Below are 72,089 nucleotides of genomic sequence, written 5' to 3'. Positions count from 1 at the left end.
ATTAAATAATCACACAGATGCTGTACATGAACAATAAACAGGTCTTTACTGGAGGAGGGTAGTCTCAAGACTGGGGGTACAGAGGCATGCGCAAAACTTATATACAGGTGTGGTCACTGCCAGTACTACAGTATACAGGAGCTGTAAAAGTAGTTCTGAATTAAAGGCACATACACTACAATTCCTCCCCTTTTAGATTAATAGTACCCCTAATATTCAAATAACAATTAACATTTCAACATGTACATTAAACAACAAAAGTCCATTTATAGATTAAGTCTTTGGGGCGGCTTCCTGATCCTTTCGGGATAGCGCCTTTCCGGAGGTTCTTGTTCTCGGTGCAGAGGTGATTCTGACCCCTTTTCATCGGGTAGTTCATCGGGTTCCACTGCTACTGGGTCTGAGGTAGATGCTACCGGTATGTCGGGTTCATCCCCAGGTACTCGAGACATGGGGTTGACGCGTTCCTGTGACGCTAAGATCTGATCGACGTGGCGTCTCACAATGTTCTCCCCGACATCCACTGTGTACATTAATGGCCCCTGCCTTGTACATATCGTTCCGGGTTGCCATTTCTCTGTTCGATAGTCACGGGCCAAGACTGGTTGCCCTACATTGAAGCTCCTTGTCGGCTTCTCATTGATGTGCTGGAATTGTTTGTCCTCAACATTTCTTCGCACATTTGGTCTGAGCAAGTCCAGACGAGATCTCAACCTTCGGTTAAAGAACATCATGGCCGGGGTCTGGTTGGTAACTGCATGTGTCGCGTTTCGGTAGGCTAATAAGAAATTGTCCATCTTATGCTTTAGTGGAATTTCATCGTCGCACATGGCCTTTATCGCCTTCTTAAAGGTTTGTACGAACCTCTCAGCCAATCCATTTGTGGCTGGATGATACGGGGCGGATGTGTAATGCCTTACCCCGTTCCTTCTCATAAATTTTTGGAACTCGTCGGACACAAACTGTGGTCCATTATCAGAGCAAATCTGCTCTGGCAAACCGTTTCTGGCAAATATGGTCCGTAGGACTGCAATCGTTTTCTCTGTAGTGGTTGAAGACATTTTTATCACCTCAGGCCACTTTGAATGAGCATCCACTGCTATTAAGAACATTGAGTCCATGAATGGACCAGCGAAATCAATATGCACCCATTGCCATGGAGAGGAGGGCCACTCCCATGGGTGTAGAGGGGCATGTGGTGGTGCATTTTGGACCTTCTGGCATCCTAAGCAGCTCTTAGTTAGGTCTTCGATTTGTTGATTGATTCCCGGCCACCACACATAAGCCCTAGCAAGGCTTTTCATTTTCACTCCCCCCAGATGACCTTCATGTAGCTCATTTAGCACTCTCTCCCTTAACTTGGGTGGAATCACCACTCTGGATCCACACATCACTGTCCCCTGGCATACTGACAGCTGTTCTCTTCTGGACAAGAATGCTGGCAACAGTGAGTCGCCATGAGTTGGCCATCCCCTCACCGTCAATTCATATACCCGAGACAGCGTCGGATCATTGCGGGTCTCCTTCTCTATATCCGCATTTGTTACTGGCAATCGTTCAATTATTGACGAATAAAATATCTCGATAGGGTCCACTGCTGGTGCTTCCTCCACAGTAGGCAGTGGCAGGCGCGATAGCCCATCAGCGTTCCCATGCTGTTTCGTGCCTTTATATTCTATTTCATATTGATTCGCCCCTAGAAACAGGGACCATCTTTGTAACCGTTGTGCAGTCATCACTGGAACGCCCTTCTTAGGATTAAAGATGGAGACAAGTGGTTGATGGTCAGTCAGCAAGGTGAACTTCTGCCCATGCAGATAGTGGTTGAATTTTTTTACTCCCCATACTAGGCTGAGGGCCTCCCTGTCAATCTGGGCGTAGTTGCGCTCGGCTGAGGTTAGTGACCGAGACGCAAAGGCTACTGGCCTCTCCAACCCGTCAGGGAATTTGTGCGACAGCACCGCTCCAATACCATAGGGTGATGCATCACATGCCAAACGAATTGGTAGTGCTGGGTTGAAACCTCTTTTGATGTGATCAATTCTTTACACTTCTGGAAAGCTCGTCTACGTTCGTCATCCCACTTCCATGGTACCCCTGTTTGCAGTAGGGTGTTCAGTGGGTGTAATACTGTAGACAAATTTGGTAAGAACTTGTGGTAGTAGTTTACCAGCCCGAGGAACGACCTCAGGTGTGACACATTTTCCAGTGCTGGAGCCTTGACTACTGCCCCAATCTTGTCAGGGGACTTATGTAACCCCTCTTTATCGATGACGTGGCCACAATATGAGATCTGTTTCTGGAAAAACTCGCACTTGTGGCGATTAGCTCGTAGCCCATACTCCTTTAATCTGGTGAGCACCTTCTCCAAGTTGGCGAGGTGATCACCATCATTTTCGCCCGTGACCAAGATATCGTCCAAATAACACTGGGTCCCTGGAATCCCTTGCAGGACCTGATCCATCGCCCTTTGCCAGATAGCCGGAGCCGAGGCTACTCCAAACACCAGCCGGTTGTATTGATAGAGACCTTTATGAGTGTTGATCGTAAGGTATTGTTTCGAAGCTTCTACCTCCATTTGCAAGTACGCCTGGGCTAGATCAATTTTCGTGAAGCGTTTACCTCCAGATAGCGAGGCGAAAATATCCTCAATTCGTGGAAGCGGATATTGTACCGTGTGAAGGACTGTGTTCACTGTCACCTTAAAATTCCCACAGATGCGGACCTTCTTTGGTTCCCCAGGCGTATTACTCAACGACCTCTTCATTACAGGAATGATGGGTGTAGCCCACTCGCTCCAGTCCACTTTGGACAGTACTCCTGAACATTCCAACCCTTCCAGCTCTGCTTCAACAGCTGGTCTGATCGCATAAGGCACTGGTCTGGCCTTCAGAAACTTTGGGCTTGCATTTTCCTCTATTTTAATCATTGCTGTTATTCCTTTTAGTGTTCCTAGTCCCCCCTGGAATACTTCTTTTGCGTCAGTTAGCATTTTTGACAGTCGTCCAGGTGTGACGTCGTCATCCTTTTTGGCCTCAACCTTCAGTGCCTGTATGGAATGCCAATCTAATTGTATCTTCTGGATCCATTCACGTCCTAGCAGTGGTGGTCCTCCATCTGGCAATACATATATATCCATTTTAGGTATTTCCTGGCCTTTATATGTCACTTTCACCCTTATTTTTCCTTTGGGGTAGACTTTTTGCCCCGTATACGTCTTCAAGACAATCTCTGTAGCTTTCAAGGGTATGTGTGAAAATAGCCGCTTGTAGTCTCTTTGATTTATGACTGTTAGAGCTGACCCTGTGTCCAATTCCATTTCCACTTGGACTCCGTCTATCTTGAGTGTAACCCAGATAGTCTGGTGATCCTCCATTTCTGTTACCTTATGTAATTTCAGACAACCCAGCTCCTTGATTCCAGAGTCTGTGTCACTTTTCTGTTCGTCTGAACCACTGTCCATCACCTGGTGTACCTTTTTGTACTTCTCCTGTGGAGATTTCTTACTGTTGGTTTTCTTCCCAGACCTGCAGACTCTTGCTATGTGTCCTGCTTTCCCACACTGTCTGCACACTTGGTCCTTGAACCAACAATCTTTCTGGTTATGTGTTGTTCTGCCGCAGCGATAGCACTTCCCTGTTCCATAGGACATTTCATTGGTGCCATTTTCTTGCGGTCTCCGTTGTATCTCTGCAGCGCCCCTTGCGGCTGCTTCGTGTGATACTGCCATACTGAAAGCCTTGTCCAGCGTAAGATCCTTTTCTGATAGAAGCCGCACACAAACTTGTCCCTTAACGTATCTGCTAGTCCCGCTCCAAACTGACAGTGTTTCGATAGCTTGCGCAGTTCCGTTAGGTACTCAGCATTGCTTTCGTCTTTGTGTTGGTTCCTTTTATGGAACTTAAATTGTTCTGCTATCAGCAGCGGTGTGGGGTTTAAGTGGTCCTGTAGGATTTCTACTATGCTTTCAAAATTCTTGTTTACCGGCTTCTCTGGGGTTATTAGATTTCGCAGTAACCCATAAGTTTTTGCACCCATGGAATTTAACAGAACCAGTGCTTTATTAGCATCTGGCACTTCATTCGCCCTGCAGTACACCTCAATACGTTCCACATATGTCGCCCAATCTTTGACTTCATTGTCGAACGTAGAGATACTGCCACTCTTCGGCATCCTTGGATGTGAGTTAACTGTCAAAAATGGCGCCTCCCGTGCTTCCCCTTCTTCTCCGCTGGCACAAAATGGCGTCTCCCCTGCTTTCCTTCCTTCCCACGCTCGCCCTTCTTCTCCGCTGCGGCTTCTAAAAATGGCGTCTCCCGCACTCTTTCTTCTTCTCCGCGGCTCAATGGCGTCTCCCGCGCTCCCCTTTCTTCGCCCCGCGGACCCTGTTCAGCCCGTGAGCCCTGGCTGTGCTCTGCGCGTTCTTCTTTTTGTATTTTTCGACGCCGCTCAGTCTAGAACCCGGCTGTTTCTTTACCCTGTCTCTCTCCGGTTTGTTTTCTTTTTTCTCGACGCCGCTCGGTGTTCAACCCCCAGCTGCGCCCTGCGCTCTTCACCCTCTGTCTTACCCCGTCAATGCTGCTCGGCTTTCTCTCCGCCATCGGTCGGCTCCAGCCGCCGCTGCTCGGGAAGGGTCTGCGCTGGACCTGTCGTCGGTCTCTTGCTGCTCGTCGTGGCTGGGGAACCAGGCCCGGCTCTCCACAGCCTCCCCTGCGAAGTTCAATCTCTGCCTGACTGCTGGGCGATTGCTCGTGGTCGACGCCCGTGTTCCTGGCCTCGACTATTTTTATTTTTTATGTTGCAGGTAGATTCGAATCGACACTCGTCGCCACTGTTGGATCCGTGGTTCAGTGGATATGCTGTTATTAAATTATCACACGGATGCTGTACATGAACAATAAACAGGTCTTTACTGGAGGAGGGTAGTCTCAAGACTGGGGGTACAGAGGCATGCGCAAAGCTTATATACAGGTGTGGTCACTGCCGGTACTACAGTATACAGGAGCTGTAAAAGTAGTTCTGACTTAAAGGCACATACACTACAATTGGAAGGCAAACAGACTCTTCATTGCCTGATTGGATGATTCGTGACTGTGTCAAACCGTATTTTTTCCAATCTCCAATATTTTTATAACTAATAAATGAAAGCCTTTAAAGAAATTGGAAAAAAAACTCACTTTTTTGTAATGTCCCCATGATTTTTCTCCTGGGTTACTCGCGGCAGTGTCCTGGAGATTATCCTGGAGATTAGGGTTGCCAACCCTCCATCGTTATCCTGGATTTGCCCACTTCCGGTTTTAACGAAGGTGGAACGGGGGCGGGCGACTAACCCGCTCCCAGGGGGCTGGACATCAATTTAAATATTGTAATTAGGCTGGAAGCCTCTTTTTTCACCTCCATTTTGAATTTAACTGCATGTGGGCAGGTTTCACACATTTCGTGAAACACAGCAGTTAAACCGAGGCAGGGCCTGCTGCATCCAGGCGGTAAGTGGCTTTATACCAACCTCCTGGATCCAGGGTCCCTGCCATACCGACCCCCCGCGATCGGAGACCCCACCACGGGGCCTGCAATCACCTCCCCACACCTTCAATCCCCACCATGAGGCCTCCCCCTACCCCCACCCCACCGGTGGTGCTGAGGCCAGCCACAATCCTCCGGTGGCCAGCCCCGATTATCTCTCTCCCCAGCGATCCTCGGCCGACCCCCCCGCCAACCACCAATCCCCGGCCGACCACCCGCCGACAACCCCCCGCGTCGATTCCCGGCCAACTCCCCCCCAACCAATACTTCGGCTAAACCCCCTCCCTCCCTTGGCCCGCCCCCCATGATCCCCAATGCCCGCTCCCGACCCCCGACTCCCATGATTCCTGATGCCCGATCCTGACCCCCTCACCCGATCCCCGATGCCAACCCCCGACCCCCCTACGCGATCCCCGATACCCGATCCTGACCCCCGACCCCCCTCCCGCAATCCCCAATGCCAAATTCCGACCCCCTTCCCGCGATCCCCGATGCCAAATGCCGACCTTCCGACCACCCACCCCACGATCCCTCCATCGCACCTGCCTCTCAATCTGGCTGGCTGCGGGCGGGACTCCGAGGTCTCACGTGCAAATCAGGCCCTGCCGTTAAAGTCGGCAGTAGGAAACCCGCCCGCCTCGGAGGCCCCCCCACAATGGAGGTGAGGAGCTGACACACTGGAATTGGAAGAGGGTGGCCCCTGTCTCTCTCAATCAACTCCTAATGACTGTTAAAAATTACATTGGCAGAGTCCTGGCAACAGTTTGCCCCACCTACTCTTTCTATTTTTGAAAGGTGGGTGGGGGAAATGAGGGGAAAAAGTAGGCACCACAACAGAGGACACCCTGAAAGTCTAAAACTGCATTCAACATGTAACAGTGTGGGGTATGAAGATGTGAACATAACTCTGATCTAATATTTCATCTGTTTATCTTTCAGGGTTTAATAGTGATTGCTACTGATATCCGGTATGGAAACAGAAAGCAAATTTAAAAATGTAACACCAAACTGCAGAACAACTATTAAATTCATCTGTAATTAACAGACAACAGCTACATATATCTCATTAAACTTTTACGTGCTTTATCTGAATGACAACACAAATTAAAATAGCTTTGCTCCATTGTGAAACTAGGCCTAGAAATGTGTCTCTTTGTACTAATGCTTAAAATGATTAATCAGAGCTTTCCTGATGGCTCAGCAGATCTACCCAATGAGTAGATGCATTATGCAGACCTGGAAGGAACCAGATTCAATCCCGGGTTCACTGATTGGGCAATAGTAAGATTCTACAATTGGCCTTATTGCCCTTGAGATAGGGAAGTGAAAATTGGCTTCTGTTTCTGCTCACTATCCAATGATCAGTTGTGAAAGTGCATGCACATGGACATCACATGAGGACAGGATCTAGCTTGGCTGTGATGGACTCCCTGTGGACAAATTGCATGCTGATGAATAATTGCTACTTAAACAAGGTACTGGAAAGTACCCATGGAACCATATACCAGCAAAGGAGTCAAATCCTTTAGGAGAGGACAGAGGAACATTGGTGACATATATGAAAAATAAAATACATATTATCTATGAGCATGATAATATGATTGAATGTAGAATTTAGTGAAATGGAAGTGATGATGTACAAAGTATGAGTCATCAGAGCGGCAGATGCAGAGCTGTGCCATGTGCTGCAAGGACCCCTGTAGCTACCATATAGCTCCAGTACAATAATGGTCAGCTGTAGGCTCAAACTTAACTGCAGTTCTTTACACGCATGCTCCAATTCTGACCTATAGGGATCATACCATTGACTGGCACAGAAGACAACCCTTCTTGCAAGCACCTCATGCAATGGCACCTCAATTACAACAATGATCAAAGAAGGATATTGGGTGCTGGGCTGCTCGTTCACTAGTCTGCAGACACATGCCTGTACCTAGGGTTCCCTTTCCTGCATTTTGCCCCTAGCCTCTCAAAAGACTCTCTGATTTGTTATCCCCCATTGTGACACTCACCTTTAATAGACCCTTTCCTATCATACAATTTTCCTCACCACTACTGTCCTCCCTAGACCTACCCAAGGCTGCCCTGGTGCTATGAATAATTATTCAAATAAGATTACTGTGGAGAATTAAGTGCTATTAGCACAATACCTTTCAGAAAGGTTGTGCACCAGTTCATAACCATTAGGGATGGTAATAAAATCTACCCTATGTGTTATAAATAAAGGATGCAAAAATATGTTTTTTATTATTAATTGTCAAATATTTGACTGTTTTGGATTTGCAAATCATTTTTCTATGTGTAGTAAATTATTTTGAACTAAACTTTTATTAATAAATAAAGAATATGTCATAGCTAAGGAGACAATATAAATATATCGCCCACACGAAACATTGACTGGATATTTATCTAATGCCATATTCTTTACTTTTTTATACATATAGATTGTAATTACCACAAATAATTTTCATTTAAAGAAAGAAAGTACTGTCATTTATAGTGCCTTTCTCAGCCTCAGCACATTCCAAAGAGCTCCACATATAATGAGTTACTTGTGAAGTGTCGTCTCTATTGTTATGTAGGTAAACGCAGCAGCCAATTTGTGCACAGCCATAATCCACAGACAGTTAATTTGTTTTTGTTGATATTTATTGAGGGAAGAATGTGTGAAATAGTGCTGAGGGATCTTTTACATTCATCAGAGAGCCTAGGTGAGACCTTGGTTTATAGTCTCATCCGAAAGCGATCACTCTGCCAGCATTTTGGTGTGGAGATGCCGGAGTTGGACTGGGGTGGGCAAATGTAAGAAGTCACACAACACCAGGTTATAGTCCAACAGCTTTATTTGAAATCACAAGCTTTCGGAGCGCTGCTCCTTCGTCAGGTGAAGTGGAGAGATGCATAAAAACACAGCTTATATAGTCAGAGAATAATGTCAGATGTTTACAGGTAATCTTTCTAACTGCCATTTATCAAACCTCGGCAGAGAGATAATCACAGCAATCAAAGGTGTGAATGGTGTCCAAACAGGTCAGTCAGGAAAACATTACATCAAAGAACAATGAGGTGGGGTCACAAGGGGTCAAATGTTGCAGATGCTGGGGTCTGTATGAAAAACAAAAAAACAGACAAAAAACATTTTTTTTGCTGGAAATCACAGCAGGTCCGGCCGCATCTGTGTGGAGAGAACAAGCCAGTGACGACTCGAGTCTGGATGACCCTATGTCAGGTGAGGTTACATGTAGCGTGACATGAACCCAAGATCCCGGTTGAGGCCGTCCTCATGGGTGCGGAACTTGGCTATCAGTTTCTGCTCGACGATTTTGTGTTGTGTGTCTCAAAGGCCGCCTTGGAGAATGCTTACCCGAAGATCGGAGGCTGAATGTCCTTGACTGCTGAAGTGTTCCCCGACTGGGAGGGAGCACTCATGCCTGGCGATTGTTGCGCGGTGTCTGTTCATCCGTTGTCGCAGTGTCTGCATGGTCTCGCCGATGTACCATGCTCCGGGGCATCCTTTCCTGCAACGTATGAGGTAGACAACGTTGGCCGAGTCACATGAGTATGTACCATGTACCTGGTGGGTGGTGTCCTCACGTGTGATGATGGTATCTGTGTTGATGATCTGGCATGTCTTGCAGAGGTTGCTGTGGCAGGGTTGTGTGGTGTCGTGGTTGCTGTTCTCCTGAAAGCTGGGTAATTTGCTGTGAACGATGGTCTGTTTGAGGTTAGGCGGCTGTTTGAAGGCGAGTAGTGGGGGCGTGGGGATGGACTTAACGAGGTGTTCGTTGTCATCGATGACATGTTGAAGGCTGCGAAGAACATGGCGTAGCTTCTCCGCTCCGGGGAAGTACTGGACGACGAAGGGTACTCTGTTAGTTGTGTCCCGTGTTTGTCTTCTGAGGAGGTCTATGCGATTTTTCACTGTGGCCCGTCGGAACTGTCGATCGACGAGTCGAGCATCATATCTCATTCTTACGAGGGCGTCTTTCAGCGTCTGTAGGTGTCCATCGCGTTCCTCCTCGTCTGAGCAGATCCTGTGTATTTGCAGGGCTTGTCCATAGGGAATGGCTTCTTTAACGTGGTTAGGGTGGAAGCTGGAGAAGTGGAGCACCGTGAGGTTGTCCGTGGGCTTGCGGTAGAGTGAAGTGCTGAGGTGTCCGTCTTTGATGGAGATTCATGTGTCCAAGAATGAACTCGATTCTGAGGAGTAGTCCATGGTGAGTTTGATGGTGGGATGGAACTTGTTGATGTTATCGTGTAGTCTTTTCAGTGATTCTTCGCCATGGGTCCATAGGAAGAAAATGTCATCGATGTATCTGGTGTATAGCGTTGGTTGGAGGTCCTGTGCAGCGAAGAAGTCTTGGAAGATTCTATTCTGGGACCAACCACCTGCCTCACTCCATACAGCAGCATCTCAAAGGCATGATGCATAAAAGTGCCCATACACTATCAGGCGCCCCCCGCCCCCCCCACCCCCACCCCCCACCCCCCCCCACCCCACCCCACTAGTGACAAATAGCTTGAACATTTAGCTCTTTCTGTAGGAATTATTAGCAGGGATGGGGTTATTGTCTCTGGCCAGTCAGAAGCCTCTGAGCTGCTCCAGAGCCCCGTGCGGTTTCGAAGCGCTCCCCTTTCCTGGTTCTGACCGCCGGACTTATTCGGTAGCGATGTAGACAGAAACGAGACTCGTGGTTGGGTGCAAAACAGACCAGTATTTATTGAAACAAAAGAAACAACTTAAAATAATGAATACAACACACCTGTGCTCGATACAGCACCTTTACTTAACACAGTACACTTCTTGTCCACTACAGCACTCTTTTGCTTAGTGCAACACTCTTTTACTTAAATACAGTACCTTTTAACTAGTGCAGCACTTTATTTCTCACAGTACTTAGTGTCCACTACAGCACTCTTTTGCTTAGTGCAACACTCTTTTACTTAACAGGAGAGGAGAAAACGGACACGACGAGGGAAAATTGACTAAAATCACAATTTTAACAAAATCCCCCTTAATTCCCACCCCTAAATACCTATCTAAGTTGCCTTGTGATGGGCCAGAAAAACTATGCTCACCAGTGAAATGCCTGCTCCGTGCCCCTGCGGTCTTAGATTCTTCACCACCCTGAAATGGAGATACCCCAGTGTTTAAAAGTAACTGCTGGTATTCCACTCCCTTGGACGGGCTCCTGATTTGTAGATAGGGCACGGAGGTGAGGCTGCAGAGAGAGAGCGAGATGGCTTCCTGAGAAGCTATCTTATACCCCATTTGGAGCCGAAATCTTCCCGCCCAAATCTGGATGTATCTGGGCTATACAAAAGGGAATCGATCTGTCTCATTCATTGTGATGGGTTTTGGATTAATTACCCATTTCCCTTGTGATGGGTTTTTGAATGTATCTCCATTCATTGTGATGGGTTGAATAAAGCTGTCTCCGTTTGAAGAAAACATGTCTATTTCCTTAATTGCTGAGTAAACAGCCCTTGGAGGTTAGTGTAAACAATCTGATTGTCCTGTGGTCACGCCCAACCGCAATTGATTGGCAGTCTCAAGTGCTTAATCTCTTAAGTCAATATTGTAAAGCGTTCGTGTAAACAAAGTTCCTTTTTTCATGCTGACAGTCTCAAGCACTTAATCTTTTGAGTCAACATTGTAGCAGTTTCCCAAACCGCATTTGATTGATGGTTTAAATACCTTATTACTTCAGGGGCTGTTTTTTTTTAAATCCTTTGTCAGCCATCTTTGATTTTCCTTTTCACAGCACACAGGCTGTGTTGTGTCTTCTGCCACGAGGTCGGACAGCCATCTTTGATTTTCCTTTTTCACAGACACACACAGGCTGCCTTTTCTTCTGCCACGAGGTCTGATGGCCATTTTGATCCCTGGCTTTTTAAAGGTGTATTCTACCCAGGTATTCTTTAATCAAAAATAAATCTTTGGAGCTGTAGAAAATTTCAAAATTATTGCGAAATCCTACATTTCTGCTCTCTCAGGTGGACGTAAACTATCCCATGGCATTATTTTGAAGAATAGCAGGGGAGTTATCCCCGGTGTCCTGGCCAATATTTATCCCTCAACCAACATAACAAAAACAGATTATCTGGTCATTATCACATTGTTGTTTGTGGGCAAATTGGCTGCCACGTTTCCCACATTACAACAGTGACTCCATTTTAAAAGTACTTCATTGGCTGTAAAGTGCTTTGAGACGTCCGGTGGTCGTGAAGGCGCTGTATAAATGCAAGCCTTTCTTTCTTTTACTCTTTTGCTCAATATGAATTGATTCAGAGTATTTATTGGCTTCAATCTGTATATTTGCATTAATAATAATTTCTTGCATTTATATAGCACCTTTCACAACCTCAGGACATCCCAAAGTGTATTACAGCCAATCAAATACTTTTGAAGTGTAGTCGGTGTTATAATATAGGAAACGTGGCAGCCAATTTGCGCACAGCAAGGTCCCACAAACAGCAATGTGATAAAGACCAGATAATCTGTTTTAGTGATGTTAGTTCAGAAATAAATATTGGCCAGGAGACTGGGGAAAACTCCTCAGCTCCTCTTTGATGTCCACCTGAGAGAGCAGATGGAGCCTCGGTTTAATGTCTCATCCAAAAGACAACACCTCCGACAGTGCAGCACTCCCTCAGCACAGCAATGAAATATCAGCTTAGATTTTGTGTTCAAGCTCCTGGAGTGGGACTTGCTATCAACTGAGCCACAGCTGGCAAAGAATAAACACCAACGTTCTGCCAGCAACAATAACTATTCCTGCTGCTGCAACTCTTTAAATCGCTGCAGCAGCACTTTAATCTTTTGGTTATAAGCTTGCGAGCTCCGATGGGCAGCCATTTCGTGAATAGTTAAATACATTCAAACCCAAAAGTTAATGCACTATTTCTACTGAAAAAACCCTCTGTTATCAGGATTTGTACTCCTGTGTGTTTCATGTACAAATGCAAGTAATTTCAGAAAGAACAGGCTTACCATTAGTAGGCAGAACTTTTCTCTCCTCCCCAAATCTCAAACCTAACTAGTTCCCAGTAATCAGGACCAAGCTACTTGCCCTCTGAACTGCACTGTTTGCAACACCTGAGGGTGTGGAAAAAATAAATAATATGTGGAAACAGAAAGAACCTGCCTGGCAACAAGTCAGTTTCCATGCCAGCCCCATACCAGAAAGCTTCAACTTATGGACTCACTTGCTGAAAACCTGTTCACCTGGTCTAAAATGCATTACATTCTTAGGTGGGGCGCAGCACAGGTTACAACACACAAACCTAGATCTAAAACTGGTCTCTCTCTCAACTCAAGTTGTGATAGTGTAGTTGGCTCAAGTGTACCGTAGAATCATAGAATGGTTACAGCTCAGAAGGAGGCCATTCGGCCCGTCGAGCCTGTGCTGGCTCTCTGCAAGAGCACTTCAGCTAGTCCCACTCCCCTGCCCTTTCCCCGTAGCCCTGCAAAATTTTTCCTTCAGGTACTTATCCAATTCCCTTTTGAAAGCCACAATTGAATTGGTACTGTACTGGAGTGTCAGCCTAGATTTTTGTGTTCAAGTCTCTGGAATGGGATTTGAACCCACAACCTTCTGACTCAGAGGTGAAAATGCTACTGACTGAACCACGGCTGACACTTAAGAGAAAGGAATAATAGAGTTCACAGAGAAACTGCAGCAAGAAGAAGAAAAAATGGGAAACAAGAGTCAGGTGTTGGGGGGTGGGGTGTAAGTGTTGGCAGGGGCTGGGCCCATGAGATGGTTAAAGATGGAAGGAATTTATTACTGACTAAAATGAATACTACGGTACAAGGGAAAAGGTGTGGAGAGTGGCGTACAGCAGAAAGAAATAACACTTAGATTGCTTCAAGGCTTTAATTACAAAACACTGAACTATCCCCGTACAGAATGATAAAACCTTTGATTACATAGGAACAGGAGGAGGCCATTCAGCCCCTCGAGCCTGTTCTTCCATTCCATTAGATAATAACTCATCTGTATGTCAACTTCATTTACCCACCTTAGCTCCATATCCTTTGATACCCTTACCTAACAAAAATCTATCAATCTCAGTTTTGAAAGCTCCAATTACTTTTACAATTTAAGCCTGAAATCTTCACCAGGTTATGGGCAGACAAGTGGCAGATGCAATTTAATACAGAGAAGTGTGAGGTGATGCATTGTGACAGAAGGAACAGGGAGAGGCAATATGCACTTAATGGCACAGTTTTAAAGAGTGTGCAGGGACAGAGGGACCTGGGAGTTAATGTGCATAGGTCCCTGAAGGTGGCGGGACATATTGAGAGAGTGGTTAGCAAAGCATATGGGATCTTGGGTTTCATAAATAGAGGTATTGAGTACAAAAGTAGAGAAGTTATGCTGAATCTTTATAAAGCGCTGGTTAGGCCCAACTGGAGTATTGCATCCAGTTCTGGTCACCACACTTTAGGAAGGATGCAGAGGAGATTTACATAGAAACATAGAAACATAGAAGATAGGAGTAGGAGTAGGCCATTCGGCCCCTCGAGCCTACTCCGTCATTCAATGTGATCATGGCTGATCATCCAAACTCAGTACCCTGTCCCTGCCTTCTCCTCATATCCCTTGATCCCTTTAGCCTTAAGAAATATATCTAACTCCTTCTTGAATATATTTAATGAATTGGCCTCAACTGCCTTCTGTGGTAGGGAATTCCACAGGTTCACCACTCTCTGGGTGAAGAAATCCTCCTCATCGCTGTCCTAAATGGCTTACCCCTTATCCTTAGACTGTGACCCCTGGTTCTGGACTCCCCCGCCATCGGGAACATCCTTCCTGCATCTAGTCTGTCTAGTCCTGTTAGAATTTTATAAGTTTCAATGAGATCCCCTCTCATTCGTCTAAACTCCAGCGAGTATAAGCCCAATTGACCCAATCTCTCCTCATACGTCATTCCTGCCATCCCAGGTATCAGTCTGGTGAATCTTCGCTGCACTCCCTCCATGGCAAGAACATCCTTCCTCAGATAAGGCGACCAAAACTGCACACAATACTCAAGGTGTGGTCTCACCAAGGCCCTGTACAACTGCAGCAACACATCCTTGTTCTTGTACTCGAACCCTCTCACTATGAAGGCCAACATACCATTTACCTTCTTAACTCCATGCTGCACCTGCATGCTTACCTTCAGCGACTGGTGCACAAGGACACCCAGGTCTCGTTGCACTTCCCCTTCTCCCAATCTATTGCCGTTCAGATAATAATCTGCCTTCCTGTTTTTGCCACCAAAGTGGATAACCTCGCATTTATCCACATTATACTGCATCTGCCATGCATCTGCCCAATCACCCAACCTGTCCAAATCATACTGGAGTTTCTCGGCATCCTCCTCACAGCACACACGCCCACCCAGCTTTGTGTCATCTGCAAACTTGGAGATATTACATTTAGCAGAATGGTTCCAGGGATGGGGGATCTTAGCTACAAGAACAGGTTGGAGAAGCTGGATTTGTTTTCATTAGAGCAAAGGAGGTTGAGAGGTAATTTGATAGAGGTGTACAAGATTATGACGGGTTTGGATAGGCTAGACGGGGAAAGGCTGTTCCCACTAGTTGATGGTACAGGGACCAGGGGGCACAGATTTAAAGTTTTGGACAAGAGATACAGGGGGATGTGAGGAAAAACGTTATTATGCAGCGAGTGGTGAGGACCTGGAACTCGCTGCCGACGGAAGTGGTGGAAGCGGAGACACTCAATGTTTTCAAGGGGAGACTGGATAGGCACTGGAGGGAAATAAACTTGCAGGGCTACGGGGATAGAGCGGGGGAATGGGACTGACTGGATTGCTCTGCAGAGAGCTGGCACGGACTCGATGGGTCGAAAGGCCTCCCTCTGTGCCGTTATGACTCTATGACTCATTGATGGGGTACTCAGTTACTGTGCTGTATCGAACTGCGTTCACAGATATGGGTGGATTTTACAAATATGCACTCCTGGATGAAACATCATGCCTATCAGGAATTCACATTGGGTGTGGCAAAGGAATGAGGGGAGTTTGAATTAGCAGGCCCCACAGGATTTTCCATCCGTCAATTTTAATGGTCAGAAGTGTATGCGGGACCTATTGATTTCTCCCATCCCCCAAACTTCTAATACGGAATCCCAGCCTGATGCTCTGCACCAAGAACGTGAATTTATAAAATCTACTTGATCGTTCATTCCCACTGTAAACAGCAAATCATGGTATCCTTGATGGAACCATTGTCATGAATAAGCAGTTGTTTGATGAAACAGAAAGGCAGGGGCACAACATCATCTTCCTGAAGGCCAAGGTTCTGTCCACAGCACAAGGAGTGGCAAAGAGCACTGCAGGAAGACTAAAGAGGGCTGTGAAAATTTGAAAACTGAGATTGCTAGATTATTGTTAGGTAAGGGTATTAATACCTATGGAACCAAGGCAGGTAATTGGAGTTGAGATACAGATCAGCCATGATCTAATGGTGGGACAGGCTTGAGGGGCTGAATGGCCTACTTCTGTTCCTATGTTCCCAAATTTATTAAAGCCATTTTTTCTTACCCATTGGTTTCACGGATGGATGGCTTGATACAAAATTGGCTAAGTGACAGGAAACAGAGTAGTGGTGAATGGTTGTTTATTGGTCTGGAGGAACATGTACAATGGTGTTCCCCACAGCTCAGTTCTAGGACCACTGCTTTTCTTGATATATATTAATGACTTAGATGTGGGTGTACAGGACACAATTTCAAAATTTGCAGATGACACAAAACTTGGAAGTATAGCAAACAGTGAGGAGGATAGTGATAGACTTCAAGAGGACATAAGACAGGCTGGTGGAATGAACGGACACGTGGAAGAGGAAATTTAACGCAGTAAAGTGCGAATTGATATATTTTGGTAGGAAGAATGAGGAGAGGCAATATAAACTAAAGGATACAATTCTAAAGGGGGTGCATGAACAGAGAGACCTGGGGTATATGTGCACAAATCATTGAAGGTGGCAAGGCAGGTTGAGAAAGCGGTTAAAAAAGCATACGGGATCCTGGGCTTCATAAATAGAGGCATAGGGCAGGATTTTCATTGGGCCGTGGAGTCGGGATTGGAGGCGTGTGGGGGGTTAAAATCCCGAAATCAGGGGTCCCGACCCCATCTCGCACCAAACCCGCCTCCATGCCAGTTTCAAAGGAGGCGGGTACTCAACCAGCACTGGGACCCGCCTACCCGAGACGGGAAGGGATTAGTGCCAATTAACTGCCTGTTAACAGGTAGTTAACAGGCAATTTTTAGCCTAATCCTTATTTTTAATGCTGAAGTGTGGGATTCCCGACGGCTCCAAACCACGCCAAGTTTGCGAGGCGGGCCGTCAGTTTGCAGGACTGGGAGGGGTCGAGATGTCAGTGTTCAGGTGAGTGATGTGTGCATGAGTGCAAAGGTAAGTGTGTTTGGTGTGTCTAAAGTGTTTAAAGAAGTTTAAATTACCTTTTCTTACCTTTTTAGCCTTCCTTCCTTTAGGTCTCGGGAGTCCCTCATCTCACCGGCACAGAAAGCAGAATGGCTGCGAACTGCCAAAAGTGACAGCCTTCAGCTTTCTGTGCAGGAGAGATTTCTAACTGAGTCTGTGGAGAAGGACTCAGGTTAGAAGTAAGACTGTCAGTGTTTGACAGCTTCAAACAGCTGTGAAACGCTGATATTTCATCTGTCAAAACCTCTTGACAGATGAAATTTCAATCTGTGACGTCACCTGTTGCCAGGTGGCCCTTAATTGGCCTGCTGAGCCCACTGGGTGGGCTCAACAAGGTCAATCAAGTTAAAATCACGTGGATTGGCCACATCTCGATGGAGGTGGGACTACAACCCCGAAAGTTGTAGTCCTGCCTCCTACCCGACTCCTGAATGAAAATCCAGCCCATAGAGTACAAAAGCAAGGAAGTTATGATGAACCTGTAGGAACTGGGGTTCCTAGCCGAAGAATTGAGATCGACTCAGAAAATCAAAAACAATCAAATTTAATGAACAAACGAAGCTGTACAGGAAACTGTAGGATACAATGCAAATAGGTCTGGTCTGCTTGAAAGCCTCTCTGGAAACTGCTAGAAGGTTCCAAGCTCAACTGCTAGCAGGTTCCGAGCTCAACTGCTAGCAGGTTCCGAGCTCAACTGTTAGCAGGTTCCGAGCTCTACTGCTAGAAGGTTCCTAGCTCTGACATCATGACGTCATCACATTCTTCCCGCCGTTGAGAGATCACGTGACGGACGGCATGACGTCATCATGCAGAGTACAGGAAAGAAGCCCTAGTACAGTTAACAGATACATTAAAGGTGCAGCCCCCAGCTGTACTACATTGCTGTAAAAGGAATTATATACAATTGTCCATAATCCTCTGGTGGTTCCGCCACAAACCTTTATAAAACACTGGTCCGGCCTCAACTGGAGTATTGTGTCCAATTCTGGGCACCGCTCTTTAGGAAGGATGTGAAAGCCTTAGAGAGGGTGCAGAAAAGATTTACGAGAATAATTCCAGGGATGAGGAACTTCAGTTACGTGGATAAACTGGAGAAGCTGGGGTTGTTCTCCTTAGAGCAGAGAAGGTTGAGAGGAGATTTGATAGAGGTGTTCAAAATCATGAGGGGTAGAGGGTAGATAGAGAGAAACTGTTCCCATTGGCGGAAGAGTCGAGAACCAGAGGACACAGATTCAAGGTGATTGGCAGAAGGACCAAAGGCGACATAAAAGAAAACTTTTTTACACAGCGAGCGGTTAGGATCTGGAAGGTGCTGCCTGAAAAGAGTGCTGCGCTGTCATTGAGGTGCTGCAAACACTGACAAGCACTGCACAAGGTGCACGGCTGCACCCAGGCTCTCCCATAAGCATATGGAGGGAGTCACAGCATGCAGGGAGGTTCTCTTCCCTTCCAATGGGCGAAAGAGACATCCCCAGGAGATCAACTCAGCTTGGTTGCACATTGCACAGGAGGACACAAGCAGGGATGCTGTCAGGAGGACCAGGCTATAGTGGCGCAAACCTTTCAATGATCTCAGTAGATCATGAAACATACTGCAAAGCCATACTCAACCTCATCCTGCTCTGCCACCCAACACATCCCTATCACTCTGCCTTCCCTACCCTACTCCTGCACATTCTTACTCACACCAACATACCTTGCACCTCCGCCCATCCCTCTCTATCTACATAATCACTTCCCCGTCTGACTAGCCACCCCTCACACTCACCCTCATCTTAGTCCAATCATATGAACTAACAACACACAAGGGAAGGCACTCGGGTGTTTTAGCCAATGTTCATGGGAAGTTTCTGTTAATGTGCTGTCAAACATTGAAACCTTTATTTTCAACACTTTCCGTTCTTGGACAGATCTGTGTGCACCTTTGGAAGTGGCTTAGGGAGTTGCAGTGAATGGTGAGACATAACAGTACCACCCACAATGGCGAGGAGTGTGAAAGGAATGGCTTGGGCATTGTAGGGATGCTTTATGGTGTTGGTGTGGGGTGGTGCCAACTTGGCATATTATGTGGCAGCCGGGGTGTACAACATCAAGTGAAGTAAATCTGGCCATGGTGGGGCCATCCCTGGCGTCCCGGGCAGCAATATGCTCGGGTGATGATGCCCTCTGTCTTGTGCAGCATCAGGTGATTGCGGAGCAGGTTGGTGGTGTTGTTGGTGTTGCTGGTGTGCCTGGTGCTGCTGGTGTTGGGGCTGATCGTGGTGGGATTCTGAGGACCAAGGTGAATTTTTTTCAATGGCACTGATGCTGATGTAATAGATGGCAAGTGAACTTAAGATGACAGAAGCGATCTGTCAATGGTGAGAGAGGTTGTTACAATGAGGTAGCATTGGATAGAGAGTTTGCTCCAAACACTTGCAAGCTGCATAAAGCTCAATCTGTCTTCCAAATGCAGTAAGCATCAGCTTCTGAGCTTGGAAAGTGAACACCTACGAAATGGGAGCTTTTATAGACCATTTGCAGCTGTCAACTTTAGAAACCATCCCATGCTGACACAACACCCGACCTCCTTACCTGACGTGATCCCCGAGCAGCGGGGAGGCCGTTGGTGAACTCTAAAAATCTAAAGGTGAGCTTAAAATACTACTTAATTGCCTCTTAACAATCCAGCTAATGATGTAAATTACCTCCCCCGCCGCTTGGTGTCGGGTCTGTTCTGCGATGACAGACCTGACATCTGGGAGGTTCGCATGGAGGCGGGTTGACAGCGGGTTCCAGACCCGCTGTCAAAAAAAACATTTTCCCAGCCGACCCGCCGCCAAACGTGCTTTCTGACCCCCCTAAAAATTCTGGCCATAGAATCATACAGCACAGCTCTTTGAATGAGCTGTCCAATCAGTCCCACGTTCCCTGCTCTTTCTCCATCACCCTGTAAATGTTTCCTCTTCAAGCATATATCCAATTCACTTTTGAAAGTTACACACATCACCAAAAAACTTGGAAGTCCACCACCAACCCCAGAAATCCCACCTGCTGCATTCAAATGCCCCCACTCCAATTAACACCTGAAGGTGTGGACAAAATAAAATACAGACACAACCTTTGAGGTTCATTGACGGTCACATGTCGAAACTGTAGCTGGCTTTCTAAATTCCAATTTTCTCCCCTTTCCTCTCCCCAGACTTTTTGCTGTGTATCTTACCCCCTGGTCTCTACATGCCTCTGCCACCTCACCAAGTGTCTTCGGGCTATGTGACCATGGGAGCCATCGAAGCTGAGTCACATCCCATCCTCACCCAGGGCTGGATTGTCCCTTCGGCAGCGTGTGAGCAGGGTGAATATTCTTGCTAACTCTCCATCAGTCACTGTTGAGGGGAGAGGCAGAGTAAGATAGACCACTTAACTCTGGAAAGAGTTAATTAACATAAGCGATCCTGAGCTCAGCTGAAGCTACGGTGTGGGTTTATAGAGGGCTTCTCAGCATTCTCAGGCTCCCGGTTAAGCAACGCCTCAATTTCAAAAGTCTGGTCCTTATTTTCAAGGTCCTCCATGGCCTCACCCCTCACTACCTCTGTAATTTCTTCCAGCCCTACCACCCTCTGAGATATCTGTACTCCTCCAATTCTGGCCTCTTGAGCATCCCCGATTTTAATCGCTCCACCATTGGTGGCCGTGCCTTCAGCTACCAAGGCCCTAAGCGCTGAAATTCCCTCCCTAAACCTCTCCCCCTCTCTTTCCTTCTTTAAGACGCTCCTTAAAACCTACCTCTTTCATCTGCCCTAATATCTCCTTATGTGGCTCGGTGTCAAATTTTGTTTGAAAACACTCCTGTGAAGCACCTTGGGACGTTTTACTATGTTAAAGGCGCTATATAAATACAAGTTTTGTTGTTGATGTTGTTGCAGGGTGACATAAAATCAGCCACGGTTCCTCTGCATGTTCAGGAAAGGAGGGGAGACTGACAGAAACACTGACACCAAGTTAAAAAAATTAAGTACCGTCAGTTACCTTTAAAAATAATTTGGAGGTGGCGAATTTGGAGGTGGCGTTCATAATTCTGCTGGTGCTAAGTTCCTGATGAAGTGCGGTGTTTGACTTCCAGTTTGTAAATGAAGGAGATTTTGTTTGCCACTGACGTTCTAAGAGAAAGAATTTTTTCTCAACTCACTGAATTTGCTTTGTGTATACAAGTTGCTCCAAGCCATTGCCTGTATCCCACAGTAAATATTGGGCAGATGAGGTGCGCTTACTGGCTCTCTGAGATGTCAGTTAGACACATACCATGCATTGTTACCCATTTAAGGGTTTGTGTTGGCTTCCCTTGTTCTGGGTGGCGGTACCTCCTCTGGTCCTCGGTCACAGGAAACGGAAGATTTTGTTGAGGCTAAACTTGGCAACAGGTGGAGTGTGCGTGCACCGAGTTACAAGAATACGCCAGAAGCAACTTCGACCAGAGAGCGAGAACTCTGCAACGGGTGAGTGCTATTGTGTCGGGTGTGCTGTGAGTTGGTGCAGCCTTGCTGTCAGATAGGAAGAGGCTCAAAGTGACGACACGCCAGGAGAGGGTCGGAAAGTTAGCAGTGGGGGTCAGTTACAACGCGGCCGCTTTTGAATGTTAATTTTCAATCCAGCGTTAATCGCAAAGGTTCATTTCTAGTCTGAGATAGTAGTTAGCCACAAGGGTACTTTGTATCACTTTGGAGCCTTTTGTCGTTTTAACACAGACGTGCTGATGAATGAGACAATGGCCCTTGCGTTGTGTAGAATGGATGTCTGGAGCAGGGAGAGAGATTAACCATTTTGTCAAATATCTGTATTTCAAAACAACAACCCAGCAAGCATCAGTCAACACAACTTTACAGGGAAATTGTTGCCTCATTTCTGTGAAGAAGGGACAACCCAGGTTGACTATAGTGAACCCTATGACGTTGTGTTCTTAGACTTCCAAAAGGTATTTAAAATTTTGCATGGAAAATTACTAATTCTGTTCAAAACTGAGGGGATTCGGGACAAAGGCTTGAGTATGAATAAGAAACTGACTGCAGGGTAGAAAATAACAGGGTCTTAAAAGAAGTGGCTGCAGAGATAGTGGATGCATTGGTTGCAATATATCAAAATTCCCTGGACTCTGGAGAGGTCCCAGTGGATTGGAAAACCGCAAATGTAACACTCCTATTTAAGAAATGAGGGAGACAGAAAGCAGGAAACTATAGACCAGTTATCCTAACATCTATCATTGGGAAAATGCTGGAGTCCTTCATTAAGGAAGCAGTAGCAGGGCATTTGGAAAATCATAATGCAGTCAAGCAGAGTCAGCATGGTTTTATGAAAGGGAAATCATGTTTAACAAATTTGCTGGAGTTCTTTAAGAATGTAACGAGCAGGGTGGACAAAGGTGAGCCAGTGGATGTGGTGTATTTGGATTTCCAGAAGGCATTCGATAAGGTGCCACATAATAGTTTATTGCATAAGATAAGAGCTCACGGAGTTGGGGGTAATATATTAGCATGGATAGAGAATTGGCAAACTAACAGAAAGCAGAGAGTCGGAATAAATGGGTCATTTTCCGGATGGCAAATGGTAAATAGTTGGGTGCCAGAGGGATCAGTGCTGGGGCCTCAACTATTTACAATCTACAGGAAACTTTGTGCTATCTGGCACCAACGGGACCGAGCTGTTGCCGTCCCATCAAAACTGCCGGACAAACCAGCGCTAATGTTGAAACATACGGAGATTTTGAGCTCCGTATCTGGCAACAAACCCTGTTGCTTAGCAACAGCTTCTAAACAGTCAGCCCTACCTTGCAAGCGTCTCTGTAGCTTAGCAACAACTTCAGCGAGACCTTGCAGAGCCTGACTGGTGAAAAAAAAGCAACGAAAAGAAAAAAAACCTAACGAAGCGGCTCCTGATTTTTTCCGGTGGCTCAAGCATTCCGGATAGTTAACCTCCGGATAAACCAAAGTTTCCTGTACATTAATGACTTGGATGAAGGGACCGAGTGTAATGTAGCCAAGTTTGCGGATGATACAAAGATGGGTGGGAAAGCAAGTTGTGCAGAGAACTCAAAGAATCTGCAAAGGGATATAGACAGGCTAAGTGAGTGGGCAAACATTTGACAGATGGAGTATAATGTGGGAAAGTGCGAGGTTATCCGCTTTGGCAGGAAAAATAAAAAAGCTAATTGTTATTTAAATTGAGAGAGATTACAAAATGCTACAGTTCAGAGGGACCTGTGGGTCCTTGTGCATGAAAGACAAAAAGTTAGCATGCAGGTAGAGCAAGTAATCAAAAAGGCAAAAGGAATGTTGGCCTTTATTTCAAGGGAGTTGGAGTATAAAAGCAGGGAAGTCCTGCTACAACTGTACAGGGTATTGGTGAGACCACACCTTGAGTACTGCGTACAGTTTTGGTCTCCTTATTTAAGGAAGGATATACTTGCATTGGAGGCAGTTCAGAGACGATTCACTAGGTTGAGCAGGCTGGGCCTATACTCATTGGAATTTAGAAGAATGAGAGGTGATCTTATTGAAACATATAAGATACTGAGGGGGCTCGACAAGGTAGATGCAGAGAGGATGTTTCCCCGCATGGTGAAATCTAGAACTCGGGGGCATAGTTTCAGAATAAAGGGTTATCCTTTTAGAACTGAGATGAGAAGGAATTTCCTCTCTCAGAGGGTCGTAAATCTGTGAAATTAATTCTCTGCCCCAGAGAGCCGTGAGGGTGGGTCATTAAATACATTTAAAGTGGAGATAGACAGATTTTTGCAAGTTAAGGGAGTGAAGGGTTATGGGGAGCGGGCAGGGAAGTGGCTTTGAGCCCAAGATCAGCCATGATCTTATTGAATGGCGGAGCAGGCTCGAGGGGCCAAGTGGCCTATTCCTGCTCCTATTTCTTATGTTCTATGTTCTTAAAAGAAAGAAAGACTTGCATTTATAAAGCACCTTTCACAACCACCAGACATCTCAAAGCGCTTTACAGCCAATGAAGTACTTTTGGAGTGTTGACACTGTTGTAATGTGGGAAACGCGGCAGCCAATTTGCGCACAGCAAGCTCCCAAAAACAGCAATGTGATAATGACCAGATAATCTGTTTTTGTTATGTTGATTGCGGGATAAATATTGGCCAGGACACCAGGGATAACTCCCCTGCTCTTCTTCGAAATAGTGCCATGGGATCTTTTGGGCTGGATTTTAATTCAGGGGCGGGCTGGGGTCGTGTAATCTGCATTTCGTGTTATCCACCCGAATCTAAATCGATGTGGGAGATTGATGCGATTTTAACTTAATTGGCCAATTGAGTTCCAACGTGTGGGAACCCGTGGCAAATTAGTTTTTCCAGTCTGAAAGTCGCCTCCGATGATGTCATCATTGCTGCTGCATTTAAGGTCTGCAACAAGCGTTGCTTCTTCTGCAGACTGCCAACCTTTTGGCCTTTCATGCTACAGGGACCTGGAAGCAGAACGACCAGCGAGAGACCTAGGGCTGCTCCCAGGTTTGATGACGTTGCCCTGCAGGCTTTAGTTGAGGGAGCAAGAGCTCATAAAGAGGTGCTCTTCCCTTCTTCAGGGAGGAAGAAGCCTCCCCAGCAGACCAAGGCTGTGTGGATCCAGGTGGCAGAGGAGGTCAACTCATTATCAGTAACCCGCAGAACCTGGATTCAATGCAGGAAGAGATTTCATGACCTTCTGCGCACTGGAAAAGTGAGTATGAATTTCCCATCACCCTCAACCTGATCCGCATTGCCTTTCCTCACCAGCACTCGGCTTTAGCAATCTCTTCCTCCACATCCCACGTGACACTGACATCCATGCACCCTTACCCATTCCCTCTCTCTCTATGGTCACATTCACCTAACTATTCGACTATGCAGCCCTCACACTCCCTATCACTGCGATGCTATGAAAACAATTGACAACACACAGGGAGGGCCCTTGGTCTTGCCACCTCACTCCATCTTTGTCTCCTTCTAAGTATCTATGCTATGGAATCTCTACACTCACTCCTTCATTCTCACTCAACCTCCACTTGTCTCCCTCATTGCAGGAAAAGAGAGCTTACAATAAGTGAGAAAGAGCGAGGACAGGAGGAGGGCCACTGTCAGTAGCCCACCTCACCCCCTGGGAGGAGGCGGTCCTGGAGATCGTAGGAGTGGAGGAAGACGCGCAAGTGGGGAACGGACAGAGGGGTGCATCACAGCAAGCTGGTGACAGAATAGTTTTCCATCCTCTGAGGGCGCAGTGTCAGCAGAATTCAGTGCACCCAGCACCAGCGCAGACACTCACACCTCGGTGGGACCTTCGGGACATAGAGTAGTGTTGTCACCTGGTGTATCACAGCTAACAAGTGAGCATCAGCAGATTGTGGAGACAGGGACAGCAGTGGAGAGTCCTAGTCGGAGGGCGCAGGACTCTGCCAGCTCGGCTCAGCTGCATGTCGACCCTCTGCCTCTGGGTCCATCCATAAGATCAGTGGTGCTGGAACTCCAGGAACAGATGCAGGAGTCTCTGGCAGGTTTTGTCTCCAGGGTCACTGCGAGTGTGGAGCGAATGGTTGAGTCCATAGCGAACATGAGCAGAGCCATTGTGGAGTCATTGGCACATGAACGCATCACCATGGAAAGGATGGCAACCTCCATGGAGGTGATAAGTCGCCAGAGTGCAGAAAACATGGTGCGTGTTCAGAATAAAATGACATCTCTGGAGGAGCGACGGTCATCTATTGAACAGAGAAACCAGACCTTCATGGAAGTCCTTCTGAGTAGGACTGCCAGTGCAGATACGGGTCCCCATGGCCCCCCTGATGTGCAGTAAGGTGCTCTGAAGCCACTTGCAAGCGCTGAGGGGGACCTGACCCATGAGAGAGAAGTTGGTGGCAAACATCAAGGAAGTGGGGGCTCCTCTCCAAGCGCTCACACTTCCATGCCACTGCAGAGCCCTCGGTCAGAACCCCACCAGAGTCCACACCCATCTGAGATTGGCGTCTCAACCCCTGCACAGCCGCAGGAGCAGCAGACTGCTGCCGAGCCCTCATAGGTTCCCAACCCCAGAGGACGCCCGCCAAAGGAGTCGAAACAGGAGCAGCAGGAAAGTGAGCAAGGGGCCTCCACATCTGCTGAAGCTACAGTGGAAGCACCACGTAGGAGCACTCGTAAGAGAAAGATACTGCACAAATAGTCACAAAGGTAGTCACTTGGGTGAAACTTGATGTTTTATGTGAAAAAGCCATCATATAAATAATGTAAATAAAAAATCTGATGGCTACTGCTGTATTTGTGGCGTCTGTCATTTCGCGAATGGGACTTTCACATTGAGGGCTTAGGATTACTTGCAATTGTCAGTATGGTGGTCAAATTGCTAGGAATCCGCTGGTCCTTGGCCATTGTCGATGCTCAGGTAAGAAGCTGCGAGGCAAAAGTGCTTGATTGGCTAGGCTAAGCAAATCTGGCCAAGATGAGTGCGTTCCTTGCATCCCGGGCAGCAATGTTCTCGCGTACTGCTGCCGCTGGTTGATGGGCCTCTGCAAGATGTTCGTTTTTGCTCTCCACCTCCTCCTCCTCATCTGAGGAGGATATGTGAAGAGCCAGTTGGTCCTCAGGAATCTGCAAACCACGATGCTGTGCCATGTTGTGAAGTGCACAGCAAACCACGACGATTCTGGAGACCCTGGCTGCTGAGTACTGCAGTGCTCCACCTGATCTATCCAGGCATCTGAAGCGCATCTTCAGCAAACCGATGGTTTGCTCGATTATGGCTCTGGTGGACATGTGGCTGGAGTTGTAGCTCTCCTCAGCTTCGTTGGATGGGCTCCTCAACGGCGTCATTAGCCACATCTTCAGGGGATAGCCCTTGTCTCCAAGTAGCCATCCGTTAAGTTGGTCTGGCGGACTGAATAGCAGAGGCACACTAGACTGGCGCAGTATGAAGGAGTCATGGCAACTGCCAGGGTACTTGGCACAAACATGCAAAATTTCCTTCTTGTGGTCACACACCAGCTGAACGTTAAGGGAGTGGAAGCCCTTGCGGTTGACAAAAATACCTGGATTGCGATGGGGTGCCTTAAGGGCCACATATGTGCAGTCAACGACGCCCTGCACCCTTGGAAAGCCTGCCAGATTAGCTAATCCAACTGCACACGCCGTGACACTTGCTTGATCCTTGGTGAAATGGATGTGATTGTGCGTGATGGCAAAGAGGGCATCGGTTACCTGCGTGATGCAAGTGTGTGCGGCCACCTGGGAGATGCCGCTGATATCTGCTGCTGATCCCTGGAATGAGCCTGAGGCAAAAAAGTTGAATGCGGTGGTGACTTTGACGGCCACTGGTAAGGGTTGTCCACCTGGTCCTCTGGCATGCAGGTCTTGTTGCAGCATTGCGCAGATGTCACCCACTACCTCTCGCGAAAGTCAGAGCCGCCTTTGGCAATGCTGCTCAGACATGTTGAGGTAGCTGACCCTGTGTCTGTAGACCCTGTTTGGGGGGTATCTCCTGCGCCAACGGGCTTCCATGCGCTGGCCCCTTCAGGCCTGTGCAGCTTCAGGTGGGTGAGCAACAGCTTGGCGCTCCTGCTGTTGGTGCTGCTGCTGTTTGTGCTGCTGTTGTCCCTGGTTCTGCTGGTGCCGCGGCTGGTCTTCGTCCTCATCTAATGTCCAGAAGGAAAGGAAATAAATGGCTCCCATGCTTTTGGTATATGCCTCAGTTGACGAAGTGCTCAGTGAAGGTGGCGAAAGGGGTTTCCCAGGAGGTCACACTGGAGATGGGTGTCAGGCTCCAAACTTCCACAGCTGTGGTTATGCCGTCTAAAAGTTCCCCCAGACCTGAGACTGCAAAGTCCTGCCACCTGCAATGATGGCTGATCAAATCGCCTCTTTATTGGTTGAGCTGCAGCTGATAGTCAGCAATCCAATTGTGCTCCCGCCAGGTTTCACCATTGTGTTTCAGAACAGGCGTGTTTCACGTGGGAAAGGGGTTAAAATCGCAAAGGCCTTTCAAAATGGCATTATAGAGGCAATTTAGTGCTTGTTAAGGGCCTTAACGGCCTATCCCGCCTCTTGGAGGCAGGACGGAGACAGGACCATTAGACACGAATTAATGAAAATTGCTTGGAGGCGGGATGGAGGCGGGGTTGGGCCCGCACGCCAGTTTTTGCAATTTTAACCACCCACATGCCTCCAATCCCGCCTCCATGGCCCAATGAAAATCCTGCCCTTTACGTCCACCTGAGTGAGCAGATGAGGCCTCGGTTTAACGTCTCATCTGAAAGACGGCACTGAGCCCAGTTCTAGTCACTGAGAAACAAGGTAGATAATCAAGTGCTGGAGGCAGGGCAGAGAAGAGTCACAAGGCATCAATGATCCATTCTGCTAGGGGTCTGAGTTCTGAGGAAATATGGGAGACACTTGAGCTTTTCAGCCTGGAAAGGAGACATCTAAGAGGTGATCTTATGGAGGTACCTAAAATAGTAAATGGTATTAGAACTAGAACTGGGCTCAGTAACCAAGGTGCATAGTTATATAAAAAGAAAAAGGGTGGCTAAAGTAAATGTTGGTCCCTTAGAGGATGAGACCGGGAAATTAATGGTGGGAAATATGGAGATGGCAAAAACACTGAATGAATATTTTGTATCAGTCTTTACAGTAGAGGACACTAAGAATATCCCAACACGGGACAAACAGGGGGCTATGGGGGGGAAGAGCTAAACACGATCAAAATCACTAAGGAAGTGGTACTCGGTAAAATAATGGGACTCAAGGCGGATAAATCACCTGGACCTGATGGCTTACATCCTAGGGTCTTGAGGGAAGTGGCGGTAGGGATTGTGGATGCATTAGTAATAATTTTCCAAAACTCCCTGGACTCAGCAAAGGTCCCGGCAGACTGGAAAACTGCTAATGTAACACCCTTATTTAAAAAGGGCAGTAGACAGAAGGCTGGAAACTATAGACCGGTTAGCCTAACATCTGTGGTAGGTAAAATTTTGGAGTCCATTATTAAGGAGACAGTAACAGGACATTTGGATAATCATAATTTAATAGGACAAAGTCAGCATGGTTTTATGAAGGGGAAGTCATGTTTGACAAATTTGCTGGAGTTCTTTGAGGAAGTAACATATAGGGTGGATAAAGGGGAACCAGTGGACGTAGTGTATTTAGACTTCCAAAAGGCATTTGACAAGGTGCCACACAAAAGATTATTGCTTAAGATAAAAAATCACGGGATTGGGGGTAATATTCTGGCATGGATAGAGGATTGGCTATCTAACAGAAGGCAGAGAGTTGGGATAAATGGTTCATTCTCAGACTGGCAATCAGTAACTAGTGGTGTTCCGCAGGGGTCAGTGTTGGGTCCCCAACTCTTTACAATCTATATTAACGATTTGGAGGAGAGGACCGAGTGTAACATATCAAAGTTTGCAGATGATACTAAGATGGGAGGGAAAGTAGTGAGTGAGGAGGACATAAAAAACCTGCAAGGGGACATAGACAGGCTAAGTAAGTGGGCAGAGATTTGGCAGATGGAATACAATACTGGAAAGTGTGAGGTTATGCACTTTGGCAGGAAAAATCGTAGAGCAAGTTATTATCTTAATGGCAAGAAACTGGAAAGTACTGAAGTACAAAGGGATCTGGGGGTCCTGGTGCACGAAACTCAAAAGGTTAGTATGCAGGTGCAGCAAGTGATTAAGAAGGCCAATGGAATGTTGGCTTTCATTGCTAGGGGGATAGAATATAAAAATAGGGAGGTATTGCTTCAGTTGTACAAGGTATTGGTGAGACCGCACCTGGAATACTGCATACAGTTTTGGTGTCCATACTTAAGAAAAGACATACTTGCTCTCGAGTCAGTACAAAGAAGGTTCACTCGGTTAATCCCGGGGATGAGGGGATGGACATATGAGGAGAGGTTGAGTAGATTGGGACTCTACTCATTGGAGTTCAGAAGAATGAGAGGCGATCTTATTGAAACATATAAGATTGTGAAGGGGTTGGATCGGGTGGATGCGGGGAGGATGTTCCCGATGATGGGTGAAACTAGAACTAGGGGGCATAGTCTTAGAATAAGGGGCTGCTCTTTCAAAACTGAGATGAGGAGGAACTACTTCACTCAGAGGGTGGTAGGTCCATGGAATATGCTGCCCCAAAAAGCTGTAGAAGGTACATCATTACATAAATTTAAAACAGAAATAGACAGTTTCCTAGAAGTAAAGGGAATTAAGGGTTACGGGGAGCGGGCAGGAATTTGGACATGAGTCTAGGTTTGGATTGGACATGGCCCTGTGGGTAGCGGAGCGGGCCCAGGGGCCGTGTAGCCTGATCCTGCTCCTATTTCGTGTGTCTAATTCTGTTAGATTCAGGAGATGGTTCTGTGATAGTAGATTGGCGGTTAGGATCAGATCAGCCATGATCTTATTGAATGGCGGAGCAGGCTCGAGGGGCCGATTGGCCTACTCCTGCTCCTATTTCTTATGTTCTTATGTTCTTATGTGTGGTCCGATTAGAGCACTACATAGTTTGTTCATGAATTCCTCTGACTTGTGACCTACCGTATTATCTATGTAGTTCAACATCGCAATTGAGTCTACTAGGATTCCTAGGATTCTTTCAACTGCACCCATACCTCTATCAAAATTTTTGAAGTTTGCACATTTTATAATATGGGGGAGGTGGGGCCAGTACAAACTGGATGGTTTGCACCTGTGCAGGACCGGAACCGATGTCCTAGGGGGAGTGTTTGCTAGTGCTGTTGGGGAGAGTTTAAACTAAAATGGCAGGGGGTTGGGAACCTGTGCAGGGAGACAGAGGAAAGGGAAGCAAGGATAGAAACAAAAGACAGGAAGGAGAAACGCAAAAGTGGAAGTCAGAGAAGAGTCACAAGGCATCAATGATCCATTCTGCTAGGGGTCTGAGTTCTGAGGAAAGATGGGAGACACTTGAGCTTTTCAGCCTGGAAAGGAGACATCTAAGAGGTGATCTTATGGAGGTACCTAAAATAGTAAATGGTATTAGAACTAGAACTGCGCTCAGTAACCAAGGTGTGGTCCGATTAGAGCACTACATAGTTTGTTCATGAATTCCTCTGACTTGTGACCTACCGTGTTGTCTATGTAGTTCAATATCGCAATTGAGTCTAATAGGATTCCTAGGATTCTTTCAACTGCACCCATACCTCTTTCAACATTTTTGAAGTTTGCACATTTTATAATATGGGGGAGGTGGGGCCAGTACAAACTGGACGGTTTGCACCTGTGCAGGACCGGAACCGATGTCTTAGGGGGAGTGTTTGCTAGTGCTGTTGGGGAGAGTTTAAACTAAAATGGCAGGGGGTTGGGAACATGTGCAGGGAGACAGAGGAAAGGGAAGCAAGGATAGAAACAAAAGACAGGAAGGAGAAATGCAAAAGTGGAAGGCAGGGAAATCAAGGGTGTAAATCAAACAGGGCCACAGTAAATAATAATTACGGGATGGTTTCCTAGACCAGTATGTCGAGGAACCAACTAGAGATCAGGCCATCTTAGACTGGGTATTATGTAATGAGAAAGGATTAATTAGCAGTCTTGTTGTGCGAGGCCCCTTGGGTCGGAGCGATCATAATATGATAGAATTCTTAATTAAAATGGAGAGTGAAGTAGTTGGCTCAGAGACTAGGGTCCTGAATTTAAATAAAGGAAATTACGATGGTATGAGGCGCGAGTTGGCTAGGATGGATTGGGAAATGTTACTTAAAGGATTGATGGTGGATAGGCAATGGCAAACATTTAAAGATCGCATGGATGAGCTACAGAATTTGTTCATCCCTGTTTGGCATAAAAATAAAACAAAAAAGATGACTCAACCGTGGCTAACAAGGGAAATTAGGGATAGCATAAGATCCAAGGAGAGGACATATAATTTGGCCAGAAAAAGCAGTAAACCTGAGGATTGGGAGCAGTTTAGGATTCAGCAAAGGAGGACAAAGGGATTAATTAAGAGGGGGGAAATAGATTATGAGAGTAAGCTTGCAGGGAACATAAAAACTGACTGTAAAAGCTTCTATAGATATGTGAAGAGAAAAAGATTGGTAAGGTCAATCGGGGAAATTTATAATGGGGAACAAAGAAATGGCAAACCAATTAAATATATACTTTGGTTCTGTCTTCACAAAGGAGGACACAAATAACCTCCCAGAGATGTCGGGGAACATAGGGTCTAATGAGAGGGAGGAATTGAATGAAATCAGTATTTGTAGGGAAATGGTGTTAGGGAAATTGACAGGATTGAAGGCCGATAAATCCCCAGGGCCTGATAATCTACATCCTAGGGTACTTAAGGAAGTGGTCCCAGAAATAGTAGATGCATTGCTGATCATCTTCCAAAATTATATAGACTCTGGAACAGTGCCCATGGATTGGAGGATAGCTAATGTAACCCTACTATTTAAAAAAGGTGGTAGAGAGAAAACAGGGAATTATAGACTGGTAAGTCTGACATCGGGAGTGGGAAAATGCTAGAGTCCATTATAAAAGCTGTAATAGCAGAGCACTTGGAAAACAGTGACAGGATCGGACAAAGTCAACATGGATTTACAAAAGGTAAATCATGCTTGACTAATCTACTGGAATTTTTTGAGGCTGTAACTGGTAGAATAGATAAGGGAGAACCAGTGGATGTGGTGTATTTGGACTTTCAGAAGGCTTTCGATAAGGTCCCGCATAAGAGATTAGCATGCAAAGTTAAAGCACACGGGATTGGGGGTAAGGTACTCTCTTGGATAGAGAACTGGTTGGCAGACAGGAAGCAAAGAGTTGGAATAAACGGGTCTTTTTCCGAGTGGCAGGCAGTGACTAGTGGGGTACTGCAGGGATCGGTGCTAGGACCCCAGCTATTCACAATAGATATAAATGATCTAGACGAGGGAACTAGATGTAATATCTCCAAGTTTGCAGACGACACAAAGCTGGGTGGGTGTGTGTGCTGTGAGGAGGATGCCGAGAAACTCCAGTATGATTTGGACAGGTTGGGTGATTGGGCAGATGCATGGCAAATGCAGTATAATGTGGATAAATGCGAGGTTATCCACTTCGGTGGCAAATACAGGAAGGCAGATTATTATCTGAATGGCAATAGATTGGGAAAAGGGGAAGTGCAACGAGACCTGGGTGTCCTTGTGCACCAATCGCTGAAGGTAAGCATGCAGGTGCAGCAGACGGTTAAGAAGGCAAATGGTATGTTGGCCTTCATAGCGAGAGGATTCGATTACAGGAGCAAGAATGTCTTGCTGCAGTTGTACAGGGCCTTGATGAGACCACACCTTGAGTATTGTGTGCAGTTTTGGTCGCCTTATCTGAGGAAGGATCTTCTTTCCATGGAGAGAGTGCAGCGAAGATTCACCAGACTGATACCTGGATGGCAGGAATGATGTATGAGGAGAGATTGGGTCGATTAGGCTTATATTCGCTAGAGTTTAGAAGAATGAGAGGGGATCCCATTGAATCTTATAAAATTCTAACAGGACTAGACAGACTGGATGCAGGAAGGATGTTCCTGATGGTGGGGGAGTCCAGAACCAGGGGTCACAGTCTAAGGATAAGGGGTAAGCCATTTAGGACTGAGATGAGGAGGAATTTCTTCACCCAGAGAGTGGTGAACCTGTGGAATTCTCTACCACACAAGGCAGTTGAGGCCAATTCATTAAATATTTTCAAGAAGGTGTTAGATGTATTTCTTAAGACTAAAGGGATCAAGGGATATGGGGAGAAAGCAGGGACAGGGTACTGAATTTGGATGATCAGCCATGATCTCATTAAATGGCGGAACAGGCTCGAGGGGCCGAATGGCCTACTCCTGCTCCTATCTTCTATGTTTCTATGTATGGAAAACATTAATCCAGACTACTTCTTTAAATTAAACTGTGGGAGTAGGACAAGTTGCAAACTAAAAAAGGTATCTTTATGACTGATATCAGGAAGATTTTCTTCATGCAGGGAGTGCTCAACCCTTGGAATGGACAGAGAGGTGGAAGTGAAAACCCTGGAATCATTTAAGAAACAATTGGATACAGTAATGGGGGAATGTAGGGATATTCTGGATGGATAAACTAAGATGGGCCGAATGGCCTTCCTCATCTGTAAGGATCTTGTGAATTTGCAAGTTGTTACAGTGGATAGGCCGTATAATTACACATGGGATACCAGGATAATTCATGTATTGCTCTGAAATTCCTCTCTCTCTTATATATTAGCAAAGGTGTTAACCCACTTAAAATAAATAGGTTATGTCTGGTGAATTATCCAGTAATTCAAATTAAGCAACTTAAATAAACCAGCAAAATGTTGTGCTTAAAGATTTAAAAACTGGCAGATAATTCAAATAAAGTGACTTTGAATTAAAATTAGATATTAAGCCTATGAACACAGTAAGACAGTACTTCGCATATCTCCATATAAATTGGTGCCAGGAACATACAGTCCAGGAAACTATAAAGCCACCTGTTCCTTCCAAGCATGCTACACTTACCACGTCATGACTCAAACTACTCGTATACTGTATCCCAAATATTCATAGACTCATACAGCACAGAAGGAGGCCATTTGGCACATCGTGCCTGTGCCGGCTCTCTGAAAGAGCTATCCAATTAGTCCACCCCCGCTCTTTCCCCATTGCCCTGCAAAGTTTTCCTTTTTAAGTAGAGATCCAATTCCTTTTTGAAAGTTACTATTGAATCTGCTTCCACCACCTGTTCAGGCAGTGCATTCCAGATCATAACAACTCGTTGAGTAAAACAAATTCTCCTCATCTCCCTCTGGCTTTTTTGCCAATTATTTTAAATCTGTATCCTCTGGTTACCAACCCTCCTGCCAGTGGAAACAGTTTCTCCCTATCTACTCTATAAAAAACCCTTGTAATTTTGAACACCTCTATTAAATCTCCCCTTAACCTTCTCTGCTCTAAGGAGAACAATCCCAGCTTCTCCAGTCTCTCCACTTAAGTGAAACCCCTCATACTTGCTTGATTGGCTCACATATCATATTCATAAAATAACAAAATAAAAATCGCTGTTAATTCAATAATGCTAATTGCCTGAAAAATTACTGAATAGATAGGAAAGCAGTTTGGAAACCGAACAAGCAGAAAATAGATTTTTTTTAAACTCAATATAAAATCAGCAAACAATCATCAATAAACAAAGAGCAGAAGGATCCAAATAACCCAAAGATATGGTACTAAAATTAAATGTAAAATGTTTAACTTAATAAGCACATAAACAATGTAACAATTCACAACAAAATCATTAAAATCACACAGAGTTGTGTTTTCTGTGTTTAAAATCTCTGGAACAATCTTCCCTAGGCCTCCACCTTTTTCTGTCACTTGGGGTGTTGAGTTCTGCTACATTTCTGGAGCTTGTATTTTCTGAAAGAATTCTATATCATTTGCATTTTAATGAATCAATACTAACTGCTTTCAACGTCTCCCTAGATAGCCTGTTCTATAGATTTACCACTCGCTCTCTGAAATAATGTCTGATCTACATCCGCAGATTAGTTTTGAATTTACCCCCTTCAAGCGCAGGCTGTGTTCTTTGGTTCTGCTGTTCTGGACAAGGTGAAGCAGCTTGTCGTGCTCTACATTATCTAGTCCCTATAGAATCCTAAAAACAGCAATCCTATCACCTCTCAGCCTTCTCTTTTCCAGTGAGAACATGCTCAATTGACATAATCGCTCCCATTATTCAAGTTCTCCATCCCCTCAATCATTCTGGTTGCTCTCTCCTGTATCCTGTCAATAGCTGTAATATTCTTTTTGTACTGCGGTGACCAGAACTGTACACAATATTCTAAATGCAATTGCACCAATGATTTATAAAGTGTTAGGATTACTTCACTATTTCGCTTCAATGTTGACCTTTTAATACATTACAACATCTTTTACTCACTGCCACTGAGTATTGTTGCACTAGCTTCAATTTGTCAAATGCCAGATATGATTTGTTTTCTTTGTACATTATTTTCTTTCCCTTTAAGTAACAGTGTCACGAATAGTGTCGGGAGCTCGAGAACCTCTATCTCAAGTACTAAGTCCCTACTGACCGCTATCTCTGCTGAAGCAGGCTACAATTCACTAGCCAGGGAGAGGGAATTCACGCCTTAGACTCAAGTACGGTTAACCACACCAATAAATAGATTTGTTTAAAGAATTGATTATTTATTTAGCATCAAGTTTCCTCATATACATGAATCTCATTTCAGGTACCTTAGTCCAGCATAGACAGGCATACAACAGAACAGTCTGCAGCATCAAAGCCACATGCATTCCAGCTTACCCGTAACCCAACAATCGACTCAGGATCATCTGACTCAGTCAAGAGGCTTCATCGGCCCAGACAGTGTGGTTTATATCCCATTTTCCTTTACAACTATGTCCTATCATATCCCGCAATGCCATTTCCTTATTAAATTCGCTCAATTCCCTTGTCATGAATCTTAGCTTTGGGTTTTTTCCATTACAAGTTGACTTCTACAGTATTCAAAAAACCACAGGCTCCAATCTAGCCTGCATTCTTATTCTATCAGTATTCAGAAATCAACGTGGTTAATCCGTTATCAGTTTTTACAATCTGAACAGAATAAATTTGTTCCATATTTGTATGTTTTTGTCAATTTCCATAGCACATGGGTGATTGTGTTCAAACATTTTTGCCTGTTTCAATAGGAAGTAGCTGTTTTTAAATCTGTCATTGTAGCGCTGGTCAACTTCAAGATGAAATGCGAAGAGGCCACATTTTAGGTACATCATGAATAGGTAAATTAACCCATTCATCACCCCCTCAATCATTCACATCCTCATATGAACAAAAGAAATACAATACAGAAAGTTTAGCTTGGAGCTCACTGAAAGACTTATTTGCTTAAGACAGTGTTTAACTCAACTGTACTGGAAGATCCCAGAATCCATTAAGTGACAAAAGTCCCTTCCTGGATTTTTCGATCCCATGTAAAGCACTTTGTATTTCTCTACATTGAATTTCATCTGCCACCTGTCTGCCCAATTTCCAAGTATATTCAAAACCTCCTGTAGCATATCTGGTTCAGCTTTGGAGTCTACCATCTTCCTCAGCTTTGTATCATCTGCAAAAATAGCCATTGTGCTTGTAACTCCTAGCTCCAGATCATTTATAAAGATATTAAACAAAAGAGGTTCCCAAATAGACCCCTCTGGGACCCCACTGGTAACATTCTCTCAGGCTGATGGCAATCCCCGTACCACCACCCTCTAGGTTCTATTGGTAAACCAATTACATGTCCGTAGTAAAGTATTTCCACTGATTCCCACTTTCTTTATTTTCAGTAGGAGCCTTTCCAGAGCAACTGTATCAAAAGGTTTACTGAAATTGAAGTGCACCACATCTACTGCTTTACCCCTATTAAGCTCCTTTGTCACACCTTCAAGAAACCCAGTAAGTTCGGTTGATAATGATAACGGTGAGATTGTAAATGAAAATAAGGAAATGGCAGATATGTTGAATAATTTTGTTGCATCAGTATTTACAGTAGAAGAAGAGGATAGCAAGGAAACTAATATTGAATCAGGGACGGAGACTCACCAAAATTAATGTAAGTAAAATAACAGTAATGAAGAAAATAATGGCACTAAAGAGTGACAAATCTCCAGGACCAGATGGTTTCCACCCCAGGGTTTTAAAGGAAGTAGGTGAGAACATTGCAGATGCCCTAACTATAATTTTCCAAGGTTCTCTCAATTCAGGAACCGTTCCTTTAGATTGGAAAATTGCGTATGTCACTCTGCTATTTGAGAATGGCATGAGAGGGAACCCAGGGATTATAGACCAGTTAGCCTAACATCTGCTGTCGGGAAATTACTAGAGTCTAGTACATAGGATTACATTGGATATATGGCACAGAAACAGGCCATTCGGCCCAACCAGTCTATGCCGGCGTTTATGCTCCACAGGTTCCTCCTCCCATCTTTCCTTCCCACATTACAACAGTGACTACACCCCAAAAAAAAATACTTCATTGGCTGTAAAGCGCTTTGAGACGTCCGGTGGTCGTGAAAGGTGCTATATAAATGCAAGTCTTTCTTTCTTTTAAATCTATCAGCATAACCTTCTATTCCCTTTTCCCTCATATGCTTGTCCAGCCTCCCCTTAAATGCATCTATACTATTCGCTTCAGCCACTCCCTGTGGTAGCGAGTTCCACATTCTCACCACACTTTCGGTAAAAAGGTTTCTTCTGAATTCCCGATTGGATTTCTTGGTGACTATCTTATATTGATGGCCTCTAGTTATGCCTTTCCCCACAAGTGGAAACATTCTCTCTGTATCCACTCTATCAAAAATTTTCATAATTTTAAAGACCTCTATTAGCTCACCTTTTTTCAAGAGAAAAGAGACCCAGCCTGTTCATTCTTTCCTGATATGTATACCCTCGCATTTCTGGTATCATCCTTGTAAATCTTCCCTGCACCCTCTCCAGTGCCTCTATATCCTTTTTATAACATGGCAACCAGAACTATACGTAGTACTCTAAGTGTGGTCTAACCAAGGTTCAATATAGGTTTAGCCTAACTTCCTTACTTTTCAATTCTATACCTCTAGAAATAAACCCTAGGGCTGGATTTTTTCATTGGGGCGGGCTGGTGTTGTGTCATCCGCTTTTCATGTTATTCACCTGATTCCAAATCGATGTGGGAGAATGATGCGATTTTCACATAATTCGGCAATTGAGTTCCAGCGTGTGGGAACCCATGGTCCAATTCGTTTTTTCAGTCTGAAACTCGCCTCCGATGACATCATTATTGCTGCTGCATTTAAGGTCTGCAAGAAGCCTTGCTTCTTCTGCAGACTGCCAACCTTTTGGCCTTTGCTGTGAGAGGGACCTGGATGCAATATGAGCAGCGGGAGACCTAAGTCTGCTCCCTGATTTGATAACGTCGCCCTGCAAGCTTTGGTGGAGGGAGCAAGAGCTGATAAGGAGGTGCTCTTCCCTTCCTCAGGGAGGAAGAAGCCTCCCCAGCAGACGAAGGCTGTGTGGATCCAGGTGGCCCAGGAGGTCAACTCGTTGTCGCTGATCCGAAGAACCTGGCTTCAGTGCAGGAAGAGGTTTCATGACCTTCTGTGCACTGGAAAAGTGAGTATGACTTTTGCATCACCCTTAATCTGATCCCCATTGCTTCTCCTCACCAGCACTCAGCTTTAGCAACCTCTTCCTCCACATCCCACTTGACACTGAAATCCCTGCACCCTTACCCATTCCCTCTCTCTCTATGGTCACATTCACCTAACTATTCGGCTATGCAGCCCTCACACTCCCTATTACTGTGATGCTATGAAAACAACTTACAAAACACAGGGAGGGCCCTTGGTCTTGCCACCTCACTCCATCTTTGTCTCCTTCTAAACATCTATGCTATGGATTCTCTACACTCACTCCTTCATTCTCGCTCAAACTCCACTTGTCTCCCTCATTGCAGGAAAAGAGAGCTCACAATAAGAGGGAAAGAGTGAGGACAGGAGGAGGGCTACCCTCAGTAGCCCACCTCACCCCTTGGGAGGAGGCAGTCCTGGAGATCGTGGGACTCGAGGACGATGTGCAAGTGGGGGACGGACAGACGGATGCATCAGAGAAAGCTGATGACAGAATAGTTTTTCATCTCTCTCATTGACATTGCATGAGTCGCTGATAATGATTCTGAAGCTCTAACAGATGGACTTATGATCATCTGCAATATGCAATGTGCATGTAACCTTGGCATCACATCTCTGACTCTTTCCTTTACTCCCCTACAGGACCATCGAAAGCCCCCGTCCCCACTATCCAGGAGGAACATCCTGAGCCTCCAGACTCCTCAGAGGAAGCTGCAACCTCTGAGGGCGCAGCGTCAGCAGAATTCAGCCAACCCAGCACCAGCGCAGACACTCACACCCCGGTGGGACCATCGCGAGATAGAGTAGTGTTGTCACCTGGTGTATCACAGCTCACAAGTGAGCATCAGCAGATTGTGGAGACAGGGACAGCAGTGGAGAGTCCAAGTCGGAGGGCGCAGGACTCTCCCAGCTCGGCTCAGCTGCATGTCGACCCTCTGCCTCTGGGTCCATCCAGAAGAACAGTGGTGCTGGAACACCAGGAGCAGGTGCAGGAGTCTCTGGCAGGTTTTGTCTCCAGGGTCGCTGCGAGTGTGGAGCGAATGGAGGAGTCCATCGCGGACATGAGCAGAGCCTTTGTGGAGTCATTGGCGCATGAACGCAGCACCACGGAAAGGATGGCAACCTCCGTGGAAAGGATGGCTACAGTAGACTAGAGGATGGCTACGGCCATGGAGGAGCTAAGTCGCCAGAGTGTAGGAAACATAGTGAGTGTTCAGAATAGACTGACATCTCTGGAGGAGCGATGGTCAGCTATTGAACAGAGAAACCACACCTTCATGGAAGTCCTTCTGAGTAGGACTGCCAGTGCAGATACGGGTCCCCATGGCCCCCCTGATGTGCAGCAAGGTGCTCTCAAGCCACTTGTAAGCGCTGAGGTGGACCTGACCCATGAGAGGGATGTTGGTGGCAGAGAACAAGGAAGTGGGGGCTCCTCTCCAAGCGCTCACACTTCCATGCCACTGCGAAGTCCTCGGTCAGAGCCCCACCAGAGTCCCCACCCATCTGAGATCGTTGGTTCAACCCTTGTACAGCCGCAGGAGCAGCAGACTGTTGCCGAGCCCTCACAGGTTCGCAAACCCAAAAGACGTCCGCCAAAGGTGTCGAGACACGAGCAGCAAGAAAGTGAGCAAGGGGCCTCCACATCTGCTGATGCCAAGGGGGAACCACCATGTAAGAGCACGCGTAAGAGAATGATACTGCACAAATAGTCACAAGGGTAGTCACTTGGGTGAAATGTGATGTTTAATGTTGAGAAGCCATCAGTTGGTTATTGTAAATAAAAATTCTGATGGCAATTGTTGCAGTTGTAGCGTGTGTCATTTCGCTAAGGGGACTTCCACATTGAGGGCTTAGGATTACTTGCAATTGTCAGTATGGTGGTCAGAATGCTAGGAATCCGCAGGTTCTTGGCCATTGTCAATGGTCTGATAAGAAGGTGTGAGACAAAATTGTTTGATTGTGCAGGCTAAGCAAATCTGGCCAAGATGAGTGTGTCCCTTGCATCCCAGGCAGCAATGTGGTCGCGCACTGGCGCCTTCTGGCCTGCGCAGCTTCAGGTGGGTGAGCAGCAGCTTGGCGCTCCTGTTGTTGCTGCTGCTGTTGCTGAAGCTGTTGTTCATGGTCCTGCTGCTGCCACGGGCTGGTCTTCGTCCTAATCTGATGTCCAGGAGGAAAGGAAATAAATGGTTCCCATGCTTCTGGCATATACCTCAGTTGAGGAAGTGCTCAGTGAAGGTGGCGAAAGGGGTTTCCCAGGAGGTCACACTGGAGATGGGTGTCAGGCTTCCACAGCTATGGTTATGCCTGCTAAAAGTTCCCCGAGATCTGAGACAACAAAGTCCTGCCACCTGCAAATGATGACTGATCAAGTCTCCTATTTAATGGCGGAGCTGCAGCTGATAGTCAGCAATCCAATTGTGCTACCGCACCCTCCAAGTTATAAGTGACCTCCCTATTCTTCCTCCCAAAATGTAATACTTCACATTTATCTGTGTTGAACTTCATTTGCCAATTATATGCCCTTTCTGCAAGTTTATTAATGTCCTCCTGTAATTTGTTGCAGTCCTCCTCAGTATTGACTATCCCCCCCAATTTGGTGTCATCCACAAATTTAGAAATTGTGTTTTTGATTCCAAAGTCTAAATCGTTAATGTAAATTGTGAACAGTAGTGGTCCCAGCACTGATCCTTGTGGAACACCACTACCCACCTTCTGCCACTGTGAATAGCTACCCTTTACTCCTACTCTCTGCTTTCTGTCCTGAAGCCAGCCAGCAATCCATTCTGCTACTTGTCCCCTGATTCCACATTCTCTGACCTTGTTCATCAGTCTATTATGGGGTACCTTATCAAAGGCCTTTTGAAAATCTAGATAAATTACATCTACTGCATTACCATTGTCTACTCTCTGTTACCTCTTCAAAAAATTCAATAAGGTTGGTCAAGCAAATGTAATATATCCAAATTTGCTGATGATGATACACAGCTGGGTGGAAATGTAAGTTGTGAGGAGGATGCAAGGAGGCTTCAAGGGGATATAGACAAGCTAAGTGAGTGGGCAAGAACATGGCAAATGGAATATACTGTGGAGAAATGTGAAGTTATCCACTTTGGTAGGAAAAATTGAAAAGCAGAGTATTTTTTAAAGGGTGAGAAATTGGGAAATGTTGGTGTTCAGAGGGACCTGGGTGTCCTTGTACATGAATCACTGAAAGTTAACATGCAGGTACAGCAAGCAATTAGGGAAGCAAATGGTATGTTGGCCTTTATTATAGGAGGATTTGAGTATAAGAGTAAAGACATCTTTCTGCAATTATATAGGGCCCTGGTGAGAGCACACCTGGAGTATTGTGTACAGTTTTGGTCTCCTTACCTAAGGAAGGATATACTTGCCATAGAGGGAGTGCAACGAAGGTTCACCAGACTGGCTCCTGGAATGGGAGGATTGTACTATGAGGAGAGATTGAGTAGACTAGGCCTATCTTCTGAGGTGATCTGATTGAAACATACAAAATTCTTACAGGACTTGACAGGGTAGATGCAGGGTGGATGTTTCCCCTGGCTGGGGAGTCTAGAACCAGGGGTCACAATCTCAGAATAAGAAGTCAGCCATTTAGGACTGAGATGAGGAGAAATTTCTTCACTCAGAGGGTGGTGAATCTTTGGAACTCTCTACCCCAGAGGGCTGTGGAGGCTCAGTCGTTGAGTATATTCAAGACAGAGATTGATAGATTTTTGAATATTAATGGAATCAAGGGATATGGGAATAGTGCAGGAAAGTGGAGATGAAGTAGAAGATCAGCCATGATCTTATTGAATGGTGGAGCAGGCTCGAAGGGCCAAATGGCCTACTCCTGCTCCTATTGCTTATGTTCTTATGTTCTTAAGTAAGACTTTCCCTTTTGAAATCCATGCTGACTATTCATTATTATTTTTGGTTTCTAGATGTTCTTCTGTTTTCTCCTTTAGTAGGGATTCCATCATTTTTCCTACCACCGATGTTAAGCTGACTGGTCTATAATTCCCTGGACATGTTTTATCCCCCTTCTTAAATATCGGTATTACGTTAGCTATCCACCAGTCCTCTGGCACTACAACTTTTTCTAATAAATTATTAAATATGCGTAGTAATGTCTCTGCTATCACTTCCCTAGATTCTTTTAAAATGCATGGATGCAATCCATCCAGACCAGGGGTCTTATCCTCTTTGAGTTTGATTAGTTTATTTAATATATCCCTTTTTTTCTTTTAAATGCACTTATCTCATTACTAATCTCATCATCCAATGTCATGTCCACTTGTTCTATCTCCCTGGTAAATACTGAAGCAAAATAATTATTTAATATTTTTACCATTCTCCTCATTACCTATGGCCTGTCTATCCCTTAATGGCCCTATTCCCATCCAAACCTTCCTTTTTTTATTGATGTGCCTGTAAAATATTTTACTGTTTTATTTTATGTTCCTTGATAATTTAATTTCATAGTTCCTCTTTGCCTCCCTAATTGTTTTTTTGACTTCTCACCTAATCTTTTTGTATTCTCCCTTATCATGCACTCCCCTGCTGTCTATTTACTTAATGTATGCCTCTTTTCTTACCCTCAATTGTTCCCTTATGGCTTTATTCATCCATGGAGTCTCATTATTGTTTAGTTTGTTCTTTCCTTTTAGCAGAATATATTTTTCCTGCACTCTGTTGAACACCATTTTAAATGTTTCCCATTGCTGTTCTACATCGTTGTTTGCCAATATCGTTGCCCATTTTCTTTTCCAAAGTTCTATTCTCAGCACCTCAAAATCAGCTTTTCTCCAATCTATTAACCTGGTTTTCGTCATACTTATGTCCTTCTCAATTATCATCTCAAAGCGTATTATATTATGGTCACTATTGCCTATATGTTCCCCTACTTTTACTTCTCTTATCTGCTCTGGTTCATTCTCCATTACTAGATCCAATAGCTAATCCTCCCTTGTTGGGCTTTTTACGTATTGAGTTAGAAAGGAGTCCTGTACACGTTGTAGGAACTCCATTCCCTCATCCCCTTTACCTACCTCTTCTGTCCAATTAATATCAGGGCAGTTGAAATCCCCCATGATTATTATTCCATGTTTTTTACTTATTTCCCTAATTTGTCTGCATATTCCTTCCTCCACCTCCCTTCCACTATTAGTGTGATTAATCCTTTATTATCTTTTATCTCTATCCATATGGATTCTATTTTTGTCTTGCTGATATCTGCGTCACTTTTTTCTACTGCCATTATGTTATCCCTAATAAGTACAGCTACTCTAACTTCCCTTTGTCCCTTCCTATCTTTTCTAAATATGTTATATCCTGCAATGTTTAATTCCCAGTCCTGATTTTTCTGTAGCCATGTCTCAGTAATCCCTACTATGTTTGGTTCCTTGTAATGCATGATTGCCTCCAGCTCCCCTATTTTATTATGAACACTGTGTACATTGCTGTACCGACAGTTTGACTCATTTTTAATAAGATTTCCTCTCACTTTATGTTTAACCATCTTTTTAGACTCCTGTTCTGTAACTCTATTTATTCCCTTGCCATCAATGTCCTCCCTTACTTTATTCTTTCCTATGCTGTCTTTTCCTGATTTGTTTATATTTAAGCTGGTTACGTTTCTTGTAGATCTCTCCCCCATCTTACTAGTTCAAAGCCTTTGTCACCTCTCTATTTACCTTTTCCGCTATAATTAAGGATAGAGTGACTGAACACCTTGACGTATTTAGCACTTTTGCAGTCTGTGTAGCATCAGTTGTCATGCCCTCACCTAATCTGACTTTCCGAGACCCCACTCCATCCATCTTTTTCTTTTTATCTTAATATAACTAAAAAACATTATTATTATCCTTTACTTCTCTTGACATATTCAATTCAAATTTATTCTTTGCCATTTTGGTGCCCTTTTTACACTCCAGGCATGCCTTTGGTATTGAATCCATCTTAATTCTGTGCCATTTCCCTTTATGGCTTTAAATATTTTTTTTTGTTTTTTTAAGAGTTGCTTGGTAGACCTGTTCCACCTTGGTACCTTTGCTTTGTGTGGGTACAGATTGGCCCGTTGCATTCAGAATCACCTCCTTGAAGGAACTCCATAGTTCATCCACCCTCTTAGCCATATTCATAAGTCCTTAATCGAGGTCTTTGTGATCCATTTTGATCCGTCCTTACTGATCCAAAAGGTTGGGCATCCTGCCGTACACAAGATTGCAAGGTAAGTAAAGGTAAGGATAGCCATTTGGTCCATCTTAGTTCATCCGTCCAAAGAGAACCTGCTACCCCAGTGTCCCCCCCCCCTATTTTGGGGGACTGTGTTCGACAGCATTTTTGAGTTTTGTAGGTTAACATCTATGAGGGAATGCTGTAAGGCAAAACACAAACTGAAGCAGAGAATAATGAGAAACTTAAATAAAATGAGGCAAGCTCATGATGCTAAACCATACTATTGTGAAAGCTGAAACTAGAATATCTGGAGGGAAATTTAGAAATCTACTAAAATGGCTCATAATTGTCAGATTCCCCAGTTCACTTGGTTGGAACTAAACCATACTGACCAGGATGATCACAGGTTCAACTTTCAATTCATGTTGTGTCACTTAACTTCAGTCAAGGCAGCACTAGCTGCGCAATAAGTAGCCTCAGTGACCAGAGAAGAGGAAGTGAAACACCAGTCAGGGTTACCAATCGCGATTACTATCCAGTAACCCCTGTGTCCAGTACACATGAGGTAAGTACAGGATTGAGCTGGGTTGTGTTGCACCACATGTTCAAATATCCTCACTGCCTAGGCTCACACGTGAAGGATGGACCTTGGACACAGCTGGCAGTCTGGGTGAATTCATCAATCCCACATTCCCAGGGAGAGCAACATTCAAGAGGAGGGCGGTTCAAAGTACTGCCGCAACAAGTGTTGTAGCCCTATCTCCAACCTGCGCTCCCATCAAGCACTGCTCTCTGCTGAGGGGCCTTCACGTTTGAGCATAAGTCAGTGGTTTTAGGAGAGGGGAGAAGAACATTAGATTTTGTTTCTGCTACTATAAGTGGTTTGTTCTGGTTATGGGTTGCTGTCAGAGCCAATTTCATTTCCAGTTATTACTCACGCAGGGGTTGAAGTTCTTGTGTATGCTGTTTGTAGCGTATTGGTTTGTGTGCTCACATGATCCCCCTCATGAGCAGTGGTATAGAGGCGATGGAAATGGTTCAGAGTAAGGCCACTAGAATGATTCCCAGCTTTAAAAAACGTAGTTACCCAGAGAGGCTTTAAAAGCTGAGTCCATTCACTGTAGAGATGTGTAGAGTTAGGGGTGATTTGATAGGGGTATACACATTAGATGCAGGACTAAATTGATAGATTATTGATCGATTATTTCAGTTTAATATATTGGAGAAGACCAGGGGTCATTACCAAGTTCAATGTTAGGCGGTTCTTTTCCCAGAGGGTAGTAGATCTTTGGAACAAGTCTCCATCTCGTACGGTGAGCCTCTGAAAACTCTCAAACGAGAGCTGGACCAGTTCCTGGCGTGGGTGGAGATAACGTCTTATAAAAGACAGGTGAAATATCAAGCAATATAATCCTGGTTAATGTGGTCTCCTGGACTAGTTTTTGATTGCCTATAAGGGTCTGAGAGGATTTTTCCAGGTTTTTTTCCCCTAATTTGGCCAGGGGTTTTGATCTGTTTTTTTTTGCTTCACCCAGGAGATGTCATGGCTGCTGTGAGAAGGGGCTCTTTATTCACGATGCTTCGCACATCATGACTGTGTGGGGCAGGCTTGGTGCATCAGATGGTCTTGTCCTGCCTGTCAGTTTTATATGTTCCTATGCAAATTCCCATGGGTGCTGGTAGTTAGTATACTGGCTTGTGTGTTCACATCAAATTCCTGTCTGCTGTTCTACCAAATCTTTAACCTATTGAGATTAATTACTTGTCAAAATAACATACACAACAATTTGATGCAAAGCACTTTGGCTAGTGGCTAAAAATAACACACAAAGGAATTTCAACCCCCAGTGCTTTCCCAGCCTCATCCATTACATATTGGATGTGGGCTGAGGCCATGACTCTCAGTTCCCTCCCCGGGTGAGAAGGAAAATCAACGGTCATGTCCTGTCTGGCTATTATCCCTCACCTCCTAACAACTGCTACCAGTGACGAAAGGCCAGACCTGAAATGTTAACTCTGTTTCTCTCTCCACAAATGCTGCCTGACCTGCTGAGTATTTCCAGCATTTTCTGTTTTTTTTCAGATTTCCAGCATCTGCAGTATTTTGCTTTTGTACTACTCGTGATCTGAGACCTCTTCTCCAGGGCACCCTCTTGGATAGGCAAGGAGCAAGGAACACTTTAGGAAAACTAAAACTGCTCCTTTGACTCTACCACCAAGTTGGTTTTCAGCTTTCCTCCTCAACCACACTGGCCTCCCTATCCCTGTCCTCTCATTCTCCCTTCTTCACCTCTCCATTTCAGTCACCTCTCAAGTCAAAGAAGAAATAATTCACAGCTTAATATAATCAATAATTATGTTGATACTTACTCCTGGTTTATTTTATAACCTTCTCATTCATCAAAATTAAGAAGATGGGAGCCAACACCAGCAAGAAAGGAAAAAGAACAAAGCCAGATAAAAATAGGATGAAGACTGAAGGCTACGATGGGAAGAAGAAAAAGCAGCAGAGTAAACTCAGCTCTCATTATGCCAGCAATGTGCATAGCTCGAACATGTTCTACCAGTCTATCCACCCCCAGGACTCTGATGCATACCATGACACTTACTTTAGCGGAGACACGTATGATTCAGGAGGAGGTTGTTTTTCAGGGGGTGGTGATTATTCAGGGGGTGGGAGTTTTTCAGGAGCATGTGATTATTCAGGAGGAGAGAGTTACTCAGGAGGATGTGATTTTTCAGGAGGCTGCGATTTCGGGGGGTGTGACTAGCTATTGCTGGGGACTGAGGCCAGTAGACTTTGAGGGATTCTAACTGCTCTGAAACATATCAGCAGAAGTAACTTTATGACCATTAAACTTCAGAGACCAGATCATTAACGGTTCCGCAGATTTATCCAGAATACCTGAATCATACAGAAAAATCCCAGTCTGTGTTGGGATTGAAGCGCGTAGCGGAAGAAGTTTAGCCTCCGAATCCCCGATACATGCGCCCACCCTAGGAAGCCCTGTGTCAAGAGCGCTAAATCGTAGACTGTCAGTGCCCGGTAACAGCTGTGGCAGTGACCAGGACTGTACAGTTCACTTGCTTTAATTCATAGTCATATCATTCATATTATCTGTTCGTTCACTTTTGTTTTAAGTGCAACAAAATGACTTTGAATTCACAAAAGTCAAGACTATTTTACATTGGTTGTACCGGAATATTCTGTCTGTTATTGCTTCTTGGCATCATTCCCATTGAGTTTATAGAATTGTCCTGATCCCTATCGATTATAGCCTAGAAATTCATGTTGTAGCTTTTAGCACTCAATTGCTCAAAACTTGTATAGCTTTGCTCTATATCCTATTTTAATAGAAGCATTAATCCATTTATTTTAAGCTAGTTAACACCTCCATTAAAATATCGGAAGAGTGTTGTATAAAGTGCATTAAGTGTTGACGCACTAAGATCGCTAACAGTCATTTTTAAGCGGTTAATGTTAACCTAATTCGCCGGGCGGGAATCACACGGGATCGGGTGAAACGCCAGTTTTACACCCCGCCCAATATTACAATATTACTCCCCATTAACTTCAGTGGAGAATAAAATCGGGCAAAGTGTAAAACCAGCGTTGCACCCGACCTTGTCAGCTTCCCGATGGGCGGGTTGGATTAAAATTGCCCCCTGTGTATTTGTTTAAACTATGCCATTGGAATGATATCCTGATGCTCCTCCTTGTTCCTCTTTCTCTGTGTTTAATTTTCCAGAACATTCTTTTCTTTATGGAAATCACATGCTAGCTCTTGAATATGACCTTTCATTATTTTATTAGAATTAAACCCATTATTTGTTTCCAACTTATTCATATATTGGATTTCATGTATAAAAAACAATCTTTGACTTGTGCACTTGTTGCTGGTATTTTTTCTGGAAACTGAATAAAATTACTATAAAGTATTTATCCTTTTCTACTTCACATACACAATGTAAAACATTATTTTTAATCATAACCATTTGAAAGCAACTGGGTGCTGGTGTGGGTGAAAATTCTTCCCACTGATTTCTGGAATCTGGGATTGAGTTCAGCTCAGATTCAGTCTGAAAAGGGGGGTGATTTCGCTATCGGTCAGCAGAACTTGGAGAGAGGGTAGCTCAACAAATCACAAACATACAGAAATCACAGACTAAGGATAATGACTAACTGCATCAGGCTAAGAGCCGGCTGCTGCATTCTGACCTTGTCTAGCTGGCTAACACAATCTATTGATCCAGTTCGTGCAAACTGCAGCCTATCACAAAATTACATGGAATTACATAGAATATACAGCACAGGAACAGGCCATTCTGACCAACTAGTCTGTGCTGGTGTTTATATTCCACACCAGCCTCCTCCCATTGCATCATCTCAGCCTTTCAGCATATCTTTCTAGTCCCTTTTCTCTCATGTACTCGTCTATTTCCTTTTGAAAGCATCTAAGCTATTTGCCTAAACACTTTCTGTGGTGGTGAGTTCCGCATTCTAACCACTCTCTGAGTAAAGATATTTCTCCTTATTTCCCTGTTGTAATTATTATTAACTATCTTGTATTTATGGCTCCTAGTTTTAGATTCTCCCACAAGTGGAAACATTCTCTCCACATCTACCTTGTCCAACCCATTCATAACTTTAAAGACCTCGATCAGGTCATCTTTAAGTCTCTTTTCTAAGGAAGAAGACACCAACATGTTCAATCTTTCCCTGATAGTTGTAATCTCTCAGTTTTGGTGCCATCCTTGTAAATCCTTTTTGCATTTTCTCCAGTGCTTCTATATCCTTTTTATAGTATGGAGACCAGAAATGTGCACAGCACTCTGACTACGGCCTGACCAAGGTCCTATACAAGTTTAACATAACTTCACTGCTTTTGAATTATATACCCCTAGAAATAAATCCCAGTGTTTTGTTCACATTTTAATTGCTTTGCTGACCTGCGATGCTGCTTTTAATGATTTGTTCACCTATATCCCTAGATCCCTTTGCTCTTCTACCCCATTCAGTTTCTTATTTTCTAAGATGTATGTGATGTTTCTGTTTTTCCAAGCAAAGTGCTTCACCTCACATGTATCTATGTTAAAGTTGATTCGCCACTTAGCTGCCCCATCTGCAAGTTTTCTAATGTCTTCCTGTATTATGTTGCATTCTTCCTCAGTTTTAGCTATAACCCCAGTTTGGTATCATCTGCAAATTTTGCTATTGAGTTACTTATTCCTAAGTCCAGATCATAAATGTAAATTATGAATAACAGTGGTCCCAGCACTGATCCTTGTAGAACACCATTTTCTACTTTAAATCTTTCTACCTGCTGTATATGTTCGACTAGGATTGACCTCCTCTCCCATTGGCATACTCACAACAACTGAGATTCATCCGCCCTCTCGACATGAGGCTCCATCACACTTACACACACACACACATATATATATAGATATATAAATCTGAACTGACCAATAATGAGAGATTTACATTCACAAGAAGCAGTTTACCACCAACAGTGGGAGTATCTCAATATGCACATTTATTGCTGACTGTCCACTGAAAACCATTACATTTCTGGTTCAATTTAACAGAACTATCAAAATCAGCATGAAATAAGCACCCCAATAGAGACGTTAATACAAATTCAACGCCATAGGGCGAGATTTTGGGTTCCGGCCCTGTAATGTATATACCTTTAAGGGGGGAACTATCTTTTACAGCTCATGTATACTGCAGTACCGGCAGTGACCACACCTGTATATAGCACTGAGTAGTAAATCTGTACAGATCAGTTCCAGTTTAGTAAACACCTGTTGCACCGTTTCTCCTGCAGTCTGTGTCTTATTATACACGGACACTACATTGGCGACAAGGCAAGTTCGAACCTACCTGCAACTCTGCATCTGCACGGTGGCATAGTGGTTAGCACTGTTGCCTCACAGCGCCAGAGACCCGGGTTCGAATCCGGCCTCGGCTGACTGTGTGGAGTTTGCACATTCTCCCCGTGTTTGCGTGGGTTTCCTCCGGGTGCTCCTGTTTCCTCCCACAGTCCAAAGATGTGCGGGTTAGGTTGATTGGCTATGATAAATTGACCCTTAGTGTTAGGGGGATTAAATACGTGGGGTTACGGGGATAGGGTGGGATATGTGTTGGTGTAGGGGTTACGGGGATCGGGTGGGATATGTGTCGGTGCAGGCTCGATGGGCCGAAATGGCCTCTATCTGCACTGTGTGATTTCTGTGACCTCCCGGGGATTCGTTCCTGGAGATCAGTGGATTGGAGATCAAGGCCAGAAACTCGGGCGTCGCCCACGGGCAACCGCCCAGTCATCCAGCAGAGACTCGAGAATTGCGGGGGAGGCTGTCGAGAGCCAGGCTTGGCTTTCCAGTAGAGGTGGTCCAGTGAAACGGGCTGGCAACAGGTAGTGCGCAGACCCTTCCTGGACAGCGGTGGGCTAGAGCCCGACCGAGCGGCACAGCAAAGGGCCGAGCAGCGTCGACGGGGGAGAGAGAGAGAGGGCAGAGCGCACAGGGCACACCCGGTGTTCAAGGGCCGAGCAGCGTCAAAGAGAGGGAGAGACGCGCAGAAACCCGCGAGGCGCCGCCATTGCCACAAGGACCGCCGAGAGCAGCATTGGCAGCAGCGCAGGAGAAGCACGCGAAACCTACAGGGCACCGCCATTGCCACGAGAACCGCCGGGAGCGGCGTTGGCAGCAGCGGGGGAGGAAGGAAAGCGCGGGCGACACCATTTTAAGCCATTGGGAGACGCCATTTTAAACCACACCCAAAATACCAAAGAGTGGCAGTATCACCGCATTTGACAATGAAGTCGAAGATTGGACTACATATGTCGAACGAATGGAGGTGTACTGCAAGGCAAATGAGGTGTCAGATGACAAGAAAGCGTCGGTATTGTTAAATTTAATGGGTGCAAAGACGTATGGTTTATTATGAAATCTAGTAACCCCAACGAAGCCAATGGAAAAGAGTTTTGAAGACATAGTAACGATACTACAGGAACATTTAAACCCCACACCGCTGCTGATAGCAGAAAGATTCAAGTTTCACAAACGGAACCAGCATAAGGATGAAAGCAATGCTGATTATTTAACAGAACTGCGCAAACTATCGAAACACTGCCAGTTTGGAGCGGGACTGGCAGGTACCTTAAGGGACAAGTTTGTGTGTGGGCTTCAAAGTGAAGGAACCCAGAAATGGCTTTTATCTGAAAAGGACCTTACGCTGGAAAAGGCTTTCAGCATTGCGGTATCATATGAAGCAGCAGCACGGGGTGCTGCAGAGATACAACAGAGACCGCAAGAATACGGCACAAACGAAATGTCATATGGAACAGAGAAGTGCTATCACTGCGGCAGAACAACACATGACCAGAATGATTTCTGGTTCAAAGACAAAGTGTGCAGACAGTGTGGAAAAGTAGGACACATAGCACAAGTCTGCAGGTCGGGAAAGAAAACCAGCAATAAGAAACCTACCAAAGGAAAGTACAAGAAGATACATAAGATGACGGAGAATAGTTCAGACGAACAAAAGAGTGATAACGACTCCGAAAGCAGGGAACTGAGTTGTCTGAAACTACATAATGTGATCACAATGGAGGATCACCGAACCATTTGGGTCACTCTCAAGATAGCAGGAGTCCAGGTAAAGATGGAATTGGACACAGGATCAGCCCTAACAGTCATAAACCGACGGGACTACGAGCGGCTATTCTCACACATACCCTTGAGAGACACAAAAATTATTTTGAAGACGTACACGGGGCAAAAATCTACCCCAAAGGAAAAATAAGGGTGACCGTTATATATAACGGTAAGGAAACACCAAAGCTAGAACTGTATGTATTGCAAGATGGAGGACCACCATTACTGGGACGTGAATGGATCCGGAAAATACAACTGGATTGGCATTCCATACATGCACTGACTGTGGCTGACAAAAAGGATGACGACATCACACCTGGGCGACTGTCAAAGATCCTAACTGACGTGAAAGAAGTGTTCCAGCAAGGAGTCGGAACACTAAAAGGCATGACAGCGACAATTAAAATTGAAGAAAACGCAAGCCCAAAATTTTTTAAGGCCAGACCGGTACCTTATGCGATCCGCCCAGCCGTCGAAGCAGAGCTGGAGGGTCTGGAACGTTCTGGAGTACTGTCCAAGGTAGACTGGAGCGAGTGGGCTACACCCATCGTCTCTGTGATGAAAAAATCATTGAGCAGCACGCCTGGGGAACCAAGGAAGGTTCGCATCTGTGGGAACTTTAAGGTAACAGTGAACCCAGTCCTTCACACCATACAATATCCACTTCCGCGGATTGAAGATATTTTCACCTCGCTATCTGGAGGGAAACGCTTCACTAAGATTGATCTGGCCCAGGCGTATTTGCAAATGGAGGTAGAAGAAGCATCAAAAAAATACCTCACAACTAACACCCATAAAGGTCTCTACCAATACAACCGGCTGGTATTCGGGGTAGCATCAGCTCCGGCTATTTGGCAGAGGGCAATGGAACAACTCCTGCAAGGGATCCCAGGGACCCAGTGTTGTTTGGACGACATCCTGGTCATGGGCAAAAATGACAGTGATCACCTTGCCAACTTGGAGCAGGTGCTCACTAGATTGCAGGAATATGGGCTCTGAGCTAATCGCCCCAAATGCGAGTTTTTTAGAAAACAGATCTCGTATTGTGGCCACGTTATCGATAAAGAGGGGTTACATAAGTCCTCAGAGAAGATTGAGGCAGTAGGCAAGGCTCCAGCACCGGAAAATGTGTCACAACTGAGGTCGTTCCTTGGCTGGTAAACTACTACCATAAGTTCTTGCCAAATTTGTCTACAATACTACACCCACTGAACACCCTACTGCAAACTGGGGTGCCATGGAAGTGGAGTGACGAATGTAGACGAGCTTTCCAGAAGAGCAAAACACTAATCACATCGAAAGAGGTATTGGCCCATTACAACCCAGCATTACCAATTCGGTTGGCATGTGATGCGTCACCCTACAGCATTGGAGCGGTGCTGTCGCACAAATTCTCGGATGGCTCAGAGAGGCCAATAGCCTTTGCGTCACGATCACTAACCTCAGCCGAGCGTAACTACGCCCAGATTGACAGGGAGGCCCTCAGCCTAGTGTGGGGAGTGAAAAAGTTCAATCACTATCTGCACGGGCAGAAATTCACCTTGCTGACTGATCACCAGCCTCTTGTCTCCATTTTTAATCCGAAGAAGGGTGATGACTGTGCAACGACTACAAAGATGGTCACTTTTTCTAGGGGCGCACCACTATGAGATTGAATATAAGGGCACGAAACAGCATGGAAATGCTGATGGGCTATCACGCCTGCCACTGCCTACTGCGGAGGAAGCACCAGCAGTGGATCCTGTCGAAATATTCCATTCGACTATAGTTGAATACCTACCGGTAACTAACGCTTGTATCGAAAAGGAAACCCAAAATGACCCGACACTGTCTCGGGTATATGATTTGATGGTGAAGGGATGGCCAGCACATGGCGACTCACTGTTGCCAGCATTCTCGACAAGGAGAGAACAGCTGTCAGTGTGCCGGGGGACCTTGATGTGTGGATCCCGAGTGGTAATTCCACCCAAGTTAAGGGATAGAGTGCTCAATGAGCTTCATGAGGGTCATCTGGGAGGGGTAAAAATGAAAAGCCTAGCCAGGGCTCATGTGTGGTGGCCAGGAATTGATAAACAAATCGAGGACCTGACCAAGAGCTGCTCAGGATGCCAGAAAGTCCAAATAGCACCACCACAGGCCCCTCTACACCCATGGGAGTGGCCCTCATCTCCATGGCAACGGGTGCATATTGATTTTGCTGGTCCATTCATGGACTCAATGTTTTTAATAGCCGTGGATGCGCGCTCGAAATGGCCTGAGGTCATCAAAATGTCCTCCACCACCACGGAGAAAACTATTGCAGTCCTACGGACCATTTTTGCCAGGAATGGCTTGCCAGAACAGATTTGCTCCGACAGCGGACCACAGTTTGTGTCCGAAGAGTTCCGGAGGTTCTTGAAAAAGAATGGGGTAAGGCATTACACATCCGCCCCGTATCATCCAGCCACAAATGGATTGGCTGAGAGGTTCCTACAAACCTTTAAGAAGGCAATAAAGGCTATGTACAATGACAACATTCCGCTGCAGCACAAGGTGGACAATTTCCTGTTCGCCTACCGGAATGCGACACATGCAGTCACCAACCAGGCCCCAGCCATGATGTTCTTTAACCGAAGGTTAAGATCTCGCCTGGATTTGCTCAGACCAAACGTACGAAGAGATGTTGAGAGTAAGCAATTCCAGCACATCCATGAGAAGCCAACAAGGAGCTTCAATGTAGGGCAACCAGTCTTGGCCCGCGACTACCGAACAGAAAAATGGCAGCCAGGAACGATATGCACACGGCAGGGCCCACTAATGTACACAGTGGACATTGGGGAGAGCATCGTGAGACGCCATGCTGACCAGATCCTAGAGTCACAGGAACAAGTCAACCCCATGCCTCGCCCATACGTACCTGGTGATGAACCCGACGTACAGGTTGCATCTACCCCAGAAACAGTAGCATCGGAAGCTGATGAACCAACCGACGACAGGGCGCCAGAATCGCCTCCGCACCAAGAGCAAGACACTCACGAAAGGCGCTATCCAGAAAGGATCAGAACGCCTCCCCAATGACTGAATATATAAATAGACTATTTTCAGCTAATGTTGCATGTTAAAAGTGTTAATTGTAATTAGTTTGATATTTAATTATTAAATGAGTGTTATGGTACTGTTAATCTAAAAGGGGAGGAATTGTAATGTATATACCTTTAAGGGGGGAACTATCTTTTACAGCTCATGTATACTGCAGTACCGGCAGTGACCACACCTGTATATAGCACTGAGTAGTAATCTGTACAGATCAGTTCCAGTGTGAGCCACGTTTAGTAAACACCTGTTGTACCGTTTCTCCTGCAGTCTGTGTCTTATTATACACGGACACAACAGGCCCAAAGTGGGTGTGCTATTGATGGTGCACCCACAGCACCCGCCGAAGGCCACAGTTGGGAAGCCCAAACCACTTTCAGGTTCAGCCTCATTTAAATTTTACTGGCAAACAGAGGGCGCCAAAAATGATGCAGCCAAAAATTGCATGGGGAGTGCGGATCCCAGGGGGCGGAGCTTGGGGGCGAGCGGGCCAGCAACTGGTCGATGAAGAGGAACCTGGAGACACATAAATGATCCATAAAAATCATTTAAAAAAATGAAGTGAGTATTGATCTACACTGTTCCTAGCTTTTCAACATTTAAAAATTACTTGGATCTATCCTTTTTTGGTCCAAAGTAGGATGATCTAACACCTGTGTTGAAATCTACCTGCCACAGTTTTGCCCACTCACTTAATCTATCAATATCTCTTTTAATATTATGCTCCGGTCTTCACTACTTGCTATGCTGCCTATCTTTGTGTCATCAGCGAACTTGGATATAGCAACAACAACAACTTGTATTTATATAGCGCCTTTAACGTATTAAAACGTCCCAAGGCATTTCACAGGAGTATTATAAGACAAATAATTGACGCCAAGCCATATAAGGGGAAATTAGGGCAGATGACCAAAAGCTTGGTCAAAGAGGTAGGTTTTAAGAAGCGTCTTAAAAGAGGAAAGAGAGGTCGAGGCGGAAAGGTTTAGGGAGGGAATTCCAGAGCTTAGGGCCTCGGCAACAGAAGGCAAGGCCACCAATGGTTGAGCGACCAAAATCAAGGATGCTCAAGAGGGCAGAATTAGAGGAGCGCAGATATCTCGGGGGGTTGTGAGGCTGGAGGAGATTACAGAGATAGGGAGTGGCGAGACCATGGAGGGATTTCAAAGCAAGGATGAGAATTTTGAAATCGAGGCATTGCTTAACCGGGAGCCAATGTAGGTCAGCGAGCACTGGTGTGCTGGGTGAATGAGACTATGTGCAAGTTAGGACACGGGCAGCCGAGTTTTGGATTACCTCAAGTTTACGTAGGGTGGAATGTGGAAGGCCAGCCAGGAGTGTGTTGGAATAGTCAAGTCTAGAGGTAACAAAGGCATGGATGAGAGTTTCATCCACGGATGAGCTGAGGCAAGGGCGGAGACGGACAATGTTACGGAGGTGGAAATAGGCAGTCTAGTTATGCCGCAGATATGTCGTCGGAAGCTCATTTCAGGGTCAAATATGACACCAAGGTTGCGAACAGTGTGGTTCAGCCTCAGACAAATGTTAGGGAGAGGGATGGAGTCAGTTGCTAGGGAACGGAGTTTGTGGCGGGGACCGAAAACAATGGCTTTGGTCTTCCCAATATTTAAATAGGGAAAATTTTGGCTCATCCAGAACTAGATGTCGGACAAGCAGTCTGACAATTTAGAGACAGTGGAGGGGTCAAGAGAAGAGGTAGTGAGGTAGAGCTGGGTGTCGTCAGCGTACATGTGGAAACTGATGCTGTGTTTTCGGATGATTTCCCAAGGGGCAGCATGTAGATGAGAAATAGGAGGGGGTCAAGGGTAGATCCTTGGGGCACACCAGAGGTAACGATGTGGGAGCGGGTGAGAAGCCATTGCTGCTGATTCTCTGGCTATGATTAGATAGATAAGAATGGAACCAGGCGAGTGCAGTTCCACCCAGCTGGACGATGGTGGAGAGGTGTTGGAGAAGGATACCCCTATGAAGCCCAGTATCCCGTATGCTTTTTTAACCGCTTTCTCAACCTGCCCTGCCACCTTCAACGATTTGTGCAAATATACCCCCAGGTCTCTCTGTTCATGCACCCCCTTTAGGATTGTACCCTTTAGTTTATATTGCCTCTCCTCATTCTTCCTACCAAAATGTATCACTTCACACTTTTCCACGTTAAATTTCATCTGCCACGTGTCCGTATATTTCACCAGCCTGTCTATGTCTTCTTGAAGTATATCACTACTCTCCTCACTGTTCACTATACTTCCAAGTTTAGTGTCATCTGCAAATTTTGAAATTGTGCCCTGTACTCCCAAGTCCAAGTCATTAATATATATCAAGAATAGCATTGGTCCTAGTACCGACCCCTGGGGAACACCACTGTATACCTTCCTCAATTCCGAAAAACAACCATTCATCATTACTCTCTGTTTCCTGTCACTTAGCCAATTTTGTATCCATGCTGCCACTGTCCCTTTTATTCCATAGGCTTCAACTTTGCTGGCAAGCCTATAATATGGCACTTTATCAAATGCCTTTTGGAAGTCCATATACACCACGTCAACTGCATTGCCCTCATCAACCCTCTCTGTTACCTCATCAAAAAACTCGATCAAGTTAGTTAAACACAATTTGCCTCTAACAAATCTGTGCTGGCTTTCCTTAATTAATCTGTACTTGTCCACGTGACTGTTAACTTTGTTCCTGATTATTGTTTCTAAAAGCTTCCCCACTACTGAGGTTAAACTGACCGGCCTATAGTTGCTGGGTTTATCCTTACACCCTTTTTTGAACAAGGGTGTAACATTTGCAATTCTCCAGTCCTCTGGCACCACCCCCGTATCCAAGGAGGATTGGAAGATTATGGCCAGTACCTCTGCGATTTCCTCCTTAACCTCCCTTAGCATCCTAGGATGCATCCCATCCTGTCCTGGTGACTTATCAACGTTAAGTACAGACAGCCTTTCTTCTTCCCCGTCACTTTCCTCTGATCCCATCCCTTCTTCCAATCTCACCCCCTGCCATGTTTTCACTATCCCCTCTGACCTTCCCCTCTCTGACTCCTCCCCTTACACCCCCATCTCAATGAATTTCGAGCTCGGCACGATGCTGAGCTCGTTTTCCATTGCCTTCATCTCCGTGCCCACTTCTTTGGCCAGGAGTCTTCCCCTCGCACAGCTGACCCTTTCTCCCGCTTTCTAAATTCTCGTTCTTCTTGGACCCCTCCCTCTGGCCTCTTACCCTCTCTAGATCTTTTCATTGCTAACTGCTGATGTGACATCAGCCATCTCAATTTCTCTGCTCCCCTCTCTCACTCCAACCTACCTCCCTCTGAACTTGCAGCACTCCGTTCTCTCCAATCCAACCCTAACATTATCATTAAACCTGCTGATAAGGGTTGTGCTGTTGTTGTTTGGCGAACCGGCCTCTACCGTGCGGAAGCTGAACGCCAACTATCCAACACCTCCTCCTACCTCCGCCTGGACCATGACCCCACTAGCAAACATCAAGCCATTGTTTCCAAGTGTGTCACTGACCTCATCTCCTCTGGAGATCTTCCCTTCATGGCCGCCAGCCCCATAGTCCCCCAACCCCGCACAGCCCGCTTCTACCTCCTTCCCAAGATCCACAAACAGGACTGCCTTGGTAGACCCATCATTTCAGCCTGTTCTTGCCCCACGGAACTTATCACTTCCTATCTCGACTCTATTTTTTCTCCCCTTGTCCAGTCTCTTCCCACCTACATCCGCGACTCTTCCGACACCCTCTGTCACTTTAACAGTTTCCAGTTTCCTGGCCCCAACCATCTCCTTAGCACTATGGATGTCCAATCCCTCTGTACCTCCATCCCCCACCAGGATGGTCTTCGGGTGCTCCGATTCTTCCTTGAACAGAGACCCAACCAGTCCCCATCCACCACCACCCTCCTCCGCCTGGCTGAACTCGTTCTCACATTGAACAACTTCTCCTTTGACTCCACTCACTTCCTCCAAATTAAAGGTGTTGCTATGGGAACCCATATGGGCCCTAGCTATGCCTGCCTGTTCATGGGATATGTGGAACAGTCTTTGTTCCAGTCCTACTCAGGTCCCCTCCCTCACCTCTTTTTCCAGTACATCGATGACTGTATCGGTGCCGTTTCCTGCTCTCGCCCTGAACTAGATAAGTTCATTCACTTTACTTCCAATTTCCACCCTTCCCTCACCTTCACATGGTCCATCTCCAACTCTTCCCTTCCCTTCCTTGACTTCTCCGTCTCCATTTCTAGCGATCGGCTTTCAACAAACATCCACTACAAGCCCACTGACTCCCACAACTACCTGGACTACACTTCTTCCCACCCCGCTTCCTGTAAGGACTCTATTCCATTCTCCCAGTTTCTCCATCTCCGCTGCGTCTGTTCTGACGATGCCACCTTCCATACCAGTGCTTCCGACTTGTCTTCCGTTTTCCTCAACCGAGGATTCCCCTCTACTGTAGTTGACATGGCCCTTGACCGTGTCCGTTCCATTTCCCGCACTTCTGCTCTCACCCCTTCCCCTCCCTCCCAGAACCACAATAGGGTTCCCCTTGTCTTCACCTTTCACCCCACCAGCCTCCACATTAAACAGATCATCCTCCGCCATTTCCGCCACCTCCAACGTGATCCCACCACCAAACACATCTACCCCTCACCTCCCCTTTCAGCATTCCGAAGGGACTGCTCCCTCCGCGACACCCTGGTCCACTCCTCAATCACCCCTAACAGCGCTTCTCCTTCGCCTGGCACCTTCCCGTGCAAGCGCAGGAGATGCAACACATGCCCTTTTACCTCCTCCCTTCCCATTGTCCAGAGCCCCAAACACTCCTTCCAGGTGAAACAGCGATTTACTTGTACTTCTTGCAATTTAATATACTGTATTCGCTGCTCACGATGCGGTCTCCTCTACATTGGGGAAACCAAACCACTTTGTGGAACACCTCCGTTCAGTCCGTACGGGTGACCCTGAGCTTCCGGTCGCCTGTCACTTTAATTCTCCACTTCACTTCCATTCTGATCTCTCTGTCCTCGGCCTATTACATTGTTCCAATGAAGCTCAACGTAAGCTCGAGGAACAGCTCCTCATCTTTCGATTGGGCACTTTACAGCCTTCTGGACTCAACATCGAGTTCAACAATTTCAGATCATAATCCCTGCCCCCATTTTTCATGCTGTATGATTTTGCCATTCCCATTTGCAACATTTTATCTTTCCTGCCTCTTACATAAGCACAGTATGTTCTTTCAATTCCTTCCTCCCCATCTAACCGCGCCCCCCACCACCCACCCCCCCCCACCTGCTTAATATCTGTTACATCTCCAGCTTTTTCCAGTTCTGATGAAGGGTCCCAGACCTGAAACGTTAACTCTGTTTCTCTCTCCACGGCTGCTGCCTGGCCTGCTGAGTATTTCCAGCATTTTCTGTTGTTAGTTCAGCCTTTCTAGTACCTCCTCTTTATCAATTTTTATCTCATCCAGTATCTCCACTACCTCCTTCACTATGACTTAGACAGCATCTTCTTCCTTGGTGAAGACAGATGCAAAGTACTCATTTAGGACCTCAGCCATGCCCTCTGCTTCCATGCTTAAGTCTCCTTTTTGGTCCCTAATCGGCCCCACCCCTCTTCTTACTATCTGTTTACTATTTATATGCCTATAGAAGACTTTTGAATTCCCTTTTATGTTAGCTGCCAATCTATTCACATACTCTCTCTTTGCCCCTCTTATTTTCTTTTTCACTTCCCCTCTGAACTTTCTATATTCAGCCTGATTCTCACTTGTATTCGCAATCTGACATCTGTTATACATGCTCTTTTTCTGCTTCATCTTACTCTGTACCTATTTTGTCATCCGGGGAGCTCTGGCTTTGGTTGCTCTACCTTTGCCCCTCGTGGGAATGTTCCTCAACTGTACCCGAACCATCTCCTCTTTAAAGGCAGCCCATTGTTCAATTACAGTTTTGCCTACCAATCTTTGATTCCAATTTACCCAGGCCAGATCTGTTTTCAACACACTGAAATTTGCCTTCCTCCAATTAAGTATTTTTACTCTAAATTTCCTTTTCCATGCTAATCTAAACCTTATGATACTATGATCACTGTTCCCTAAATGTGCCCCTACTGACACTTGCTCCACTTGACCCACTTCATTCCAGAACCAGATCCAGCAATGCCTCCTTCCTCATTGGGCCAGAAACGTACTGATTCTCTGGCTATGATTGGATAGATAAGAATGGAACCAGACGATTGCAGTGCCACACAACTGGATGACGTTGGAGAGGCGTTGGAGAAGGATGGAATGGTCAACCATGTCAAAAGCTGCAGACAGGTCACGAAGGACGAGGAGGGATAGTTTACCTTTGTCACAGTCACATAGGATGCCATTTGTGACTTTGATGAGAGCCGTTTCGGTACTGTAGCAGGGCAGAAACCTGATTGGAGGGATTCGAACATGGAATTGCAGGAAAGATGGGCACAGATTTGGGAGGCAACAGCACGTTCAAGGGCTTTGGAGAGGAAAGGGAGGTTGGCGATGGAACGGTACTTTGCAAGGACTGTGGGGTCAAGGGTTGTTTTTTTGAGGAGAGTGGTGATGACGGCAGATTTGAGCGAAAGTGGGACAGTACCTGAGGAGAGAGAACCGTTAACAATGTCAGCTAACATGGGAGCCAGAAAAGGAAGTTGGGTGGTCAGCAGTTTGGTGTGAATAGGGTCAAGGGAGCAGGAAGTGGGTCTCATGGACAAGATGAGCGCGGAGAGGTCATGAGGGGAGATCAGAGAGAAACTGGAGAAAGATGTGAGTTCAGGGCTAGGGCAGGGGGGAACCTCAGAGGAAGTTTGGCCCAGTGGGCTAGAAGAAGAAAGGGAAGTGGCAGAGGTAGCTGAATGGATGGTCTCAATCTTAGAGACAAAGAAGTCAAAGAGTAGGAAGGTCGAAGGATTGGGGTAGGGATTTGGGAGGGCAGAGAATCCGAGAGATGAAAGGAGGCATTGTGAAGGAATATACTATATAGACTTGTTAGAAAAATACACTATCTTATGAAAGAATTCTGGCCTTGTTGAGATAAGACAGTGGTTGACCCTAAAGAGTACCTTATAAGGAACTCTACATATAAATTCTTTAAAGCATGAAAACTGGGTTTGGAAATTTAGAAACCTAACTATGAAATAGCTATGAAAGAATTCTGGCTATTGAAACAGGACAAGTTGTTGACCCTGAATAAATAACCTTATTGAAACAGAAGAGTGGGATGGCTCCGAGTGGCTGACCTTTTGGGAACAACATAATGGTCAACCCTGGATATGTGATCTAAATTAAACTTCGTAAAGATGGCACATAAGATAGGGAACATCTGCCCTTGTAAAGATGACACATAAAATAAGGGATATCTGCCTTTCACACCTTTTCATATGGTGAATCCAGAACACCAATATTCAGGAAAGACAGGCGAAAAGGAAAAGGAGGTGGGGTAGCATTGCTAGTTAAAGAGATTAACACAATAGTAAGGAAGGATATTAGCTCTGATGATGTGGAATCTGTATGGGTAGAGCTGAGAAATACCAAGGGGCAGAAAACGTTAGTGGGAGTGGTATACAGACCCCCAAACAGTAATGCTGAGCTTGAGGATGGCATTAAATGGGAAATTAGAGACGCATGCAATAAGGGCACTGCAGTTATCATGGGTGACTTTAATCTACATATAGATTGGGCTAACCAAATTAGTAAATACTGTGAAGGAGGAATTTCTGGAGTGTATACGGGATGGTTTCCTGGACCAATATGTCAAGGATCCAACTAGAGATCAGGCCATCTTAGACTGGGTATTATGTAATGAGAAAGGATTAATTAGCAATCTTGTGCGAGGTCCCTTGGGGCGGAGCGATCATAATATGATAGAATTCTTCATTAAGATGGAGAGTGAAGTAGTTGACTCAGAGACTAGGGTCCTGAATTTAAATAAAGGAAACTACAATGGTATGAGGTGCGAGTTGGCTAGGATGGATTGGGGAACGTTACTTAAAGGGTTGACGGTGGAAAGGCAATGGCAAACATTTAAAGATCACATGGATGAACTACAGAATTTGTTCATCTCTGTTTGGCATAAAAATAAAACAAAGAAGGTGACTCAACCGTGGCTAACGAGGGAAATTAGGGATAGCATAAGATCCAAGGAGAGGACATATAAATTGGCCAGAAAAAGCAGCAAACCTGAGGATTGGGAGCAGTTTAGGATTCAGCAAAGGAGGACAAAGGGATTAATTAAGAGATAGATTATGAGAGTAAGCTTTCAGGGAACATAAAAACTGACTGTAAAAGCTTCTATAGATACGTGAAGAGAAAAAGATTGGTGAAGTCAAGCGTAGGTCCCTTGCAGTCAGAATCAGGGGAATTTATAATGAAGAACAAAGAAATGGCAGACCAATTAAATACATACTTTGGTTCTGTCTTCACAAAGGAGGACACACATAACCTCCCAGAGATGTCGGGGAACATAGGGTCTAATGAGAGGGAGGAACTGAATGAAATCAGTATTTGTAGGGAAATGGTGTTAGGGAAATTGACGGGATTGAAGGCCGATAAATCCCCAGGGCCTGATAATCTACATCCTAGGGTACTTAAGGAAGTGGCCCTAGAAATAGTAGATGCATTGCTGGTCATCTTCCAAAATTCTATAGACTCTGGAACAGTTCCCATGGATTGGAGGGTAGCTAATGTAACTCCACTATTCAAAAAAGATGGTAGAGAGAAAACAGGGAATTATAGACTGGTAAGCCTGACATCGGTAGTGGGGAAAATGCTAGAGTCCATTATAAAAGATGTAATAGCAGAGCACTTGGAAAACAGTGACAGGATCGGACAAAGTCAACATGGATTTACAAAAGGTAAATCATGCTTGACTAATCTACTGGAATTTTTTGAGGATGTAACTGGTAGAATAGATAAGGGAGAACCAGTGGATGTGGCGTATTTGGACTTTCAGAAGGCTTTCGATAAGGTCCCGCATAAGAGATTAGCGTGTAAAGTTAAAGCACATGGGATTGGGGGTAAGGTACTGACTTGGATAGAGAACTGGTTGGCAGACAGGAAGCAAAGAGTTGGAATAAACGGGTCTTTTTCCGAGTGGCAGGCAGTGACTAGTGGGGTACCGCAGGGATCGGTGCTAGGACCCCAGCTATTCATAATGGCCCAGAAAATCGGGTCGGGGGCTTCCCGCGGGTACATAAAATGCGCCTGTGAAACCTGGCGTGAACACTATTGGCTTGTTGACTATCAGCTGCAGGTCCAACATTAAAGAGGATATTTGATCAGTCATCATTTGCAGGTGGCAGGACTTTGTTGTCTCAGTTCTGGGGGAACTTTTACCAGGCCTAGCCACACCTGTGGAAGGTTGTAGCCTCACACGCTTCTCCAGTGTGACCTCCTGTGAGACCCCTCTCGCCACCGTCACTCAGCGCTTCCTCAACGGAGTCATACACCAGAAGCATGGGAGCCATTTATTTCCTTCCCTTCTGGACATTAGATGAGGAAGAAGACCAGCTGCGGCACCAGCAGAACCATGAACAACAGCAGCACCAACAACAGCACCAACAGCAGCAGCACCAGCAGGAGCGCCAGCAGGGGCGCCAAGCTGCTCTCACCCACCTGAAGCTGCACAGGCCAGAAGGGGCCAGCACTTGGAATTGGCTTGAGAGCACCTTGCTGCACATCAGGGGGCCATGGGGACCCATATCTGCACTGGCTGTCCTACTCAGGAGGACTTCCAGGAAGGTCTGGTTTCTCTGTTCAATAAATGCCCATCGCTCCTCAAGAGGTGTCATGCTATTATGAGCACTCACCATGTTTTCCATACCCTGGCGACTTATCCCCTCCATGGAGGCTGCCATCCTTTCCATGGTGATGCGGTCAGGAGCCAATGACTCCACAAAGGCTCTGCTCATGGTCGCTATGGACTTTTCCATTCGCTCCACACTCACATCGACCCTGGAGACAAAACCTGCCAGAGACTCCTGCACCTGTTCCTGGAGTTCCAGTCCAGCTGATCTTATGGATGGACCCAGGGGCAGAGGGTCGACATGCAGTTGAGCCGAGCTGGCAGAGTCCTGCGCCCTCCAACTAGGACTCTCCACTGCTATTCCTGTCTCCACAATCTGCTGATGCTCACTTGTGAGCTGTGATACACCAGGTGACAACACTGCTCTATGTCCCAAAGGTCCCACCAAGGTGTGAGTGTCTGCACTGGTGCTGGGTGCGCTGAATTCTGATGTTGCTGCACCCTCAGAGGTTGCAGATTCCTCTAAGGAGTCTGGAAGCTCAGGCTCTTCCTCCTGGACAGTGGGGACGGGGGCTCTCGATGGTCCTGTGGGGGAGTGAAGGAAAGAGTTGGAGATGTGAGGTCAAGGTTACATGCAAATTGCATTTGCAGATGATCATAGGTCCATCTGTTATTGCTTCAGAATCATTATCAGCGACTCATGCAATGTCAATGAGAGAGATGGAAAACTATTCTGCCACCAGCTTGCTGTGATGCACCTGTCTGTCCGTCCCCCACTTGCGCCTCATCCTCCAGTCCTACGATCTCCAAGATCGCCTCCTCCCAGGGGGTGAGGTGGGCTACTGATGGTGGCCCTCCTCCTGTCCTCGCTTGTTCTCTTTTATTGTGAGCTCTCTTTTCCTGCACTGCAACCACGTTCTTTGTGTGAGCCCCAAGGAGTTGACTTGAACTGCCACCTGTAGCCACACAGCCTTGGTCTGACTGGGAGGCCTCTTCCTCCCTGAAGAAGGGAACAGGGCCTCCCTGTGGGCCCTAGCACCATCCAGTAATGCCTGGAGTGAAGCCTCATCAAATTTGGGGGCAGATCTGGCCCTCCTGCTGGCCGTTGCTCCTGCAGGCTCCTGTGCCATCTTAATGGTGAAGTTTGGGAACCTGCAGAGGAAGCAAGGCTTGCTGTGGACCTTAGAAGCAGCAGCAATGATGACATCATATTCTGCGACTTTCTGACTGGAAATACTCAATTGCCAAGCTTCCCACACGCTGGAAATCAATTGGCCAATTGAGTAAATTTGCACCAATCTCACAGACCCATTTGCAATCGTGTCGGAATCACTAAATTCGGGGAACCCGCCAATTCCCCACACCTGAACTAAAATCGACCCCAAAGTAATTATTCAATAAGTCTGCCATTTCCTTACTTTCATTTGCAATATTACCCACATCTGTTTTAAAGGGCCCACATTACCCTTGACTACCTTTATTCTTATATAATTGTTAAAAAAAATGTTGTTAATCTTGATGTCCCTCTGAAGTTTCTTTTCATAATCCCTTTTTGCAGCTCTTGCTATTTTTTGTGTCTTCCTTTGCTGTTCTTTATATCTATTCCAGTCTCCTGGATCTACACTATTCTTTGCATTTTTGTATGCACTTTCCTTTAGTTTTATGTTATCTCTCAGCTTTTTTGTCAACCATGGCTATTTTATTTCATAACTGGTCCTGTAAATTCTTTTTTGAGCACCTCCCACTGTTCATCTGTAGTTTTACCTGACAACAGTTTTGACCAGTTTGCTGTCGTCAGTCTCTGTCTCATCCCGTTAAAGTTAGCCATTCCAAAATCTAGAATCTTAGTAATTGTGTTAAGTTTCTCCTTTTCAAACCTAACATTGAATTTGATCATATTATGATCACTGTTGGATAAATGTTCCCTTACTGTTGAATTCTTAATTAAATCTGGCTCATCAACATAATAATAGCCTGTGTTCCAATGTTTAAAGGCCTTAATCATTCCATAAAACAAACAAACCTAAAGACAGTGGATTCAAATACCTCCACTGCTGTAGATGCTTCTTACTCATGTAAAACACAACAAACAGATGCAGTGATCAGGGGAGGTCCTTAACTGTCCCTCTGCCAAAGGCAAAGGTTGGCAATTCAAATTCATGAAAGTATTCACTTTGATCACTCACAACAGGCCCAGGTGTCAAGCTATGTTCTAGCCTCAAGGGAATTAGCTGAGGGGCTATTACTTTTCTAAACCTACGTTTTTACATGACGAATGTGATTCTTTTGTCAGAAAGAGAGAGAGAAAGAAAGAAAAAAAGACTTACATTTATACAGAGCCTTTCACAACCTCAGGACGTCCCAAAGCGCTTTGCAGCCAATGAAGTACTTTTTGAAGTGTAGGTACTGTTTTAATGTAGGAAACGCGGCAGTCAATTTTCACACAACAAATTCCCACAAACCACAATGTGACAACGACCAGGTAATCTATTTTCGTGAATGTTGGTTGAGGGATAAATATTGACCGGGAGAAATCCCATGCTCTTCTTCGAATAGTTCCGCGAGATCTTTAATGTCCACCTGAGAAGGCAGATGGGACCTCGGTTTAATATCTCATCTGAAAGAGAATCTCAGAGTAACAGACTGAGGTATATGCATAAGCCTAAATTTCCTACAGAATTTCTGTTGCTTTCGGAATCATCATCTTGATAACAGGCCCTATATTTTAAGCAGAGGACTGCCACTACTGCTGTGAATGATGGGATAGCCCTACCTCCATGGCCTTCTCTGGTTTTTCTCTCACGCTCCAGCCAGAAGGAATACTGACAGATTCCACAGCTAGTGGGAGCTCTAAAGAAAGAAAGGGAAATACAGAAAAAGAAGAGTGGAAGAAGAAGAAAAGGAAAGATTGGAAAAAGATGAGAGAAGAGAAGAATATATTGATGCCTTGTGTCATAAGATCACAAAATAAATACAAATGAGGAAGGCCCATATTAACCCTATCAAAGCTTTTTCATATTTGTATTGTAGCGGTTTGTGTAGATCGCCACTAAATAAGAGAGTTTGACTTCGACGAACCATTAACAAGTTGTTTATTTACAGGAACAGACAAATTACATCAGGTAAGATGGCAGGTAAGATGGCTGACTGTAGGAGCACCGTGGTATAGGTCTTGTCCCAGCGGGGACTCCACGAGGACTGAGTTCGTAGTCCTGTGGGGAGCGTGATGACGTCATCGCGCTTGTGTTGTGATGCCATCACGTTGTTCGCGTTTCCCGCGCTTAGGGCGTCACGTGATGCGCGTTGTTGCGTCGCTGGCCGTTGAGGCCAAAGTCGGGAGGCCGGGCTGTGCCGGTGCTTGCCGCGGGAGCGGAAGATCGCGTCGCTCCCGTCAGCTGGCCGTTGAGGCCGAAGACGCTGGCCGGGCTGTGCCGGCAGCCATCCTGGAAGGCCGAGTTGGGCCGGCAGCCTCCGCACGCACGTCACGTCGTACGTGACGTGACGTCAGTGCGCTAGGGCGTGTCTTAAAGGGGCAATGGCCCCAACAGGTAAGTTAAAAGGGCAACGGCCCCAAAAGGTAAGTTAAACATACAGTAAGGTAAGTTAAAGGGAATTATGTGTCTCAATGTAAGGGACAACCAGTGGTACTGCCACATAGGCCCCCCCAGAATTCGCTTTAACGAAAGTCCAAGGATGAGATGGTCTGACGAGCTGGTGGTCACGGCGGTCATGCTGTCTCGACTTGGTAGGTGAGGTATGAAGATGCTGCTCGTGAGCGGATCCTTACGCGCGTCGTGGCGAATAAAACGTATCCATCAGGCGAAGGACTGTGGAGACGTGCGAAACAGCAGGCCTTGTCAGAGTGACGGGCAGGTTGGGGGGACGCAGGCGATGTCTCCGTTGATGTTGAAACCTGTCCATGTTCCGACGAACTCTGCAGGAACGCCAAACGAGCGATCCAGAAGGACTTGACAGGCGAGGTCGGTGAACTCGCCGACAGGTGAGCGAAACCTTCGGGAGGCTGGAACGCATGGAACGGTGCATGCCATAGTGCTACGATGATAACACAATGGATGGTGAAGAGTTGCTGCGTTGATCAGTGATGCCAGCAACTTTCACGTGGCTGATCGCGGCCGCAGGATGCCCGTTGGACCCGTCCTCGATGTGTGCAGCATCAGTAGATGTTTGCGTTTGTTAAAGGGAAAACTGGAGAAAGGGCGGCAACGGTCCAGGTTGTTGTTGCTTTTAGGAGGGGTTAACTCTGCTTGGAGGGCGGCAACACTTGTAACAGTTGTAGATTTAGGAGAAAACAGCTGGGAGGGCGGCACGCCTTTTGTTCACGCCGAATCATGTAGTAGGTAACACAACCAGCAGGCTGAAGGGCTGGTGCATCGTCGGCGGAGAAGGAGTCGTCGTTTTTCATGAGGGATGGGTCGTCGTGGTTCGCGAGGGATGGGTCCTCATGTTTCGCGGGGGTGAGTCCTCGTGGTATCCCCGCAGGGTGCGCTCCGATCTTGTGGGCCCGAACATGCTGTACCCCGCGCTTGGAGAGATGTATACTTGCTGTTGTTTTGGACGTAGAGGCGGACGATCCGTGTGGCGGTAGAAGAGTCGAATACGGAGACCGTGAGCACGTGCGTGGTCTGTGCCGCATCGATGTTCTCGGCGAACAGGGCTTCTACCTTCATAAAGCACGAGGGAGACCGTGGCTCCCTGGATTGCGGTAGCGACAGCGGAACGGCTGATGCTTCCATAGCGTGCTTCGTTTGTGAAAGACGTTCACAAACCCACCAATTGTAGCGCTGGTGGACGACGGTTGCCGTTGGTCGTGCTCTACCTCTGTGAGATCGTTCGTGAAAAACGGGCTCACCTCCAAGCTGCGCTTCTGTTGCGAATACGTACGCAAAGACGGGGTCGCTTTTGGTGGAATCGATGTTAGGCGGTTGCTGTTCCATGGTTGTTCGTCAGTTGTGCGTTGGTCGTCTTGAGGGAAGACGAGGTTCAGGCACGCGTTGCTACCATGAAAATCGTTCACGGATACGGGTTCACCAATTGTAGCGTTGGAATTGATGAGCTCCCGTACTCACGTCGTTGGGTCACCAATGTAGCGGTTCGTGTAGATCGCCACTAAATAAGAGAGTTTGACTTCGACGAACCATTAACAAGTAGTTTATTTACAGGAACAGACTAATTACATCAGGTAAGATGGCTGACTGTAGGAGCACCGTGGTATAGGTCTTGTCCCAGCGGGGACTCCACGAAGACTGAGTTCGCAGTCCTGTGGGGAGCGTGATGACGTCATCGCGTTTCTGTTGTGACATCATCACGTTGTTCGCATTTCCTGCACTTAGGGCGTCACGTGATGCGCGTTGTTGCGTCGCTGGCCATTGAGGCCGAAGTCGGGAGGCCGGGCTGTGCCGGCAGCCATCCTGGAAGGCCGAGTCGGGCCGGCAGCCTCCGCACGCACGTCACGTCGTACGTGACGTGACGTCAGCGCGCTAGGGCGCGTCTTAAAGGGGCAATGGCTCCAACAGGTAAGTTAAAAGGGCAATGGCCCCAAAAGGTAAGTTAAACATAGAGTAAGGTAAGTTAAAGGGAATTATGTGTCTCAATGTAAGGGTCAACCAGTGGTACCGCCACAGTATACTCTTATTAGGTTCTCTCTCAGTCACCTCTTTTCAAGGCTAAAGAGCTTCAGTTTCTCCAGTCTTTCCTTGTAACTTAATCCTTTGTCATTGAGATCTTCTCTGTGCCCGTCCAAGGTTGAATGTATCCATTTTGCTTTAGTGACCAAACCTGAATACAACTCAAGGCCAATCTATTACTGTCCCCATGTGTTTCTGTTGCACATTGAAACAAGTTTATGCCTCCCAGCTGGTAAATCTCACTGTCTAGGAGGTAACTATTTTGTAGGAAATTCATAGTTATGGATATACCACAGTCCCGAGGTTACTGTGACACTGAGATTCTCTGTAATTCAAAGTCAAAGAGCCACAACAACAAAAACTTGCATTTATAATGGCCCAGAAATTCGGGTCTCCACGGGTGAGTACGCACGGGGTACTCACCCGTTGGCCCAATGGAAGTGCCGGTTTCCTGCATGCACTACGCATGCGCGGGAAACCGGCACTTCCGTTCTCCTGAAAGCAGGGGTTCAGAGGTCGAACGCGTGCGCGGGAGAGGCTGCGCGTGCGCATCGAACTTTGTTTTTTTTTTACAGGTTTTCCCGGGAAGGTAAGCCTGCAGAAGTTAGAAAT

At 45.8% G+C, this 72,089-nt stretch overlaps 1 protein-coding gene and 1 long non-coding RNA gene across 2 annotated transcripts in view; both read left to right on the top strand.

Moving 5' to 3' along the window:
* LOC147108579 (bactericidal permeability-increasing protein-like) overlaps positions 1–6,658 on the top strand; it is a 69,224-nt gene extending 62,566 nt beyond the window's left edge. The window contains exon 16 of the mRNA XM_086005265.1: positions 6,463–6,658. Within this exon, the coding sequence (XP_085861391.1) occupies positions 6,463–6,516 (54 nt within the window). The 3' untranslated portion in view covers positions 6,517–6,658. The remainder of the gene's footprint in view (positions 1–6,462) is intronic.
* A 14,670-nt stretch (positions 6,659–21,328) lies between these two features.
* Positions 21,329–49,250, top strand: LOC147108578 (uncharacterized). Its single transcript, XR_015080612.1, has 3 exons — positions 21,329–21,462; positions 37,314–37,419; positions 47,723–49,250. It is a non-coding gene; the product is annotated as an uncharacterized LOC147108578 (long non-coding RNA).
* Positions 49,251–72,089: the final 22,839 nt, after the last annotated feature.

The sequence above is a fragment of the Somniosus microcephalus genome, chromosome 13 (genome assembly GCF_052327205.1).
Source record: "Somniosus microcephalus isolate GS21.2 chromosome 13, FLI_Smic_1.0, whole genome shotgun sequence".
Classification (NCBI taxonomy): domain Eukaryota; kingdom Metazoa; phylum Chordata; class Chondrichthyes; order Squaliformes; family Somniosidae; genus Somniosus; species Somniosus microcephalus.
Note: the sequence above shows the minus strand (reverse complement) of the source record. Positions and strands in the feature narration are given on the sequence as shown.